Raw genomic sequence first — 56,049 nt, forward strand, 5'->3', positions numbered from 1 at the left:
CACTGTTATTGTGAAGGTATATATACTGTTCACTGTTATTTTGAAGGTATATGTGCTGTTAACTGTTCTTTTGAAGGTATATGTACTGTTCACTGTTATTTTGAAGGTATATGTTCTGTTAACTGTTATTTTGAAGGTGTATGTGCTGTTCACTGTTATTGTGAAGGTATATGTACTGTTCACTGTTATTTTGAAGGTATATGTGCTATTAACTGTTATTTTGATGGTAAATGTACTGTTTACTGTTATTTTGAAGGTATATGTACTTTTCACTGTTATTGTGAAGATAGATGTGCTGTTAACTATTATTGTAAAAGTATATGTACTGTTCACTGTTATTTTGAAGGTAAATTTACTTTTAACTGTTATTTTGAGGGTATATGTACTGTTCACTGTTATGGTGAAGGTAAATGTACTGTTCACTGTTATTTTGAAGGTATATCTGATGTTCACTGTTATTGTGAAGGTATATGTACTGGTCACTGTTATTTTGAAGGTATATGTACTGGTCACTGTTATTTTGAAGGTATATGTGCTTTTAACTGTTATTGTGAAGGTATATGTGCTGTTCACTGTTATTTTGAAGGTATATGTGTTGTTCACTGTTATTGTGAAGGTATATGTGCTGTTCACTGTTATTTTGAAGGTATGAGTGATGTTAACTGTTATTCTGAAGGTATACGTACTGTTCACTGTTATTTTGAAGGTATATGTGCTGTTAACTGTTATTGTGAAGGTATATGTGCTGTTCACTGTTATTTTGAAGGTGTATGTGCTGTTCACTGTTATTGTGAAGGTATATGTACTGCTAACTGTTATTTTGAAGGTATATGTGCTGTTCACTGTTATTGTGAAGGTGTATGTGCTGTTCACTGTTATTGTGAAGGTATATGTACTGTTCACTGTTATTGTGAAGGTATATGTACTGCTAACTGTTATTGTGAAGGTATATGTACTGTTCACTGTTATTGTGAAGGTATATGTACTGCTAACTGTTATTTTGAAGGTATATGTGCTGTTCACTGTTATTGTGAAGGTGTATGTGCTGTTCACTGTTATTGTGAAGGTATATGTACTGCTAACTGTTATTTTGAAGGTATATGTGCTGTTCACTGTTATTGTGAAGGTGTATGTGCTGTTCACTGTTATTGTGAAGGTATATGTACTGTTCACTGTTATTTTGAAGGTATATGTGCTGTTCACTGTTATTTTGAAGGTATGAGTGATGTTAACTGTTATTCTGAAGGTATACGTACTGTTCACTGTTATTTTGAAGGTGTATGTGCTGTTCACTGTTATTGTGAAGGTGTATGTGCTGTTCACTATTATTGTGAAGGTATATGTGCTGTTCACTGTTATTTTGAAGGTATATGTGCTATTAACTGTTATTGTGAAGGTATATGTGCTGTTCACTGTTATTGTGAAGGTATATGTGCTGTTAACTGTTATTTTGAAGATATATGTGCTATTAACTGTTATTGTGAAGGTGTATGTGCTGTTCACTATTATTGTGAAGGTATATGTGCTGTTCACTGTTATTTTGAAGGTATATGTGCTATTAACTGTTATTGTGAAGGTATATGTGCTGTTAACTGTTATTGTGAAGGTATATGTGCTGTTCACTGTTATTTTGAAGGTGTATGTGCTGTTCACTATTATTGTGAAGGTATATGTACTGTTCACTGTTATTGTGAAGGTATATGTGCTGTTCACTGTTATTTTGAAGGTATATGTGCTATTAACTGTTATTGTGAAGGTATATGTGCTGTTCACTGTTATTGTGAAGGTATATGTGTTATTAACTGTTATTGTGAAGGTATATGTGCTGTTAACTGTTATTGTGAAGGTAGATGTGCTGTTCACTGCTATTTTGAAGGTATATGTACTGTTAACTGTTATTTTGAAGGTATATGTACTGTTCACTGTTATTTTGAAGGTATATGTGCTGTTCACTGTTATTGTGAAGGTATATGTGCTGTTCACTGTTATTTTGAAGGTATATGTGCTGTTCACTATTATTGTGAATGTATATGTACTGTTCACTGTTATTGTGAAGGTATATGTGCTGTTCACTGTTATTTTGAAGGTATATGTACTGTTCACTGTTATTTTGAAGGTGTATGTGCTGTTCACTGCTATTTTGAAGGTATATGTACTGTTCACTGTTATTTTGAAGGTGTATGTTCTGTTCACTGTTATATTGAAGGTATACGTACTGTTAACTGTAATTTTGAAGGTAAATGTGCTGTTCACTGTTATTTTGAAGGTATATGTGCTGTTCACTGTTATTGTGAAGGTATATGTACTGTTCACTGTTATTGTGAAGGTATATGTGTTGTTCACTGTTATTTTGAAGGTATATGTACTGTTCACTGTTATTGACTAATAAATTGATTTCTGTTTTATTAAACTTGACATTGTTGTGAACTGTTATAACAAAGAAAATAATTAACCCCTGTTTACTATTGTTTTTCTAATTTTTCAATTCACTTTTAATGAAACACGTCTTGTTCCCTTTTGAGATAAGACAATATGCATATGATTTGCGGGATAACGATCCTTTTGAATGACTTAAACTTACGGTTTACATAACCCAATACCTGTATTAAAAAGGTTATGTGGTAAGTTTGCCAATGGACAAATTTCTATCAAAAACAAAATTAAGTCGTTGCTAACAACTAAACGTAACCGTACGATCTTCAACAATGACCCGGAAAAACAAATTGTAAAACTTTTGCATCAAATGGATAGCATAAATATAAAATAACTGACTAGTTTTCTAATAAAATTGAGAATGGAAATAAGGAACGTGTCAAAGAGACAACAACTGGATCAAAGAGCAGAAAACAGCCGACACTGCACGAAAATCCAGCACCTGGGCAGGGCTTCAGCTTGCCCCTAAACAACATATATATAAGACTAAACTCCAAAACATATAAACTAAAATAAAAAATACAACTTACAAGACTAACAAAGGCAAGAGGCTCCTAGGTTTGGACAGGCGCCAACTTGCGACGAGTTTAAACATGTTTTGTGAAATGTCAATCCTCCCCTATACCTCTAGCGAATGTAGAATAAACAAACACACATCAATACGCACAGTAAAACTCTGCTTAAAAGATGTCCAATTTCGTGACAGAATATGTTGATACTAAAGAAACTAAGCAAAATGAAAATGATACATAAATAAACAAGGGACTACATTTGTACTACAGTTACTTCCATGCCAGCACAATCAAACACAACATAAGTTGATCACGTCAAACTATCATGTGAGTTCAGATAATAAATTCCGTGTAGCCTAAGCATCCTGGATATTGTTTCTCTGACAAATTTGTCCAATACTGCAGATACTTTTCTTTTTATTCAACCAAATGAAAATTGGTCTAGTTTCTGCGCGTAATAATCTTGTGTCTTCAGCAGCTAAAATCAAATTTCTTTGTAATAATGTAGCTTTTAAATTCTAAAATTGTTAATAACAAAAAAAAAATGATTCAGATTTAAAAGTTGTACTTTAAAAGGACAATGTATCTATAATTAAGCTATTAAGCATCAGTTGCCTTTTGTCAACACAAAATCATTGTCTAATAGGTTGTCAGGGGAGCGGGGCTTTTGAAAGTTCAATAAAGCACTTTATGCATTTTAAAGATCCAAAAGTAAAGTATGTTGTCAAGGATTTTTGATGAAACAAAACTAAGGAGACGAAAGCAAAAGATGTGTCCTACTTTTCTATATTTAAATAATTTAATTTTGGATGTAACGCGTCTTCTGATTGGCTTACGTTGTGAAAAATGAGTGAACGAATTTAAAAAACAATACCAATAAGCAATACTCTTTTAGTTAAATATTTGAAATATTAGCAAAAAGCTCTTAATTTTTGTGTTTCAAACATACCTTCTCTAGCTGTAATAATAACTCGTAACAAAGTTATATCACTGAAATCATTTATTTCAATCCTTTTTAATGTGAATTCTCAATATTATGTTATTTACATGTAGCCTTAATATATATTTTAAAGAATCGAATCTTAAGCCAGATTATAACTTAATCATATCTTTTTTTTTATTATTATTTTATACGTTTTCAGGACCACACAATGAACTTAAACACAACTGTTCCTTAACGATAACATATTTGTCGATGTCCAGCCACACATCCCCCCTCCAAAAAAAATGTGACCTGAAAGAAAAACTATGCATAGATCTACAAATCGACAGATAATAATTTCTTTAAACAAATTTCTCTCTTGTATTCGAAGTTTTTTGCAGTTTTGTTTTATCTAAAGATATTGACTCACAAAATTAATATAGTATTGTGGATTTTTTTTAGCTTAAAATGTTCGATTCATTGGTAGCAAAAAAAAAAAAATACTGACTATCTTTTACAAATCATTTATAATGTCTGATGTATACATATTTATGACAATAACTGTTGTGAGCTGCACAGTTATAAAGTTCTACTTAACCAAAAATTTAAATGTGAACTTCAAGTTTTGCGAATTTTTGTTTGATTGAGTACCGATTGAGACTTTAAAAATCTTATAGAACTTTAGCTTCTAGTAGCTACAAGTACTCGTGGTTTACTAATGTGTGTCTTTATATCTTTATTTTATGTGCTAAGTTATCTGCTCTTTGGTCGGGTTGTTATCTGTTTGACCTATTCCCCATATCCAGTCTCAATTTTAAGTGTTGTGTTGTTACACAACTGTACCAAAAAGGATGGAAAGGAGGGGGGGGTTTGTTAAGTTGAGGTGGGGCGGGAAGGTGAAGCACAAACAAACATGTTAAGGGGGCTCGCGGGTCTTAATCAATTTTTTTATTTAATATAGGATTTCGCTATATTTTTCTATAAATAAACTTTATCTTATACTTAATAGAAAAATGAAATAAAAAAATGGGGTCATCGTTCATTTACGCTCACAATCTGCCTTCGAAAGAAGCATACATTTTTGTTAATGTGGAACTAATATAATAGGTGAAATAGCGATAATATCGAAATAAAAAAAGAACTAAATTACTGAAATCGCTTAAATTTTACAATTATTTAGTTTATGTACAGCTTATTCGAAAACAACAATAAAAATATAGATCACCGATGAATTAAAACAGATATTTCAATTTTAATGCCAAAAATGGCATTTTTGCACCAAAGGGACATAATTTTGTACTTTTTCAATGGTATCTACATTTCAAAAGTCACCTGGGGTCTACACGAATGGATTTTTTGGAATGATTTTTTTACCATATGATAAATTAACAACTTTTCAAGGTAATAAATAAAATTTGTAATGAAAACTAAATGTTTAATTTTTTTTCTGAAAATCTTATACCCTCCTTAAACTCGGTCACGAATGCGTAAAACCAGTGGTTGTCGATGGTAGCTATCTGTCATATTTTTAATCAGGTCGAACGCTTTCATTTTGTTTTTATCGTTCATATTGTTATAGCTAGCATTCGTAATGGTTTTTGCTTGTTGTTGAAGGTCATTTTGTTTAAATCTTGTTCCAATTTAGTCCGTTTTTGTACAGTAGTTGTCGTCTGTTTATGTAGTTCATACGTATTTCTCGTTTCTCGTTTTTAAATAGATTAGATCGTTAGTTTTCTCGTTTGAATGATTTTACACTAGTAATTTTTTAGGCCCTTTATATCTTGCTGTTTGGTTTGAGCCAAGGCTCCGTGTTGAAGGCAGGACCTTGACCTATAATGATTTACTTATATAAATTGTTACTTGGATGGAGAGTTGTCTTATTAGCACTCATTCCACATCTTCCTATATCTATATATGATAAACAAGTCTTGCTCGTTTTGTTTATCCAGTCAAAATGTATTGAAGACACCTATATAAAAAGGAAGAGATTAGAGACACCAGTAGTAAGATCATCTAACCTCGTATATTTAATTCACAGAAACCAGTCAAATGCTTATTGTCGTTATAAATGTCGCTTTACCTTGAGTTAAGATTTATTTGAAAACGCTTATTTGATACTAAAATGAATGCACAAAAGTTAAGTTAGGAGTCATAAATCCGATTAAATACAATTACATGTTGTATCTGCCCAATTTTATTGATTTTGTAACGTTTGTGTTAAATTTGACCAACTGTTAACCAATAATCACCAGCACCGTATCAGGACTCACCAGAACAATGACAGGACACACCAGTACAGAATCAGGACATGTCGGAATTTTGATTACGTGAATTTCAAATGAATCTACATGAAATTATCGTGAAAAATATACCTGAAACAAGTTTATATGTAAAATTCACGTGAATATTTTCATGTGAATTTTACGTGAATTGAGATTTACACGAGTCTTCAGGAATTTCACATGAATATAACGTGAACTTAAAAAAAAAGTATGGTATGATTTAAATTCAATTTGATTTAGATGTTGTTTGAATTACTTGATTTTAAAAATGTATGTGAAGTTCACGTGAACAAAACTGATGTGAATTATACGTGAAATTCGCTGAGATTCACGTGAAACTCACATACATTGATTGCACGCGAGTTTCACGTATAAGCTCGTTTGAGGTGAAATTATTTTAATTTCACTTGAAATTCTCATGAATTTAAATTCACATGCAATTGATGTGAATTAAGTTTGCCTGTGTATGAACTAATAAGAAAGAAAATTAAAACATCTTAACTGTTTCCTTCCATTTTTATGCAAGAAAACGTCAATATTCATTATTTTAGTATTTGTTTACATTTTTTCAATTATCAACCGCACCAGTCAGGACCAAATCAACAGCACAGAATGTTTCTAATGTCCAGGGAACCTTATGCAATTTCCTATCATTTTGACCTAGTGGAGACAAAAGAGTTGCCGTAGGGATTTTTCTATGAATTAAAAAAGGGAGTTGGTAGGGTCCCAGATTTAACAAACTCTTGGAGTAAAAAAAACAGTCGTTTAGATTAACAAAAAATCATGATGTTAATTCCTCTTGTTATTTTTGTATGTTTCTCTAAATATTCTTCTTATCGAACTATAACAAATAATTTATCAGTCGGACGACTGGTATGCTTTTTGATTAAATAGAAAACAGTTCCATTACTAAGAGAAAAGTGTGTGTAATATGGTTGCCAGTTTTTATTTTTACTTTAAATCTAACAAAAAGAAACACTTGTACTTCCCAATTAAGTTAGGGTTTTGTTTCTTTTCTTTTCAAATGCATATATAAGCTAGAAGATTACATTGTATCGTTATACTAGTTAAGTGTGAACCAGGGTTTCCGCTGGCATTTGCGAAAAAATAATAATTGTGATGATTAAAATTCGTCATTGGCGAAAGAATTTGGCGAAAGAAATATATATAACGATTTTGTTTCAGCCATCTTGTTTATATACTTTTTTCGGGTTTCTCTGACTTTACCGATCAGAAATACTCGGATTTCACCTTGAACTCGTTAAGATTTGGACAGAAAATCAATAATCAGCTGATTGCATTCATAACTATCGACATCAAAGGACTAACTAATAAAGGTGTTGATTGTATGATAGGACAAAATGATATGGTTAAATGGCTTCTGTCACATGTCTCAAAAGGGATTTATTAACCACTTTCCGACCCACGTGTTTGAAGCACAATTTTTACGCTTCCTCCCTTTCTTTTAATTTTAGTCCAAAAACTTGACGAAAAATGTTCATAAGCAAGAAAGGTCTCTGATTTAAACCTTATCATTTTACTTTCATACATATCATCGATTTGAGTGGTTACTTTAAAGTCGTTTCAGTGATACACGTGTTTCAAGCATATAGTTTTAGTTATTTACGATGGTCTAGAAAAGAAAACTTTCGTTATGGAGAAATCTATTCAAAAGGTTGGCATGAGAGTAACCCTTCAATGTAATGAGTACACCTTACACGAGTGGTCAATTCCAAGTGATAAGGATGCTTCGTTTTGTTGTAAAACCCACTTCTTATTTACGGGGTGGGGGGGGGTGATTTTTTAAAGAAAAATATATTTGTGTTACTTGGCGAAAAAAATGATAAAGTGGCGAAAAATATATTGCGGGAAACCCTGGTGTGAACCATTGTTATCTATTTGAAAACATAATAATAACAAACCAATATCTAATCGGAGAACACTAAATAGAGAAAGGATAAGCTAAAAGGAATGTTAGATCCCCGGCTGTAATTTTTTTTTGAAACTAATTAACTTTGTTTTTATACAAATATATCGGTTGAGAGGTACAAATTTCCAGAGCCGTTAGGCATGATATAATTGTTTAACTGTTTAATTGTTCAATTCCACCGAATGTTCAACCTCAGAAAGTTATTATAATCAGGTTACTGGTAGCATATAAAATTTCGACTTGAATGTATAATTTTTGTATACACTGCAGCTGCGCTATTTGCGCAGTCAAATTGCATTGACCGTATAATGATTTCTTATCACTTGTTTTATGTACAGTCACACGGTGGGTATGGTTGTCCTGCGAGAGAACGTACTGTGCTGGTGATTCGGTCCTGACGGGTGCTGGTGATCAATGAAAAAATGTAAACAAAGACGAAAATGATGATTTTTGACGTTTTCACTCATAAAAAATGGAAGAAAACAGTTGAGATTTTTCAATTTCGTTTCTTATGGGTTCATATATAAACCATTAAAAAAATGACCCTCTAAACTGTTTCAGTAAGCGTAACACAAAAATGCTCATTTTCAGAAAATCTCGAACTGAAAAAATAAAACAAAATGCTCATAGAGTCCGCTTTCTATACCGCAATCCACACGACAAAACAATTTTGTGAAAAAACATTGCAATTAATTAAAATTTAGCATTTTCTCAATTTATTCATGTCCTGATACTGTGCTGGTGGGTCCTGTCATTGTGCTGGTGGGTCCTGATACGGTGCTGGTGATTTTGGATAAGAAGTTGGTCATATTTGAAACAAATGTTACAAAATCAATTAAATTAGCCAGATAATTGTTGTCAACAGGATCTATGACTCCTATTTTAGCTCTTGTGCATCCGTTTGGCTGTTTAATATGCGTTTTCAAATGATCTGAACTTGTATTACATAATAACATAAAAGGGCAACATCTTTCGTCCAATATCAGATAAGGGGACGACCATTTGATATTCTTGGGGGGGGGGGCAGGAGGATTTTGGAAATAAATAACTCAGCCTTGATAATCCCAAAAATAAATGGTTTGTTCTGTGGCAGTTTGAAAATAAATTACCTGACTTGCAATGTATTGAAAATAAATAACTCAGCAGGTTTATAGCTTATTGGACCTTCAGCGGTTCCAAAACCCTTCAAAATTTTGTTTGCATCGCTCCGCTCGGCAAAATATGTTTGACACTACTTTTGAAAGAGGCTAGCTAAAACCAAACTAAATTAAATTTAATACTATGTATGTATGCAATATGTGTATATTGCTTGGGAATATAAATGATTCAGTTTGTTAAGGAAATTATAAAATACTTAATCTAATTATATCAACTGTCTTTTATAATATACTTATTACTATGTATTTGTGTTTCGTTTGTCCTTTCTCACTATGTATTATCTTAAAATGTTTGTATATATTGTCTACTTATACACAATAAAATTGAGAATGGAAATGGGGAATGTGTCAAAGAGACAACAACCCGACCAAATAAAAAAAAACAACAGCAGAAGGTCACCAACAGGTCTTCAATGTAGCGAGAAATTCCCGCACCCGGAGGCGTCCTTCAGCTGGCCCCTAAACAAATATATACTAGTTCAGTGATAATGAACGTCATACTAATTTCCAAATTGTACACAAGAAACTAAAATTAAAATAATACAAGACTAACAAAGGCCAGAGGCTCCTGACTTGGGACAGGTGCAAAAATGCGGCGGGGTTAAACATGTTTGTGAGATCTCAACCCTCCCTCTATACCTCTAACCAATGTAGAAAAGTAAACGCATAAAAATACGCACATTAAAATTCAGTTCAAGAGAAGTCCGAGTCTGATGTCAGAAGATGTAACCAAAGAAAATAAACAAAATGACAATAATACATAAATAACAAAGTATGTGTCTGAGGTTATGAATGAATTCTTGAATCTTAAAATTTCTGAAGGGGATAAGTTAATGATCTACTAGTATTCTGATTAAATGGTACACAATGACTTGACTATACATGTATTAATGGTTTTCCGTTTTTTAAATGGTTATTTGGATGGAGAGTTGTCTCATTTGACACTCACACCACATCTTCCTATATCTAACTATTCATAATTAACAAATATTTAAAAAAAATGTATGTTTTCAAATGTCATATATAAAGTGGTAAAAAATGAATAATCAGTCCCTAGCTTTAATGAAAATGAAAAATCTTGCTTCAATAGTGCAGAAAATGAATAATATGTCCTCTCAGTTTACAAAAATAAATAACCGTTCAAAAACAAATCCTCCTCCCCCCCCCCCCCCCCCCCCAGAATATCAAATGGTCGTCCCCTAACAATATATAGTTTCTAAAATAAGTTAAAAATTCCACAATACTATATATTCATTTTATGTGTCAATTTGTTCGAAAAAAGTCGAAAAGAAGAGACTTTTTTTAATGGTATGATTATATGTCGCTTTCTAGATCTATGCTTAGCATTTATTTCAGATGACATGGACTCCTCACCATGATGACCCTGCTGCCTTTCATAACTTTATCCGTATACATATATTAATAGATAAACAAAAGGCTGCATGCAACACGTATTTTTGTATTTAAAATGATTCTTTGTAACGAGAATATTTGTGGTGAATGGAAACTGTGAGGGTCACAATCTTAAATTGCTTATAAATGTTGTTGGAACCAGTTTCGTTGTCTGATCAGAATTTTGTGAAATGTGCAAGGTAGATAGACATTTTGATTTTTTTTACTCGGTTGTGTTGATCCTATGCTAAACATAACAAAAATCTCTGTACAAAGGTCTGTGAATTTTCTACAAAAATAGTGATCTTATTTTCACTAAATTCTCTTTTTCTACTAAATACAATAATGAACTATAAATGATAATGCTTTGTAAGAAGTTTCCACTTGATATATGTACAAAATTATATCTCTATTATTCATTGTCTGTGCTGTTTTGATACTATTGCAGTTTGCACATTTCGGAATTGACAGGCCACAGGAGGGGTCATAAACCGTAAACGAAAAGATAAAATATTGATATAAGTACTTAATTTGCATCTTTGAACCGGCTTGTTTTTTAGGAGCCTGGGGTGTCTACAAATGGTCGATTACAGACAGCCGAGTACGCATTTTACTTTCCAGGCGTGTTATTGTTGATTGTTAAAGTCCTGAAAACGGATAGATGGAAACAAAAATGTTTGATATATCTGGCTTTAGATTCAGTTTTTTTAAATCTAAATTAAGGCTACATTTTAATATAATAGTTCTATGAATTCACAATATAAAAAAATGCAGAAAAAAAAATGAATGAAGTGAAATATCTTAGTATTAAGGGGTCATTACTACAGATATGGTGTGTTTGACACACAAAACGTAAAAGCTTAGTGATATTACCAATATTAAAATAAAAGTGTATTTTAGTTGGGTATTTTTTCCATTTACTCATTTTCAATTATAATCAAGGCACATTTTATTTTTATTCATGAAAATTTTTCATATATAGAAAAGAAGGACACATTGTTCACTTCCTCCCCCGTAATTCTTTATCAAAATTATTTATTTTGAAATGAAAAAAGCTAAGAAATCTTAATTTTATTAGTGTTCTCTAGGTTATCTCGTCTTCATTCTCTGGCATATTCTAGCCTGCCCTTTCATAAAATAGTGATTTTTTTTAGTGTTGTATCGAACTTTCGAAAAGAAAAAAAAACCTGATAACGTTTAGACAAAAAAAAATGTGTTGGAAAAATCTTACAGCAAGTGATTCTTAATAGCTATAAGATACATTTTTCTTTTACAATACAACTTTTAAATCTTACGGGAAACTATTCCAAGCTTTCACTGTAACCTCGCTCTAACTTATCACCATCCCTCCCCCCAAAAAAACAAAACACCAAACAAACAAACCCGCAATAATATTGTCATTCTTATAGTCAGCACTCAATTGTTCACAAACAAATGTGTTTTAAGCTGCTAAAGACATGATTCAAACGCTCAGAAAGTCCTTTATTCTATATTTTTGCTCTCCATTTTTATGCAAAGCCTTTTACATTTTTATTTTATGGGTTATTGTTGAAGGTCGTACGATGACGTATGGTTGTTAACACATACTTCCTTTGGTTTCTTATGGAAATGTGTCCATTGACAACAAACATACCACATCATCTACTTTATATAAGTATTGTATAAATTACAACGTATTTTGGTGATCTTGCAAAATGATCGTAATCCCGAAAATCGTAAACATATTTTCTTATCTTAAAATGGGGCAAGAAGGGTTCCATTAACAGGCCAATAAATAAGATTACAGTTATTTTAAAAAAAATAAAATAAAAAATAGGGGTATTTTTTCTCTCATAATAACAGTAAACAGATTCACAACAATGTCAATTTCAAGAAAGCAGACAACAGCTAATAAGTCAATAACAGTACAGCATCAATGATCTTGAATATATGCCACTTTTAACTAAAATATAAAAGCACAGAACCAGGACATAGGAGCACAGAACCAGGACAGTTTTTCTTATCACCAGCACAGCGTCAGGACAATTCCGTTTAACGAACTTGCACGACTTTTGCAATATAATATTGTTGTAATATACTTTGCATGGTACTTATGACACATCAGAGAAAAAATAAGCAAAAAAACAGTCGTTTTATTGCCGTTCTGATACGATGTAAACAAACCCACCAGCACCCGTCAGGACCAAATCACCAGCACAGTACGTTCTCTCGCAGGACAACCATACCCACCGTGAGTCACTGACTGTATATATATCTCCCTTTTTATGAGAATAAGTTCTCGGTTGACTACTACACTTTGTTCATCAGTTTCAATGAATCGTAATACAAGTGGATTCAATTTTTATGTGACCGGTTGACAATTCGTTTCCGTTGAGTTTTATTCATGACGTCATTCCCGATTCAAATTCAATAATGATGCATTTTATCCTAAATATTTCATCTGGAATCATCAATTTAGAATGACCATGAATTTGTCATATTAGAACAGAAATAATTCATTACGTTATTTTTAGACATGGTATTCCTCATCTGCCATGGTATTTGCTAGGGTATTTCCCATCTGCCATGGTATTTGCTAGCAAATACCCCGGCACATATAATTTCCTAATGGCAAATATCCCGGAAGAGAAAAGAAAATCTCAATATATAGAAATTGGTGAAAAATACCATGTTTCTCATCCAATCAAGATACAGCATTATTACATAATATTCATTAAGTCTTCCTACTAGAAATGATTGTCATTAGATTTCAATGAACCTTTGGTGTCATTGCAAGTTATCGGATTTTAGGCGTATTCAGTTTGGCGCGTATTCTTATTGTTCGCTGGCTTATTGTTTGCTGGCTTGAGTCTGGTTATAATCTGTGCAATGAAAGTTCAAGATCCTTTTCACTGTTGTTTTTAATAAGTTATATTTTAATCTTGACAGATAAAAAGTATACATCAACAGGAAACGTTTTAAAAAAGGAATCCCGGTTCCTTCGACAAATCTCACGTATGCTGCTATTGACGGTCGCACCCTGTGTTGGTTAGTATCATTTTTTAAATTGTTGATAATAGTTTATTTATACAGAAATTAATGTATTGGTGTATAAACAATATTCTTAGTGTTTGAAAATAAACTTTGACCGGTTTTGATTTTTTGATTTTTTTTGCCAAAATAAATAATGAATATTGTCATGATGATCAACATGATGAAAGACCTCTACAGATTTACCCTAAATTTCATCTATTGTGTCTGGTTGTTTTTTTTTGGCTCACCTGCATCCGGCGAGCGTCGTCGTCCGTCGTCGTTAACTTTTACTAATATCTACTCCTCTGAAACTATCATTAGGGTATCTAATTTAAACCAGAGGCTCTAAAGACCCTGTGTCGCTCACCTTGGTCTATGTGAATATTAAAAAAAGGACACAGATGGATTCATGAAAAATGTATGTTTTGGTGATAGTGATGTGTTTGTAGATCTTACTTAACTAAACATTCTTGCTGCGTACACTTATCTGTATCTATCATGAACTACGTCCTGTTAGTTTCAGTGGAAAATGATAGTGAAAATTTACAAATTTTATGAAAATTGTAAAAAATTGACTATATAGGGCAATAACTCCTTAGGAGGTCAATTGACCATTTTGGTCATATTGACTTATTTGTAACTCTAACTCAGTTGAACAATATTGCTGTTTACAGTTTATCTCTATCTATAATAATATTCAAGATATTAACCAAAAACAGCAAAATGTCCTTAAAATTATCAATTCAAGGGCAGCAACCTAACATCGGGTTGTCCGATTCATCTGAAAAAATTAGAGCAGATAGATCTTGACCTGAATAACAATTTTACCCCCATGTCAGATTTGCTCTAAATGCTTTGGTTTTTGAGTTATAAGCCAAAACTTATACCCCTATGTTCTATTTTTAACCATGGCGGCAATCTTGGATGGTTGGCCAAGTCATCAGACACATTTTTTAAACAAGATACCCCAATGATGATTATGGCAAAGTTTGGTTAAATTTGGCCCTGTAGTTTCAGAGGAGAAGATTTTTCTAAAAGATTACTAAGATCTACGAAAAATGGTTTAAAATTGACTATAAAGGTCAATAACTCCTAATGGGGTCAACTGACCATTTCAGTCATGTTGACTTATTTGTAAATCTTACTTTGCTTAACATTATTGCTGTTTACAGTTTATCTCTTTCTATAATAATATTCAAGATATTAACTAAAAACAGCAAAATGTCCTTAAAATTACCAATTCAGGGGCAGCAACCTAACAACGGGTTGTCCAATTTGTCTGAAAATTTCAGGGCAGATAGATCTTGACCTGAATAAAAAAATTACCCATGTCAGATTTGCTCTAAATGCTTTGGTTTTTGAGTTATAAGCCAAAACTGCATTTTACCCTTATGTTCTATTTTTAGCCATGGCGGCCATCTTAGGTATTTGGCCAGGTCGTCGGACACATTTTTTAAACTAGATACCCCTATGATGATTGTGGCCAAGTTTGGACAACCCGCCGTGGCTAAAAATAAAACAAAGGGGTAAAATTTTGATTTGGCTTATATCTCTGAAACCAAAGCATTTAGAGCAAATCTGACATAGGGTAAAATTGTAAATCAGGTCAAGATCTATTTGCCTTGAATTTTTTTCAGGTGAATCGGAGAACCCGTTGTAGGGTTGCTGCCCCTAATTTTAAGGAATTGGGCCTGTTTTTAGTTATTATCTCGAATATTATTATAGATAGAGATAAACTGTAAACAGCAATAATGTTTAGCAAAGTAAGATCTACAAATTAGTCAACATAACTAAAATGGTTAATTGACCCCTTAAGTAGCAATTGGTCTTTAAAGTAAATTTTTAGCATATTTTTGTAATCTTTTACAAAAATCTTCTCTGAAGCTACTAAGACAAATTTAACCAAACTTGCCCACAATCATCATTAGGGTATTTAGTTTTAAAAAGGTGTCCGATGACCCAGCCCGTTTATCATGATGGCCGCCATGCCTAAACATAGTACATAGGGTAAAATGCAGTTTTTGGCTCATATCTCTAAAACCAAAGCATTTAGAGAAAGTCTGATGGAAATAAAATTGTTCATCAGGTCAAGATATATCTGCCCTATTTTCAGACCGGTGTTAGCCAAGGCTCGGTGTTGGCGTACCTTGACCTATGAAGACGTTCTTTTGCACCATCTCTCATAGATTCAAGAAAATGTAAAATGTCATTTTATGTACTCACACAAGTTGTAAAACTAATGTCAGTGCTAGGTTTGTTTTACCAGTATACTTTCATGAACGGAGAAAGTCTTATTCAGCTGGCAAAATTTTGACAAATACTTGACAAGAGGCAGTACCGATGTCACGATTTGGATGTTTCTGACCCGAGAATCAACGGGAATGGTGGATCCCTCATTACATAAACCTGTCGGTTGGCAAAAGTTGCAAAATATACCTATACCGGCTTCATTTCATTCCTGACCGGAACCAACTACAGATCCGAGAAAAATATATCTCCCAATTGATACGATATTCCCGTGCTTGCATTTCCTATCATGATTTTCTTGATAGAGGGTTACTGCTCACAAGGAAGCTATTAAACCAAGAGTTCCAAATGGTGAAGTTGAAATCATCCCTTCGTAAATTTTACGGACGCAATCACGAGTTGTTTGACCGTTATGGAATAACCGTTTCACAAATGATATCGGATATGTTCCTAACGTCGTAACTACAATCCCCTTCCCTTTCATGAATTTGACCTACCGAATTAGACTATTTACCGGTTTTGTAATCACATAAGCAACACGACGGGTGCCGCATGTGGAGCAGGATCTGCTTACCCTTCCGGAGCACCTGAAACCACCCCTAGTTTTTGGTGGGGTGCGTGTTGTTTGTTCTTTAGTTTTCTATGTTGTGTCATGTGTACTATTGTTTTTCTGTTTGTCTTTTTCATTTTTAGCCATGGCGTTGTCAGTTTGTTTTAGATTTACGAGTTTGACTGTCCCTTTGGTATCTTTCGTCCCTCTTTTATTGCAACAGTATATAATTTCTAATTTAGAACATCAGAACAAATATTTCGTTCTGTACTATTACGATTCCGTGCAAACGATAATTCTGAGTTGAGTTATCAGTTAAACCTGTTTGACATCCGAGTTGAGATTTGTTCTCAATATGCATGCAATGTGATCAGACGCATACAAATTCCAAGGAGGGACTTTCCAAAGCAACCTCCCATATGCTTATTGTCGATTTTAAATGAGTTTAAGACACCGCCGACAAGTTCAAATCCTTTCATTGTAGGTTCTTTTTGAACACAAAGTTGCATAATAAATTTTGTGTGTATGCCAGCTACAAAAAGTAGGTCTTACTTGACTTTATAAATGGCTGTGAGGTTCATGTCGTTGGTACTGTTTACTCTAAATTCCTTAATTGCAGGTTCCTTTTCTGTCGTTGGCCGTTCAAAATGGTTTATCAACTTACTTCGCAGCTCCTAATTCTTCTAACGATCTTGTTTTTAATTTCTCGATGCTGTCCTCATTAACAGCCAAATCCAAATGACAAACTTGCACAATGAATTGGTGTCTGTATACCAATAACGTGGACCTCGAAGAGAGCACCCTAGCAACAGACGTGGCATAACAACCAAGGATAAAAGGACTTAGAATGAATAGTAGTTCTTTAAACTGTCACTTGTTTCCAAGAAACTTAGTTTCTTCCCCTAAATGTCGCTGTGGTGACTTAGAAACTAGCTCTCATTTTATTTTATTATTTTGCCCATTATACTCGGACATAAGACAAGAAGTGATAATATCATTTTGAAGCCTAAAACTAACGGTACTAATGGACACCAATTTTCTATTAAATGGCTCAGATACAATTTCGAATGAAGAAAACATTAGTTTATTTCTCATGGTACAACGGTTCAATATCAAAACTAAAAGGTTTACAAATAATGACTCATACAATAAACCTGTAAGCATTTCGTCTTATCAGTTGCATTTTGCTTTACTTTTCAGTTCATTAAGAAACTCAACTGACAATATTATGTAACAGAGCATGTAGTTTTGATTTATTTGTGTATAATGTATCTCATTTACCAAGGAGACAGATTAATATAAGCAAATGTTGCTTGTATCTGGGTCCTTATTGTGAATGTGTTTATAATTTATACTTGTATTTATCATAATAAAATATTGTTTACACTATGGATAAAATGATGATTTTTCATGCAGTTTTCCTTAACGTATTGTTCAAACAGGTAATTTAATACAGATTACAATTCAATAATAAACTACTATATTGTACTTAAGAACCCTTTCATTTAAGTTCTATAAAATAGATGCGTTCAACATAGTAACCTAGCTTTGAGTTATTTTTCGAAAGCGCATCAACCTTTTACTCGAAAAGTGGAATTAAAGGATACTGATAGCCTTTTTCCATTCCTTCTAAGAAGCATCTTGATTATGATAGTTTCAGAGAAAAAGAAAAAAAAGTCAAATTTGTTGATACTTTTGCCAGATGAAAAGTCTTATATTATATACTTGTATATCATAACAGATCACTTAGACCAGGCATCTTATTAAATATGTTTCAGAGGATGTTTTGTTTGAAATAGATTGATACTTCCCTTAGATATGACATTTGAATCTACGTTGGCCGTTCTTTTTATGAAACAACTCTTTTTAGCATTCAGATATGATTCACGCCTCATTGATATTAAATTGACTGAATAATTTATTATTCATTTTGGCGAAATTTCATAGAAACATAAAACAAACCTTTTGTGTGTTTGTCCAAGATTTCCTCTTTGCTTTTTTGTCGTTGGGGTTTATGTTGAGTTTCCGAGTTGTGAATTGTCTACACCTTATTCATTTATCGAACACTGTATGTAATATGATTTAGACGCAAAAACGACAATTTGTAGGGCAAATGTATAGATAACTTTTGAAAAACGATAAATAAACTTCGGCTATTAACATGATTATCTAAATATTATTCAAGATGTATTTTAACGGTATTGCCAATGTATTATAAAACATGTACGGTGATAAAAGGTTTACCAAACAAGGTTTATTCGGATACACTTTGAATTTAGTTACGGGAAAAAACAAACGAAATGAGAATGAAGTTGGTTATCTTTTAACATTTACTACATGACAAAAATAACCATAGCCTCTTGTTCATACACCTAATACCACAATCGTTGAGATAGACATTTGAAGCACTTGAATATTTACTTCAACTTCTGTATATGTAAGCATACAAGTGACACTTAGTTTTACTAGCTTACCTGAAATGACAATGAAACCAAGTGTAAAGCCTGCAAAACCAATGCGTCCAGAACGCTCCCAAGATTCCCATTGGTTATTATCTGCAAATAGATTTAATGGTGTTTGGTAAACTACTTTTTGTATAGGGCAATAAAGTTTATACTATACTTGATGTAATCTCCTTTGTAGATAGTAATGTGCAGTTTATCAGGATTAATACATGCAATTTATAAAGTCAACTTGTTAATTCATATTCCTCTGCTGGAATGTACTGTTTTCGAAAATAACAGGTACGCAGTTAATATATATAAACATATGCAAATGATCAACAATGTTTTTGGCAGAATGAAGGCAAAAGTTTATTCAACACATTTATTCTATATATGTCCTTTTCATGACTATGTATATGTACCTTCCAAACAAATTATGGAGGAATGATACTCTATTAAAAGGATCCTTACCTTCAAATAAAACAGGCATGTCGGTTCCATTTCCATGTTTTTGCCTAAAATGAGGCAATATATTTATGTGTTACATATTTGTTTTTCGTTCATTTTTTTTTCATAAATAAGGCCGTTAGTTTTCTGGTTTGAATTGTTTTACATTGTCTTATCGGGGCCTTTTTTATCTGACTATGCGGTATGGGCTTTGCACATTGTTGAAGGCCGTGCGGTGACCTATAGTTGTTATTTTTTGTGGTATATTGGTCTCTCCTGGATAGTTGTCTCATTGACAATCATACCACATCTTCTTTTTTTATATATTACCATATTGATATTTAGTGACAATATCTTTCGGTGCATGTCTTGTTGTCGTTTTAATTTACCTTCATTCACAGTGTGGGAACGGAACTGTACGGTTTTATAATAATTTGGTCATTCGGGAGACTGTCAAGCGGGGCTCCGACATTCGTAACAATAACAAGTTGCTTGGTGGGAAGTTTGATACACTCAAGTTTCACTGCAAAAAGTTTCTGCTTCATGTTTTAGTAATCAGAACATTCTATACGTATATATGAACCAATACAATAATAAAAACAACATTTAATTTCTATTTCAAAAAACAACGGCAGACATTATCTGTTAACAAAACTCTGTTCGTTACCGGTTAATAAGTTAAATAAAATTTTGGAGGATTGCAACACAATTTCATATAGCAGTCCTAAGTATGAAATTGTTCAAATTATTATGGCATATTGTTATTCTAAATTATTTCCCAAAATTGATCGCCCTGAAGATCATAAAAAGCATTTTATTAAAATTAAGTATGTCAATAAAGGCTTTGATTTTGTAAATATTGCCGGTATATTTAACGACCATTCTGTTAAAGAACAAATTCCTGGATATTTTGACAATACTGAGCTACCTCTTATTTGTTATATTTACAAGAAATCTACCCGGAAATTTGTGTTTAATTATAGTCAATTGTGTAAAGATGTTAATATCAGTGAAAATACACCTACTTCATGTAATTGCAGTAATTCCGAATATATTTATGGACCCATTTCCCATGTTATAACAGGAGATCTTAACATCGTTCAAGACCGAGAGTTAAAATCATTCCTCAGTAAAGGACCTAAATATCGTCCCCCGTCAATTATTAATTGGAATGAGTGTCGTAATATCATCCACGACTCACTCCATACTTACTGTCTAAAATGGATAAAACGGGAAAAAGCTGACAAAAAATCTTTGGACTCTTTTTTTAATTCAGTAATGAAGATAGTTGATATACGTATTCAACATTTTAAAGAACATTTTACTATTAACAATAACCAAAATAAACCTATTTCTCGTATCAAACATAAATTAAAAGAATTAGCCAAGGAATTTGTTTTTGTCCCGGCCGATAAAGCTGCTAATAATATTATTATTGTTTGACGTAAATTTTACATTGAGGTTCTGAAAAAGGAAATCCCCAATTCACCAACATTCCAACTGACTCCATTTTCAGAAAACGAAATCTGTAACAAACATGAACTTTTAGCCACCGCTTTACAAGCAGAGCCAAATACAATGAAAGTCCCAACAATGTATTGGCTTCCGAAGCTACACAAAACCCCTTACAAATATAGATTTATTTCGTCTTCAAACCATTGTTCAACTACTAAATTGTCTATTCTTCTTACCAGCACACTTGGTACAATTAAAAACCTTATAATAAATTGTTCAAAAAAGGCCTTCGAAAATAGTGGAATAAATTACTTTTGGAGTGTCAAGAACTCGTTGGAAGTACTTGATAAATTGCATGCTTTTATTGGTGATTTTGGATCTATTCAAAGTTATGATTTTTCTACCCTGTATACCACATTGCCTCACATTCTCATTAAGAAAAAATTCACACACCTAATTAAATGGGCATTCAAAAAATCAGAATGTGAATATATATGTTCAAACTCTTTTAGGTCATTTTTTAGTAGCAATAAACAAAAACACTATGTTAATTGGACATGCTTTGATACTATATATGCCCTTGAATTTTTACTAGATAACATTTTTGTTCGCTTTGGGGATTCCGTATATCGTTAGATTATCGGAATTCCAATGGGGACTAACTGTGCACCACTTATTGCGGACCTCTTTTTGTATTGTTATGAGTTACAATTTATGAAAAAATAAGCAAAGACCCATCAAAATAACATCTGATAAACAAATTTAATAATACTTTTAGATATTTGGATGATATTTTGGCTCTCAATAATGACGACTTCAGTATGTATATTAATGAAATTTATCCTGCTGAACTTACTTTAAATAAAGCTAATACTAACAATGACCACTGCCATTTCCTCGATCTTGATATCTATATCACTAACGGAAAGCTGAATACTAAAATTTATGATAAAAGGGATGATTTTTCATTTCCTATCGTTAATTATCCGTTTTTAGATGGTGACGTTCCCTTGTCACCATCTTACGGTGTTTATATATCTCAACTTGTACGATTCGCTCGTGTATGTAACAATGTTTTAGATTTTAACGAGAGAAATTTATGTATTACTGAAAAATTATTACACCAGGGTTTTCGATATCACAAACTAGTCAAAACATTTACTAAATTTTATCATCGGTATAAAGACATCATTCGTAAATATAGCTCAACATGCAGACTTCTTATACGTTCAGGTATTTCACATCCAATTTTTTATGGAAATATTCTTTATAAAGCACAAAGGTGTCAGTATTTACCTCAGAAACTTAAAAAACCTTTGAATAGACTTATTAAGAAGGGATATAATTACGATACTGTTGTCAAGTCATTAAAGATTGCATATTTTGGCGTTAATATTGAGTCACTGATAAGGTCTTTGCGTCGGAACTAAACACATTTATTCTAAAAACAGTTGTTGGCATGACACGGGTTATGTTCTTCTCATATATGTTATGATGGTATGATACTAAACCCCTAACGGGAAGGATTGTGCCTGATGTACATATGATGAAATCATAATCTTTCAGTCAGTTTAATTGAAGTCTGGAGCTGGCATGTCAGTTAACTGCTAGTAGTCTGTTGTTATTTATGTATTATTGTCATTTTGTTTATTTTCTTTGGTTACATCTTCTGACATCAGACTCGGACTTCTCTTGAACTGAATTTTAATGTGCGTATTGTTATGCGTTTACTTTTCTACATTGGCTAGAGGTATAGGGGGAGGGTTGAGATCTCACAAACATATTTAACACCGCCGCATTTTTGCGCCTGTCCCAAGTCAGGAGCCTCTGGCCTTTGTTAGTCTTGTATTATTTTAATTTTAGTTTCTTGTGTACAATTTGGAAATTAGTATGGCGTTCATTATCACTGAACTAGTATATATATTTGTTTAGGGGCCAGCTGAAGGACGCCTTCGGGTGCGGGAATTTCGCGCTACATTGAAGACCTGTTGGTGACCTTCTGCTGTTGTTTTTTATTTGGTCGGGTTGTTGTCTCTTTGACACATTCCCCATTTCCATTCTCAATTTTATTTGCATCAATTCGTTTTTATTAGAATGGTGGGGCTCTTGTTAAATCGATCATAAATGTTTAATAAACATCGAAAAACCAATCGTTACTATCAAAATTTGTATATGTACCGTTTCTGATACATAGTCTTGCCTCTCTGAAAGTTTAAAAGTCATTGTCTCAGTCGAAATCCAAATATACTCATTTTCTAAATGTCGGATACAAGTTTATTGTACAATCGCTTAGAGCCCATCTGTACAATCACTCGGAGCTTTCCTTAGTCAAATTCATCTTACCTCCTATACATTTCTACGCATATGATTGGTTAAAACCGTCCGCGTGAAGACCGTGTATATTCAATAGTAGCTATATATATGTTAGTAGTGAGGCTGGGCTTAATTCATTACACGGTTAATAGCGGATTTACGACTTTGGCACTGTTTGTTTATTTAAAAGTATTGAAAGTTATGTTTAATATTGTTTTATCAAGGATGTTGGTAGTAAATAGTTATTGCTTCCATTCATTTTTAGTACAGACCAATTGAAGAAGGTTCTTTAAATTGAACATTTGAACACTTTAATATAGAAATAAGAAGATATTATGATAGCAAATAAGACTCTAGTCTAAATTCAACAAATAGATAGTCGGTAAGATACATTCGTTACATAGTGTGCTAGTGACCTAATTATGAAATAATTCATGTGGGCTTGAATATATCGTGATTTTACAACGGGTTGGCCCTTTATGACAAATATTTTACCCTGAGCGTTAGCGAAAAAAGGGAGAAGAAATCTTACTTAGATGATGATGTGTGTGCGATCATGGTTTGCTACCTAGACAATTTGAAATCTTTCCGAACTTTTAATGAACTCAAAGACATTTTTCAAAATGGTTTGGTTTTGCTATATAGAAAGAAGACAACTACCCGAGGAAAGTAGTTCTATGTTAATTTTACAATCATTCGGAAGCGAACGCAGACGTTCAAACAGTTTATTTCGTATGTCTGAATATAATATACATTTAAAAAAGAAATGATAGGAATCTTCACGATTAACACCACAGCGACAGGAAGGGTCAGAAATAATGTTGACCCTAAATAGATCATAGTTTAAGGATGATGCAAAACATCGAAGTTGGGTGAGAATTATATTCAATTTTCGATTTCCAAATTCATAATGCTTCGGTACAAATATATTACTCTGAGGATAACGGTTTTTTCGTTCAGTTTTAAATTTATTAATTGATTCCGCATCACGAGTTGAATCATCAAGATTATTCCAAAGACGTATGGTTGATGGAATAACAGAATCGTTAGTTAATGCTAGTCTGCAGAATGAAATAATGATGTCATTTCCATTGCGTAGAGGATAGACCGTCATACTTTGTATTTTTTGGGGAATTAAATTTGAGAAATATTCTTGAACATGATTATTTTGAATATTATAAAACATTTGGATTTTTTTTCTCTCTCTTCTTTCAGCTAATGTTTCCCATCCAAGTTCTTCATAAATAACTCTTGAGCTTGTGAATATACATGTAGGTAACCCCGTAACTATTCTAGCAGCTTGGAGCTGTAATTGCTCCAGTTTATTGATATAACCTACCAAATATTATCCCAAACCTCACTTGCATATTCAAATAAAGGTCTTATAAAAACTAAATAGAGTTTTTCTAAATTTTTCCTGCTCAGTTTATATTTCAACTTCCTTAGCATATTTATATGTTTAGACGTGCTTAAGATAATATTATCAACGTGTGCATTCCTTTTAGCATCATTGCTAAATGTAACCCCTAAATGTTTATGCATATTTGTAATAGGTATATTTTTATCATTGAATATAAAGTTCATTTCTGGGGTTTCAACATTATTATAAAAAGTAATGGTCCAAGGACCGACCCTTGAGGAACTCCAGCTGAAAGAAGAAGATTGCTTGATAACCACCCTTTGTTTTATATCAACTAAGTAGCTTCTAAACCAGTTTAACAGATTTCCATTTATACCATAAGCCTTCATTTTATGTAATAAACCATCATGCCAAACCTTATAAAAGGCTCTAGAGAAATCGCAAAAAACAAAACAACTTATCTCTTTCTTTTCAAGTGAGTTCAATATGCAATTATATATTTCTAACAGTTGGTGAACCGTTGAACATTTAGGAAGAAAACCCGATTGATACTCATAAATTAATTTAAATCTTTGCAAATGGTTGTAAACATATTAATATACAACACGTTCCATGACTTTGCCTATGCATCTTATGAGTGATATAGGTCTATAATTTGAAGGTAATGAACTATCCCCCTTTTTAAATAAGGCTATAACATTTGCAATTTTCCAGCTGGAAGGATATTTGCACTGATGCAAGGATTTATCAATTATAATACATAATGGAATTGCAAATTTTTCGGGACAAATTTCAAGCATCTTATGACTAATGACATCCGGGCCTGACGCTTTTTTGGGATTTTTAGTTTTTATGATATCAACAATTTCACTAGTACTAATCACTATATCATTCAATAAATTGTTATTTTTTTGTCGAAATCGGGTAATTGAGCATTAACATCTGCTAGCGATGAAATGAAACAAAATACTTATTTAGAATGTCGCATTTCTAGTCGTCTCTATCGGCGAACTCCTCAAAACGTTCATCATTAAGAATATTTTTTAATGGGGGTATGTTATTAGATCCTCTATTTGGCTTAATCAGCATCTTCATATTTTTCGAATAAGTCTTAGAATCTGAAGCGTCATGTAGTATTATATTTTCAAAGTTTTTCTCAAAATTTTCTTTCGCTTCCTTTTTCATATTGTTCACTTTATTCCTCTGTTTCTTATATTTATTAATATCCGTTTTTTTTTTAGATTGAATTGATTGTTTTTCGTAATCTATCCCTTATTCGAATTGCTTTTCTGATATTACTGTTAAACCAGTGTTGTCATTACCACGTATAGTTACTGTTTTGGTTGGAATGCTCTGTCTTGCAATGCTGAGGATTTTTTCAGTGAATATAGTGACCATTTCGTCTACTTCCTCAACATTGGAAAAGAGTTCATTCCATTCAATTGCATTCAACATATTTGAAAACTTTTCCACATCTGTTTTTTCATATAACCATATTTCCCGTTTAAACGACTTTGTTTCGGGCTTGTCACATTTTAGCACCATTTGTTTACGTTTCCTTGTTGTGATGATTTTCGGATTCATAAGCGTGAATGTTCCCGTAAAATGCTTATATTCTTACGTCATCGTTCTATGACGTCGGGTTCCTCATTCATTTAAAAAACATATATTACGTGGGAGTACAATGGGAACAGCCCATGAAATATATTCATATTTTACCACGGGTGTGTATGCAAAGCGTTTGAAGGACGTCATGTTAGAATTAAGAAATAATTCATGGGGGCTTGAATATATCGTGATTTTACCACCGGTTGGCCCTTTATGACAAATAATTTTACCCTGAGCGACAGCGAGGGGTAAAATATCGGCATAAACGGACAACCCGTGGTAAAATCTAGATATATTCAAGCCCCCATGAATTATTTCGATTCTAATAGGTCAAATACGGCAATTCTTTTGGATCGAAGCGCTCTAGGTGGAGGCAAATATTTGCCGTTCCCAGAAATAAACACACTATTAAATTGGCGTAAAAGAACGGAACAAACTGAATTAGTGACATGCTTAAACTATTTAAAATAACGTATATAGATAGTTTTGAATTAATTTAAATGATAACTTACTTATATGTCTAAAATGTTTAAACACATATGGCTTATAACACATTTTGGCATCGTTTGTTTACGTTTTCATGTTGTGATGATTTTCGGTTATGCTTCGCTCTCGCCCCATATGGAATTTACTGACCCCCGCATATATCGTATTTGGTCACTAACACACTATGTTACTAATAATATAAGAAACGGTATATATAAAAATTCTCAATGTAACGATGGGTTTTTCGTTGTTTGTTTATCGTTTTTGATCGCTGCTCCGTCACAGTTTTGATCGACTTACTCGGAGCCCCACAATATGCATTCTAATAAAAACGTTTGGATGCATATTTTGTTTTTTTTATTTTATTGGTTGATATATATATATGTAAAGAATGTTCTGATTATAAAAACTTGAAGCAGAAACGTTTTATAGTAACACTTGAGTTCATTAAAATTTCCATTAAGCAACTTGTTATTGTAACGAATGTCAAAGCCCGCTTGACAGTGTCCCGAATGACCAAATTATTATAAAACCGTACAGTTTTGTTCCCACACTGTGTTCATTTATTCATATTCTTTATAGCACTCATCTACTTAGAGATTTGCATTTCTTTAAAAAAAAAAAAGTAAGGTTTCTTTACCTAGATAACACGTGCTTGAACAACTCCAGATATACAGAGACGTAAAAGGCACGGGGATACTAAAAAAGAAAGCGTCAATGCAAAAACTAGAAAATAGTGGAAAGACCAAATAACATTAAACACAACGCAATACAAGAAAAGGAAAACCCTAACACTCTAAAAAAAAAAACAGAAAGATATTTTAGGCAGGTTATTCATATTGAAGTGGTTTATTGGTTAAAAATCATCAACCAAGATCAAAAATTAAATACCTTTTATTAACGTGTTCGCAATAGAAACTGTCTTTCATTAAACCAATATAATTGCATTCATAATCTGAAAAGAAAATGGAAAATTCTTACATTTAATCGTATCGAATCTTTTAAATTCGGATAGTTAATTATGCAATGCGTAAGTTGGTTATTAGATACATAGATGACAAAACCAGTGCTTTTTGCATTTGAAGAACGGGATGTCATTGACATTCACACATCGAGAATGCGTAATACGAAACCGAATAATATGTTATTTTTGTTTGTAAAACAAACACTTTGACTAGTTTGTTAATGTGTCAATATTTTTTACTCATATTTTGATTACTTATATTAAAGAATGATATGTAAAAGAATCACTTTTATTAATTTAACCAAATAATTATATCTTGTCTACAGTTTATACTGTTTATATATATTTTTAAAGTTGATAATCAATCAAAGTTTGAGTATACCATTGACAAGCTACTATGCAGCCATGGACTACCAATGATACCTAAAATCAATAAACTGGACATGTACCAATTGTGTTAAAAAATGATTTGTGATACATGTGGCCGAGATTTCTAATACCTCATAGATGAATAATAATGAATAGTGACATTTGATAGTCGCAAAATAATAGGTTTTTTAAAAATGTGAGCATCAACTTACACAAATGTTTTTCACGGACAATAAACTAATGAGTATCAAAATAAATAAAACTTACCAGGGGATAATGTAGTATTCTTTGAACATTCTTTGATGTAACAGGAACAATCCTCTTCCAACGGAATACAGAAACACTTATTCCGTGGCTTAGAGACAAATGCATAGCCTCTGGTGTAATCACATCTACAAGTGGCATCATAGATTGTTGATCTGTTGTCGTATACTATTTCACCAAAACCGTTACACTCTGACTTTAGATTCATACAAACGCTGCTTTGGTTTGACCAGAATCGGACTGGTTGATATCGTCCGTCAGAACATCTTACATTTCTATATGTCCCGGAGATAACATATTTAAGCCCTGCAACATAAAGGTAAATAAACAATATAAAGTAAGAAGAGTAACATCATTGGAAAATTAAATTGTATCTGCAATCGACCACGACTGTTTACAGATATGTCCAACCATCTGTTTTACCACTGGCTTTCTAATGTTTATATCTGAGCGTAAGCAATACAAGTATACTTAAAGATGCGCGTCGAACAAACAAAATCATGAGGTATTTCTGTAATTGTAGCTGATTCAATGAGATCTTGAGATATACGTTTAAAGGTAATAAAGATCGATACGAACAAAATCAATCTCTTTACAGCAGATATTGTTCACCGATATATAAACGATGTTCTTTCACAATTTTAAAAAGTGAGTTAAGTCTGTGTTAGCATGAAATATTAATGATATGGTCATACTTATAAATTAACTGTTTACACAACTTTAAATTTTTAAATACTCTAAACGAAACGCGTGTCAGTCCTGGTATCTATGATGTTTTTTTAAACAGAGCTGCTTAATGTTTAATGTCACGTAGATACAAACATAACAATGTGCAATATCGACAGTAAGCAGTGTATGGTTGTATGTATTCTGATAGTCTCGTTAGTATCCTTATATAAAAAGATTCAAAGATTAAAACAAACAAAAGTACTTAATAAAAGATTCTTAATTAACAAGCAGATCGTTTAAAATTATTTAATTTTCCAGAATCTACACCGTTATCACCGTGTTCCGAGTTCATTTTTAATAAGATAACTATGCAAGTGTACAATAGTCGTTTCTTAATAATTACGTGAAATAAAACAAAACAAAATGCTATACCTGCTCTGACAAAGTTGTCTTTCCTATTAGAACAAAATTCTACGTAACCTTTCTTTATTGTGTCGTATAAGCAGGTGTATGCACTAGAATTTCCACTACATACACTCTGAATACGAGCCGTTCGTTGAGATGGTTGGGGACATTGTAGATCAAACCCATTGATTGTCGATAGTAATCCAAATAAAAAAATCTGAAATTAGATACTCATTATAAATCAATTGATCATAGATACTTGGATTCAAAATTTATACTGAAGCTGCAGCTCCGACAATATGACATTTGTAAAAAATAAACTTAAAGAATTTCCATTTGGAGGTTTTTTACGTTTTTTGTTAAAATTGTAAATATTATATTTCTTTATCTCAAATTGGTAAAACAAATTTGAGAAATTTGTAACAAAAAGACATATTTCCTATCTAGCCATTGCATTAGCTTTGATATTATTTAGAGATTAGATTACATTCTACTTCAATATTACGTCACAAAAAGTGCAATTTTATGGGGGGTTTTAAGCTACTACTCTGATTTAATTTCACAGACGTCTGATTTCATGAATATTGTATGTAATAATATGTATCGGTTTTATTTTATTGAGTTGCAAAAAACTTTCCATGTAAATTATTACTAAAAAGAGAGACGAAAGACACCAGAGGGACAATCAAAAGCATAGATCGAAAATAAATTGACAACGTCTTGGCTAAAAAGGAAAAAGACAAACATACAAAAGTAAACAAACACAACATAGAAAACTAAGACTAAGCAACACGAACCCTACCAAAAATGTGAGTAATCTCAGGTGCTCAGTAAAGGAGGAAATATCATAATTTCAATTATACTTAAAAACGTCAGAGTACAAAGCATGTTATTCAAACAAAATTACGAACTACAGAAATACATATGGGTCATTATTCATTTTGCAATTTTTTCTGGGTCGATGCCACTGCTGGTGGACGTTTCGTTCTCGAGGGTATCACCAACCCAGTAGTCAGCACCTCGCTGTTGACATGAATATCAATTATATGGTAATTTTTATAAATTTTCTGTTTACAAAACTTTGAATTTTTCGAAAAACTAAGGATTTTCTTATGCCCAGGAGTAGATTACCTTAGCCGTATTTGGCACAACTTTTTGGAATTTTGGGTCCTCAATGCTCCTCAACTTTGTATTTGTTTTGGCTTTTTAACTATTTTGATCTGAGCGTCACTGATGAGTCTTATAGACGAAACGCGCGTCTGGCGTATAAAATTATAATCCTGGTACTTTTGATAACTAATTAAAATTAAGATAGATTTTTATTCTTATGACTGATGCTTACAATCCTTCAATCGAATGTCAGAATCACAGAATCATAAAATGAGTAAGTTCTTTCTATATATGTCTTCAATTTGACATTTCTAAAAATTGAGCTCACGCAACTTATTGTCTCCTGAAATAGTCATATACATGGTAGTATTCCCGTTTGAATTGTTTTACAATAGTAATTTTTTAGGCTTTTTGTAGCTTGCTGTTTGGTGTGAACCAAGTCTTTGTGTTGAGGTCCGAATTTTGACATGTAATGGTTTACGTTCACAAATTGTGACGAGAATGTAGATCAACAACACACACTTCACAGATACTAGGACTATATTTTGTATTTACGCCAGGCGAGCACAAAAAACTCACAAGTGACGATCGAATCCCCCAAAAGTTAAAGAAAAATAAATAGATAATATAGTACAAAGTTGAAGAGCATTGATGAACAAAATTCCTTAAAGTTTGGCCAAACACTAATAAGGTAATCAATTCCTGAAGTAGAAAAGCCTTAGTTCTTTTAAAATTCAAAATAGTTGTCTCATTGACACTCAATCCACATCTTCTTATATTTATATAAACCGTTGATAAACCGTCTGATATAAAAATTAAATTAATACAAAGAAAAACATCACAATTTGAACAAAAAAGAATTTAGAACATAAAAAAAGTCAATGAACATGAACTACATGAACTATACAGGCAAAAATTATTTAAAACCGAGTTTTTTCAAAATGCACTAAAATGTCATAAAAACTATACCTGAATGTTTATCATCTGTATCATTATGCATGTTCATTCATGTATTTCTTATTATATCTAGAAATATAAATAAGCTAGATTAATATTCAAAAATATAATAACGATGCAAAAATAACAAAATTTAACAGTATGTTTAAATGGAACACGTGAATGAAGCTGTCACACACTATATGTATAGCTATACAGAAACACTCATATATAAATAAAGAAATGAAACTCATTGATTTCAAATATTTACATGTTTAATTTATGCAAATTAATAAATATGTAATTGTTATAAATGAGAATTCCTGCAGATCGATTTTCTGTCCACTGATGTATAGTAGTCTTAAACTGTCGGGGATTTTTTATATATACATCAAACTTAAACCTACATACAGGCACCTTTAATTTGTATAATAAAGAGAAGCCTTTTAACCTTTACCATCGTTGCATTTGAATAAGTGACAGTTGGGTAACATTATTTTTTTCAAATTAATTTAAGAAGTCCGATTGCGTTACATTATGTAGCATATGTATCATACAGGTCAAACACATATAAGAGCATTTTCGTCAGTGGTTGTTGTTTTTAGGTGCGGTTCAAACTTGTTCATCGTTTCTCGTTTTTGAATGGATAAGACTATTTGTTTTACACAAGTCATCATAGCGCCTTTTATAGCTTGCTTTACGGTTTGTCCCAGGACTCCGCATTTACGGCCGTACCTTGACCTTAAATTGTTTGCTTTTACACTTGGATGAATAGTTGTCTCATTCGTATTCATACAGCGTCTTCTTATTTATACATAACATTTATATATGTTATTAGTCATTTTAGTTATACTTTTTTGTTTGTTAAAAGTATTGTCATGTGAATATCTAATGCATGTTATTGCTAGTTTGTGGTCTTTGTAGCAGTGTTATTTAAAACATCGAGGCTTTTCACCACCCTTTTTTGTTCTCAGCCAGTAAAACACAATAAAACAACATTTTTTTTGGGAAGGTTAGATGAAATGTATTGGAACTTGAAATGTATCTGACGATTTAGATAGTTGACTTGGTAATAATGTTCAACTTGTTAAATTGGTATCGTTTATGCTGTAATCATTTTTATATTTTCTTGCCATTTATCCCTTTCTGCACCATTGTTTAAAGATGTTAAAAGAATTAAAACAAAGTTGAATAAGTTAAAGGTAAATGTCATAATCTACCTCATCTCTCAGAGTGAAACGAAATGTGCTAACAGGTGTTTGAAAATTGAAAACTTTATTTTTGAATGACTCAGACTTCGAACAAGTCAAACGTAAGATGTAATCGAAGGATATCTTGAAGTTTATCTATTAAACATAAGAGAAACAGATTCTTACATAGATACTCGAGATAAATTTCGATGTTTATACTAAAGCGTTTATTAAGTCATATTCTAAAGATGAAATTGGGAATCCATAAAAACTGCCCGAACAGAGTTATAAGAAGAAATTAACAATCCATCATTTTCTACACTTGAGCATGCCTGTACCAAGTCAGGAATGTGATACTGGTCCATTCATTTGATGTGTTTTGTGGTTCGATTTTGCCATTTTATTAGGGACTTTTCGTTTTGAATTTTCCTAGGAGTTCAGTATTTTGGTTATATTACTTTTTAGTTGTGCAGTCATCAACAAAGTTAGAAAATAACGTACTTTGGGGGGAAAAATCCAGTAAATCATCACGAAAAAGACCATATCACATTACTGCAAAATACCAAAAACATTTTATAATATAAATAAAAATAGAAAACGGCTAAAATGAAGCTAAGGTAAACTACTTCAGAGAAGGTATAATGTATTTTTCCAGACAAGTCCATACATTTGTTTGAGTTTGTATAGACAACCACGGGTAATAGTTCGTATTTTCATAATAAGCTCTATGCATATTTTTTTAACTGTGTTTTCATTCAGTTAGACAACAACTTTATATTACGCAAACTCAGTATATTTAGTGAGATAAAATATAAATCCGATGAGAATAACAAATATAACAGTATAACATCAAAAGTAAATACATGAATTTGGAATAGAAAAGTACGTGACACGAACGCGTCTTATAGTAATGTGAATTCACACTCAAATATAAGAGGATACAAACGACACAACAGAAACACAACGTTTAAAGATAACACACACAGACACGAACTATAATATAACAATGACCATTTTCCTGACTTCGTACAGGACATCTTTTAAAGAAAAAAAGGGGGTTGAACCTGCTTTTGTTGCATGCCAAACCTCCCGCTTGAATGGCAATTTTGAATATAAATCAGAGGTTTATCTACCTGAAAACCAGGTTTAATCCACCACTTTCTTCATTAGGAAATGCCGGCAGTCAGGAATAATACCCTTGCACTTTTCATACGTTTTATTTGTTAAAACCTTTAAGGGAGTTTGCTTCTCAGTTTCAAAATAATTATCTTTTCATAACACAAGTATATTGATAGGAGATAAATAAAGGAACCAAAAGAGCCAAAAAAATATATCGGTCAATGTACTTGTTTACGAGATGTTAGCCATAAATTTAGAGCGCGAAAACGTTTTCTCTTGACTGTTCGTAGCTTTATCATTAACAAGTTTTAGTTCTCAAAAACTATTAAAAAATAATTAAAATTGCATAAGACTTACAGATGGCTTATGATCATACATGTAAAAGATTTATAAAATAGATAGGGGTCAATGTGTAAATTTTCATAAAGCATTCAAGTGGATAAAACCAGAGGATTTCGAAAATCTGACAACAATTACAAAACATGACAAGCGAATTTACTTAATATCACCATTTGATGATAATTGAAAGGGACTCCGATTTGTAGTGACCTTAGAGTTCGGTATTTTTTGTTATTTAACTTATTCAAAGCTGCAATGATGATAATGAATTAAACATGTAAGCCGTTATATAACAGAGAAAAAGATTGTGGACATTTAGCATGTTTAGTACAGATGTATCCACCACAGGTTCATTTATACTTGGGAATCTCGAAAAAATCATTCAATTATTCAATCTGAGATAATGAAACGTGCGGAGACAACCAGTCCACCCCAAATATAATGAATCAAGTGCGAGCGAATATACAACAACAAATTTATATATTTCATGAGTTTGACACACGGTATTTTTTATGTCTAAAATCACACACCAAGGGGCTAGAGAAAGGAGTAGGTTCAGTTAACCCTATTTTGGCCCCAAAATATAGCAGTTTTAGAAAATTGGGAAAATGTAATCTTCAAGCTATATTTTGGAAAGTAAAATGCTTCTGCTACATAAATATACGATGCACAAATATCGCATTCTAGCATCATAAAGTCATGCTAAATTACTGAAATCTTCAAAATGTTTGCATTTTGGTTAATTTTTAGACGGTTTCCGTCTGAAATGAAAGTGACCACATTCGTGTTCATTCATAATATTTAAATGTAAGTTGCATTTGATGGTAATACAAAACATATATAAAGGTTGAGTATGAACACGGATTCGGACACTTTCATTTTTGACAAAAACCATCTGAAAAATTACGTTTTTTTTGCATATTTCATAGATTTTTTCACATTGAAGCTTGAATCAGAGCGTTGTTAATGACTAAATCAGTTAAAATCTTTCACATAAACTAATCGAATCAATTGAAATAGACACTTTTAAGTGTTTAAAAAGTGTCCAAAAACTTTCGTTAGATAAACTTGAAATTTGAGGCCAAAATCGGCCATTACCGGATCTACTCCTTTGTCCGACAGTATTGTGTTTTCATTTGAACGACACAGGTATATACAACAATATCACGAGATATAATCTGGTTTTTGCTCTAGCCTATATAAATCATTTGAACTACAGATCGTATTATTCTCCATATACAGTACATCTTTTTTTTCCAATGCGGAATTATTGCAAAATTGCTGGTTAAAAGTTTCTAGAACGTTTTCGTGAACATGGTTTAGTCGATGCAGAGCTATTTTCCAAAATAGTTTTTGAGGTGTCGTAGCCATGATGTATAATACAGAATTACAAGGACACTTGAAAAAAATCATATTAAAGTTTTATTTAGTCATATTGGTGAACTTACATATTACCCTTAACGAGCCTCACCTTCCGTTCTGTATATTTAAATGTTTACAATCATGTCAATTTGTTTGAAGGTTCAAGTGTCATATTTATATTTCAATAGACCTATAACGTAGCTATAGGGACAAATACAATTGAACACTATCAACACAATAGACAAAATAGGTTGATTCAATAAACAATTAACATATAATCATGATAGGCATTTCACAATATATGATCGACGGAAATAGTTTATAGACATAAGAATATTATTTATATAAATGTATGAATATACAGTAACTTACGTTATTTAACTAAAAACAGTATGAATTTTACAACATGATGCAGTTATAATGGTCTGAGTTAAATAAAGCATGACATTTATCAACGTTTAGATTTGTAGAGAATTTGTTTGGCAATAATATGTGTCCTGTCGAATTTGAAATTAAAAACATTGGAACGAATAAGGAAACTCTTCACCTAATGAGTTATGAGAAAGGATGACACATCAATGGTTTGTATGTACAGTCAATGAACAAAAGTGATTTCTCAATCAAAACAAAACATCCCATCATTTCAACTAAAATCAATCTTTTTCAAAAATCATTTTTTATTCCAAACTAAATTGAAAGAGTCGGTATTGGTGTGTTTCAAAAAGAGAATGTCGATGGTAGATTCAAGTATCATATCTTTGGGAGGGATGAATCCTACTTTGTATAGAATCATGCTAATTCAACGATTTTTTTTATCTGAAACTTTCATGATCAAGATGATTGAATTATTAATTGACAACATATTTGTGACGTTTAGAGGACGTGTTTTCTAACACACTGTCGGAATTTAAATGTGCTTTTCTTCTGCTAGCTTGTTTCTTGATTGTAATGAGTCTGACGCATACATGGACTTTTAAGGAAAAAATTAGAGGTTAGCAATTACTTATCTGTACGTTCCGCTATATAGACGATGTTCTTTCACTAAATTTGGTGCCTATTTTGAACGAATCTATCCCATCGAACTAGAGATAAAGAATGCTACAGATACATTTGAATCTGCCTCATATCATGACGCACATCAAAAAATTGATAATGAGGGTTAAAACAACTTTACGACAAAAGATTGTGAAGCTCAGTAGTGCCTGCATACGGAATATATATATATATATACAAATGATAAGTTATTCCCAGGGTGCAGTTGGAACAATCCTATCGTAAATTTTACCAGATTTGTAATAACGTAAGTATTACGACAGGTACCACCACATGTACTTGAGACAAAGATCTGCTTACTATTACATAACACTTGAGATCACCACTGGTTTTTGGTGGGGTTCGTGTTGCTTAGTCTTAAGTTTTCTATGTTGTGTCTCGTTTACTATTATGTCTCTGTTTGTCTTTTTATGTTGTAGCTATGACGTGGTCAGTTTGTTTTCAATGTAACGAGTTTGTCCCTCTGGTATCTTTCGCCCCTCTTGTCAATGTACAGAACAGATTTAAATGACATCATTGGTTTGATAATCAATGATTATTAGAACATATTTTTTGAATTTGAAGGAGCACAAACCCCCGCCTGCTTTGTTAATATATGTTTTCATTTGATTACGAGAAAGCATTTTTGTTTTTAGCTAACTCTTCTGCAAAAAGTTATCAAAGGTACCAGGATTATGATTTAGTACGCCAGACGCGCGTTTCGTCTACATAAGACTCATCAGTCACGCTCATATCAAAATATTTATGGGATAAGAAAATCATTAGTATTTTGAAAAATTCAAAATTTTGTAAACAGGAAATTTATAAAAAGACCACATTATTGATATTCATGTCAACACCGAAGTGTTGACTACTTGGCTGGTGATACCCTCGGGGACGAAACGTCCACCAGCACTGGCATCGACCCAGTGGTGAAAAAAGTTATCAAAGGTACCAGGATTATAATTTAGTACGCCAGACGCGCGTTTCGTCTACATAAAATTCCTAAGTGACGCTCATATCAAAATATTTATAAAGCCAAACAAGTACAAAGTTGAAGAGCATTGAGGATCCAAATTCCAAAAAGTTATGCCAAATACGGCTAAGGTAATCTATGCCTGGGATAAGAAATTCCTTAGTATTTTGAAAAATTCAAAATTTTGTAAACAGGAAATTTATAAAAATGACCACATTATTGATATTCATGTCAACACCGAAGTGTTGACTACTGGGCTTGTGATACCCTCGGGACGAAACGTCCACCAGTAGTGGCATCGACCCAGTGATGTACATAGTTATCAAAGGTACCAGGATTATAATTTAGTACGCCAGACGCGCGTTTCGTCTACATAAGACTCATTAGTGACGCTCATATCAAAATATTTATAAAGCTAAACAAGTACAAAGTTGCAGAGCATTGAGGATCCAAAATTCCAAAAAGTTATACCAAATACGGCTAAGGTAATCTATGCCTGGGATAAAAAAAATCCTTAGTATTTTGAAAAATTCAAATTTTGTAAACAGGAAATTAAAAAAATGACCACATAATTGATATTCATGTCAACACTTCGTGGTCACTACTGGGCTGGTGATACCCTCGGGAACGAAACGTCCACCAGCAGTGGCATCGACCCAGTAGTGTAAAAAGTTATCAAAGGTACCAGGATTATAATTTAGTACGCCAGACGCGCATTTCGTCTATATAAGACTCATCAGTGACGTTCATATCAAAATATTTATAAAGCCAAGCAAGTACAAAGTTGAAGAGCATTGCAAACTTGTCGAACGGACATTCTTACAACGCTTATATTTATACTAGTGTTTGTAATAAAAACGAAAGTAGCCAAAATGGACGCTTTGCCAATTTAATCCTTAGGTATGAGATTAAGTACATTTACTGGATTTATGTCTATACTATAGAATTTTAACTTAAGGGTTAAAGACAAATGTGTTTAGCAACACGTAGGTAGAAAAAAGGTCAAAATCACAGAAATAGTGTATACACAATTGAATTTAGGTTCAATAGCCAGTAGTGTCATTCCTCATTGACTTAAATGTTCGAATAACTAACATTATCATTCTAATATATAAATTGGCTTCAAAATATCAAATAAAATATCTTACCGCAATGTTATATTATACTATGTATGTAGTTTGATTGAAAAATCCCTCCTTCAACTGTGTTTACTGGTTTTACCTGTAAACACCATGTCATACAAATATTTGTATCTGTTAAATGATGCGTACGATTTTTGTTATATGACTTGAGACTTTTAAAATAAACTAATTGAACTATACATTTCCGCAGTGCATAAATCATGACAGAATTAGCTCCGTTTTGTCTCAAAATATAGCAGTTTCACAAAATTGTTAAAGTGTACATTTTTGGCTATAAATAAAAAAGTATTATACTTCTGTTACATACACGGCTGTTTATGACAATACAATGCACATGTATCGGGAACTGACATAATCAAGTCAAGCAAAATTACTAAAATCTTCACAATTTTATCATTTGACCTAATTTTTGAACACTTTCTATGTTAAATGGAAGTAGCCGCTTTTGTGTTCATTCTTAATATCAACATCTAGGTTGTATTTGATAATAATAAATAACATATATAAAGATTGCGACAGAACACGAATGCGGTCACTTTCATTTTTGACAAAAAACATTTGAAAAGTGTCATTTTATAGCATACTTAATAGATGATTCATATGTGAGGTTGAACTTGAGCGTCTTGTATGAATTAATTAGTACAATTTTTTTTTCTTATAAACTGATTGAATCGATTAAAAGTAGACACGTTTTAAAAGTGTTAAAAAGTGTCCAAAATCTAATATAAGATGTTTGTTGGCCCATAAAATAAAATAAAGTCATTTGTTATCTATCTTCATGGCTAAAAATTACATAGCAAAATAGAAAAGAAGTCCAAAATCAATGGAAAATGAAAAACGTAAAGTTCCTTACCAAATTGGAAAATCAAGAGCGCAAACACATCAAACGGGAAGAAAACAGCTGTATGGACATATCCTTATATAGAAAATGGTGGATCCAACCTGATTTTATAGCTAGCTTAACCAGTCTCTTGTATATGAAAGTCGAATACAATTTCTTTATTTTGATAACAGACATTATAAATATGAGGCAGGTCAAAAAGGAGGTTTGATTTTCTCACAGTAACTTATTATGTGTGTGCAATGTAACAATTAATAAATATGTCAAAACATTACAACATCTTCAGACAAACTTTATAAATATTGGGTTTTTTTTGGCAAAAGTTTTAAAGGTGAATTTTGTCCGAAATAAATGTAAAAAAGTACCAAGGCATCTTTTTGTGCAATTTTTGGCTTGCTGTTCGGTTTTAGTCAATCTCCTTTTGAACGACCATACTTTCAGCTATGATTGTTTACTTTTACAATTATGACTTGGATAGAAAGTTGTGTCATTCGCACTCAGACCACATCTCTTATATCTCTAAACATATCAGACCACTTCTACTTCCTCCAAAAACAACTACCTAAAGTCTTCTAAATAAAGTTATCCTTAAATATTATAAACATTTATACTATAACACATTCGGCCGTTGGTTGGAGTCTTATAGACATTTGTGTACCCCCTTGGTATAACGCGATGTCACTATGAGATGAGTCCGTACACTGAGTTTTATGTGGGTCTATAAGCATGTTAAGCTAACCTTTGTTTTTAAACGAGTGGTCTCATTTTTGTCAGAATTATTGACTGTTTAATCACAAGAATCAGAATTTATATAGTTCAAGATTGTTCGTGTGTATTTAATTAACATTCTGAAGTAAACAGAAATTGGGTAAGTGAATGACAGCTCAAACGCTATAATTTAGTAGTGAGGCAAACCAGGTTTTTTCACCGCTTAGCAGAGATAGCTCTAGCCTCTTTTTTCAAATATCTGCTTTAAGTTTATTATGCGGACATCTGAATCAAATACTTATAAATTTTGGAGTTAAATTATTTTTTTTCAGATATTAAATGCGTAATAATTTGTTAATAGCATACACGCTGAATTTTCTTCAGACAAAAAGTGACGTTTTACCGGATCAAACACATGCCGATGAAAATTCAAAACGAAAAGTCCATAATCAATGGCAAATTGAAAATCTTAAACACTTCAAACGAATGTATAAAAACTGTCATATTGCTTGTTTGGTACAGTCATTATCTTATGTAGAACATTGTGGGTTTTATCTAGTATATAGCTTACTTAACCTCTTCCTTGTATGACAATCGCATACAATTTCTTTATATTGACAAAGGTGTGTGAACAATTTTTTCATGTATAGGTAAGGGACAGACCACATACGAATACGTTATAAGACAATTATCAAAAGTTTGGGTGACGGATGAACACTCATAAATAAACATGTTGAATAGACAAATAATCATGCGTGGTATGATTGTGTTTGCAACAGGTATCCCCCTAAGATAAACTGGGGTGGTGTTCTCGAAGCTGTTTTAGGATTAGGACGTGTCCTAAGACCCTCTTATGACTAGTCTGTGTCCTAAGTCGTGTTCCCGAAGCTCTCCTAACTTAAGATATATCACATTTTTCGTCCTAACTGTAGAGGACCTCATTAGGTGTCTTAAGGTGGTATAGGAGTCTAAAATAAAAATGATAGAATTTGTTCATACTTTGCCCAAAACGTAGTATCTATTGATATATGTTGAAAAATATGATAAAATGATAGGTCACCGCGCATTTTCTCAAGCTACAGGACGTTACAAAATGACAAATTTTGTATGGATTATACAGAAAAAAACCACCATTTTCTGACTTAAAACTAAACAAAATGATAGAATTGTTAAATACTTAAGGAAAAGAAAACTTTCAGAATATGCTTTTAGAATATCAAAAGAAAAGATAGGGTCACTGTACGTTTTTTCCGGCTTAAATACAAAATAGGAAAATTTCATGTAGAATCCTTCTGAAAATGCACTGTTTTAGAGTTACCTCCCCTTGAAATGCCAATTTTTCTAAAAAAAAATTAAACAACCAAACCTAATCAATATTAGCAAAAATATTAATATTTGTAAGTTACATTCTTATAAATTGGTTCTTTAAAATGAAAATTCACATTAAATATCTACATTCCTGCATCAAATTTTGCTAACTTGATAGAAAATATGGACCTTTGGTTCTCTGTTTTTTACAATCCAAGATGGAGGAAGACACCCATACCACCTTATGATCATCATATCTTCATCCTAACGTTTTGCATGCTTTTTTTCTCAATCTTTTACGTGAAGATGAACATGAAATGAAACGCACCATCGGTTAATAATTCGTATACAGAAATTGTGAATGATTTTAAACTTTGAACTTCGTGTTTTACGATACGATGACACTACGAATTCAATATTCTCATTTCAAAACAAATTGTTTTCCAGTCTAAATTACGATCCTTTTTTATCTTATTTTATAAATACATTTGAAATCATGCATTTAATTAAATGCATGTTATTACAAAATTTCGTAACCAATTTTTTTAATTATATGGTTTCGTCTTTAATAAATGTTTTATCAAACAATTACCTTAACGATTTTAACATTTCCCACATACGATATGTTTAGGACGTCCTAACATAAGATGTGTCTGAGATAGCGTCGAGACACAACTTAAGAATGTCCTAAGTCGATCCTAAGTCCATCCTAAAATTGGTCTTATCTATGACTTAGGACGAATCTTAGGATATTTTCGAGAACACCACCCCAGGTTTTTTTCTAAATCTCTGTGCAAGTATTCTTAAGATAGTTTCATATACTGTATATTTCATATTCGCATAATAAAAATGCCAATAATTTTATTCACTTGTAACAATATATGTATGCGCTGTAATTTTATCACCAAATCAATCGAATTTTCTACAAATGTACTAACCAACTATATAATTTAAAAAAACAACTCTCCATTTTACTGGACTAATGCAGTAGGTACAGTTTATTGAGAGAAAAAGAAAACTGTTGGATCCAGAAGAATTATTATAGAATAACTAATCGAAGAATTCAAATACTAGTAGAGAAAAATATTCAACGAGCGACCTAACAACACATTAATTCACGAATGCGCGTAGCGCATGAGTTTAGTATGAGTGTTATTCGCTCATGAGTTGCATATTTTTTCGATATTTGAATTCTTTAATTAGTTATTCTTTTCATTACATTGGCAAATGGCTTCTTTTAAAGATATTAATAGAAAACATTCAAGGAACTATATCTTTTTTCTACGTATACGCTATTTGTTTTGATCCGCCGTTATCGACCTCTTGACAACGCCTTTTCTTGTATGACGTCAGAGAGTTAAATAACCACGTTTATTTCACAATTGAAATTATCGGTATTTATTATACTGGGAAATCAATGTAATTCATTGCAAACAAGTTAATAATTAAAGTTATTCAAATTGTATATGAACCTTTGTTATGGGACCGTGTATATTTCCGGCAAACAATTTTTTATTTTAAGCTGAAAAATAGTTTTTGTAAAATACTCTACAAATTTTAACGGTAATTTGTTTGATGATGTAACAAAAATCTGTTGAAGTCACTTCTGAAAAATCATTTTCGTTATGAGATTTGAAATTTGTAAGTATTATGAGATTACATTATTTGATTTCACGGGGATAATAAAAAAAGTAATGATAAGTTTGTCTTTAAATGATTTCATCATAGCAACAGTTTGAATAAATGAAAACATTTGAATTTGATTGTTTTAGAAAAAAAACAAATTTCAATATCCTTCTAAAGAACAAAATATTGAAACTGCTAACCTTTTAGCATTTTTCCATTTGCCTTAAAGTATTGAAAAATGAAAAATGATAAATGTCAGTATTTTCAATACTTGCTTTTGTGTATGAGATTGAAGTATGTTTTGTTTTCTAAAGCAAGCAAATGCAAATGTTTAAATATATTAAAACTTTTGACAAAATAAAATCATTTTTAACACAAACTTATTACTATTTGTGTTCATGTCTTCGTAAAATCAAAAATGTAATTTCACGAGAATAACAAATTTCAAATCTTATAGAAAAAATGGTTTTTCGAAAGTGATTTGAATAGATTGTTGTTACATTTTTCTAACCAACTACATACAAAATTTTCAGAGCAATTTGAAAATTTGTTTTTCATTTTAAAATGAAAAATGTTTGGCGTAAATGTACACGGTTAAGCTTTTCAAATACAAAGTTATATTGCACTGAAAATGGTATTTATTATCAATTATACTAATATGAATATTTAATATAAGCAAAGTAAACTTGTTAAATTGGCTGCAACACATAGAACATCTGTTATAGGAAGTTGACAGTCACTGTGTTACTTTATTAAAAACTAATCATAATAGTTGTCAGTTAATAAGTTCAAAAAATTCTGAATTAATTATCAAATGATTGTTATATTTGTAAAACAGGAAAATATTGCTCATGCTATTATTTCAACTTCCTACAACACTTTATTGCTATGAAACTGTTTCCTGTTTAAACCAATACTGTTTATTTTCTCTATCTAATTAGTATTAACTCAAATTTGATACTATGATTTTATATTTACAACTATTAGTATTACTAATCGGTGTGGAGTCTTCGCAGAACGGAAACTGTTCAGACGTCAGCAGGTAAACTATACAATTTATTTCATACTTAAAATTTGGATAAGTCACAACATGCACAAGGAGCCCATAATTGATAATATATACGGTGAACGTGTCAAAGAGATAACAACTCGACCAACTAAAAAAAACAGCCGAGGCCCACCGATGGGTCAACACAGCGAGGAAATCTTTCACATGGAGGCCGGCTACAGATAAGCTCGATACAAAATAGTGTACTAGTGATTAACTTTGTATGATATACTGTTTTATGATTTCATAATCTGATATATTATTACGAATGTTAATAGTATATTCAATTTCAGTCAATTTTAAAACCAAAGCTAAAAACATACAGAAAAATAATTCTACTCATTGAACAGATAATTTAACAAATGTACTATTTACTTGGAGACGCAATCGGAAAATTGACCTTTATGACTGTTTCAGGTTACTTAGGGTTTTGATATCCACTGGTAAGTCTTTCAAACGTTCGCATATGACTTATTGCAAGTAGACGACAAAGGTAAACTTGTTGTCGTAAGACAGCGTAAATATAAATGTGTTTAATTTCATGTTATCATTTGCATTTGCTACATTTGCACCTTGCGCCATTTTGTTTGAATATTTATTCTACATTTTGGGTTTTACTCTGTAGTTCTCTGTTAAATTCTCGTTTGTTGTATACCACCTCTATTGATAATAAAAATATATGGGAATCACAAGTGCAGTGAAGCATCAAGTCTGGAAACGTCATTTTTCAATTGATAGATATTAAAGTAGAAAAAGATCGAAATGCAGTTTTACAATTTCAATATTGAATTAATAGCATTTATTAATTTTATAAACTATTTTCGAATGGTTGTCAGTGCTACTTGTTATCATCGACAACATTAGTATAAGATTAAACCAATAACCCAAACATTGTCACCATGAACTAAAACCCAATAAATAGAAACAGGATAAACTATCAACCAATTTTTAAACCGAAAATGGACATGATGAATTAAGATATTAAATTGTCGTTTAGAAATGGGTAATGATTTGTTCACCAATTTTTTCGTAGTTGCTCTGAACAGGGCATAAATAGAATCAAAATTAATATCTATTGTTTTAGTTCCGGAACAAAGAAATGGTTTTGTTGTGATAATCATGAAGAGGTTAATAATACCTGCATCGGTGAGTAAAGTTACGCAAAATGAAAATGCAGGTCAAAACTACAGAACCTACATGTAACATAAGATGTGTGCTTTGATTTTAAAAATTATATAATGTCCATTAAGACAACCAGACTCAATCTAGCGACCAATCAAGCTAGCGACCAATTCTATCGCCCACTAAAGTTAACAATGAGGATAAACACGTTACAGAACCAGTTAGAGATATGTCTGAAAATCACAAAATGACATTATACAACAACGTTCTACTTATATTTTATACGTGATGTATCGCTTTTAACAGAAAAATACATACTTTTAGAAAGGAAACACTTATTAGTTTTGTTTGAATTTTATTTTGGATTTCAATAAACGTGAGTAGGGTGATTGCTCGAGGCTTATGATATAAATCAGTTATTCAGTTTTTGAAGATTGTATATTACAGGACAGTTTACATTTATATCAACTCGAGATTTCTGTTCGTTTCCAAATAGGAAATAAATAAAACAATAAATAAACAAAAGGCAAAAACGAAAAACAAGTTCAACAAAATAAAAATGTCTGGAATGCTTTTTGTTTGCTTAATTGAGATTTTTTAACGTGTAAAACAAACTACATCGTACATATTATATACTAGTAGATAAATTAACAAAAGCTAGCTATCATAGTACATAACGGTTAAATCAAGTCTCAAGATTCAGAGGTGTGTATACTAAGTTATGTAAAACAGAATAGAACAAATCTAAGTACAGAAGTTCAGATCTCAAATTACTGTGAGATAAATAAAATGTTTTTAAGTGAACAAGGAACCAGAAAAAAACATGTAACGACTTTCTATACCCTCGGCATTCTAAAATATCGCGTATTTCCCTTAAAATCATTTAGGTGTGAGGGGAGTGGCTCTGGAAACATAATATGTGTTATAGTCCAAGGCACTTGAATTATTATTCAAAGCAATTAAACAAATAACAATTTAATAAGGAGAAAGAACACAAAAACATATTCAATAAAACATTTATCAAATCAAAACATTCTAGACTACGTTCAGCCAGAAGTTTTTTCATACAATACTGCTTTAGCAAGTTAACCTAGCCATTTAGGGCTTATTATAACACATTCAACCCAAATGTATCAATTTTCATATGCATTGCACACTATCAGTCCACACATCAACAGTCCCTTAACGACATTCAAATATAATTATTATTTCATTTAATAAAATAAGTTCTTTAAAAATGGTAAGCAAAAGTAAATAACATTACACAATTATAACAAACGTCAAATAAATAAAGGATCTCGAATGTCTTGTACAATTGATAAATACTGAATAGAATACATCAAATGAAAATGTATTATAATAATTAAACAGCCTTAAATAATTGATAAATGAAAAGGGAAATAATCTATTCCTATTACACTGATAAAAAATTACTATATCGACCCGGTCAAAAAGAAGATGCAAAGCAGTACATGAAAAAAATAGTGCCTATGCATATTGATAAATCTTTGTCAATTAGTTTACTACTAGTATTTAGTATATTTTGGTATCAAATGAGAGGGTAATCACTTATGATCACTAAAGTATCCTTGTTAAATAATAATCAGAAAAAAGATAAAAAGCAGGGCATATTTTCCCCGTTGTACAGTTTTGCTTAGTACCTATTTTGGTTTTTCCGAATGTCTGGGAACCAGAACATAGCAGTACCCAGTTAAGAATTTGGTTTCGCATTTTAGCCCCAGTGGATTTTTTAGATATGAAAAGTATTGTGCAATAACATTCATTTTCAAAAAGCTGACTACTAAATAAGCCTTCAAAGATGGTTTATAAGAACATCAAGGTTATTTTACATGTTAAATGGGCTATTTTCTGTTTGACCCGCGGTCAAGAACTTATCTGTAGGGGGATGGAAGTGAAGCGACCGCTGCCACCTCCCGTAATGGACATAAATGAGAAATTGGGTATGTGATTGTCAGCTTTCAGTGCTCTTTCTTTCCTGGGCATTTTCATGAAAAGAAGAGCCTGGGACAAGCTTTATATCCCACTAGATGTGGGGAAAAACTTTGCCGTAAAGAACTGTACCAAGGTCTGAAAAATGAGCCCATAGGCATTACTGTATATGTACCTCAGACTTTGGATTGACAGGGAAGTCTTCAGGTGCACTTTCCTACTCAGGAATTGATACGAGTTGAAGATATAGATAATAGCTTTCATTCTAACCACGAGCGGTCAAGAACTTTGCCGTAGGGGGATTGGAGTAAAGCGACCGCTGCCACCACCCGTAATGGACAGAAATTGGGTATTTGGTTGTCCGCTTCCAGTGCACTTTCCCACCCGGGCATTTTCATGAATAGAAGAGCCTGGGACAAGCTTTCAATCCCACTAGGTGTGGGAAAAAACTTTGCCGTAGAAAACTGTAAAGAAAGTCTGAAAAATGAGCCCATAGGCATTACTGTATATGTACCTCAGACTTTGGATGGACAGAGAAGTCTTCAGGTGCACTTTCCCACTCAGGAATTGATACGAGTTGAAGATATGGATAAATCTCTTAGATCGGTGAACCGTGAATCGTTAAGTTGAACTTTAAGTATGCAATATACAGGGTTTCTCCCACCCTATGCTGACCAACTGTTACTTGGTCTTGGCAAAAGTGCTATTGTCCTTAGTTACCTCTTCCTCTGGTTTAAAGGCCCATATGCAAAATCTGTTAGTTTGGTCAGCCGTAAGGTTTGACTATATGACATGATCAGTACCCCACTTCATGCTGACACATTTTGAATTGGTCTAGGGCATAGTTAGTTCTATGGGATATATGTGAAGTTAGCGGCCGTTTCGTTATTCGTCATCCGATATTCTATATCCAACCGGCTGCTAGCAGTCGGTTTGATATTGAAATTAGGTGAAAAATCCAAACAAAATTAAAATATTCGATATAATATATAATATTTAAAGCAGGATTGTCATATATAAGAGGAGTCAAAAGATATGTAAGAAATTGTCCAATGACCCCTTCAAGCTGTTGCAAACTCTCGTTGTCCTTAAATATAAAATCTTATGTGAGTCGAGATTCGTGTTTATGAAATATAAATCTTTATCATTAAATCGGCAACAAAGATGCAACTTTATATATGTTATTTCTTAAAACAAAAACAAAACCCGACCACGCTAGAATCATTTAGAAATAGTTATGGAAAGGCAAACATACAAGACATTTTAAGCGAAACCCTACTGGAGACCTCTTAAATGTCAGTGAGACACACCTGGTCTTTCAATGTTCCTAAAACTCGATTACTAGCTATATAGTATGTATATATAAAGATGAAATCAAAATGAATTTCAAGAATGAGGGCTTAAATTGTCACTTTTCATCTTAAAACTGTCCAAAATTCAGGTTAAAGGCCATGATCTCACAATCTTCCCAACAATTTGCAGATGATTAGTTCTTATAAAGATTAAACGAGACTGAAATGAATTTGGGTAAACTTCTTGTTTTCTATGGTTACATGTACGGATCCGGAGGACTCAACGTGTCAGTTTGATATTCAAAATATGCACGAAGTATGAAGGCCGATTAGAAAGGTTACTCAAGTCACCCAACGTCAAAACCGTAGCACTACAAAAAATGTTTACGCAAGTTGAAGTAATGTAAAGTGAAATGTCAAAAAAGGGAGAGGGCGGCCCTCAATGTATTTACAGCGGTCACCGGTAACTATAGGGTTTCACTATATTTTTTTAATATCGAACTTGCACTTTGAGCCCTAAAAAATTAAGAAGACCAAAAGTGTAACCTATTTCCTTTTTATATCATAAATATATATATACTAACTAGCTTTGTGTATGCATTTTATGAAGATTGGTAAATCAGAAAGATCTAGCATACGCCCTGTGCCCTTCTATCTTATTTTTTTACGGTTGTTATTTGAAAAGTTTGAAGATGATATTTCTCTTGGAAATCCTTTTCATAGCATCATAAACAAAAAATATACAAGATTATCACACTGTACGGATATTGAAGGAACAGGAGGGTCACACCGTTTTTACAGTGGTCTCCTGTAGAGTTTCACTATACATTTTGAATATCGAACTGGCACTTTGAGCACTTCATACTTATAGAACGAGAAGTATATTCAAAATCATTGTTATACCATGTATATCTATATATTAACCAACTCGATGTGTAATATTAGGAAGAATTTGCCAACGCCTTGTACCCATCTATCTGTATTTTTACGATTTTCATTTGAAAAGTAACACATTAAGCCCTCCGTACATATCAAAAATCTGGTAAATCCTTTTGATAACATCTATTTAAATACGTAATATATAGAATACAAAATGTGTATAGAAATTCCTTTTTTATATCATTTATATCTATATATCAATTAACTTTAGGTATAATTTTAGGAAGATTGAGAGATCAGGAAGATCAAAAATTAATATTAAGTCAATCAAAAATATATGTAGGTTTGGCTTTCCTTAACTTTTCAAATCATATTTTCTAGTTTTAGTAGACCGACGTTGCTTGTTTTCTTTTTTTTTTTACTTTTTGTCGAAATATCATCTTTTAAATGAACATCTCAGATTATATTTTTGTTAATAAAAATATACATGTCATACACTGTAAGGAAGAATATCCGATGTACGTAATCGTTTATATTAGAGGGCGAAGATATATGATAACGTCAGCTTGTCGGCAAAAAGGATTTCCTACATCTCTTAATTTTTATTCATTTAACTATAACTAACATGCCGTTTTAAAATTGACTAATGTTTACTCATTTTCTGTGCTTAATAAACCTTTAAATAATTGATGATTCAGTGTAAATCATTTCACTAAAGGCATACTATCAATGAATTGTTTTTTCGATCTATGTGATTAGAGTCATCAACCTTTTATTTACTTTCATTTAAATGGTGTTATAAGACGCAGCCCTTACAGAAAGTGCATCGGAAGCTGACAACAACATACTCAGTTTATCATTTTGGTCCATTACGGGTGGTGGCAGCAGTCGCTTTACTCCCAATCCCCTACGACAAAGTTCTTGACCGCAGGTGGTTAGATTGCAAGAAATTAACCATATCTTCAACTTGTATCAATCCCTGGGTGGGAAAGTGCACATGAAGACTTCACTGACCATCCGAGATCTAAGAACCTATACAGTTATGGGTATGGGCTCATTTTTCAGTCTTTTTTTACAGTTCCCTACGGCATAGTTTTTTTCAACACCTAGTGGGTTAAAAGCTTGTCCCAGACCCTTTTATTCACAAATATGCCCAGGTGGGAAAGTGCACCAGACGCTGACAACAACATACTCAATTTCTCATTTTGGTCCATTACGGGTGGTGGCAGCAGTCGCTTTACTCCCGTTCCCCTACGGCAAAGTTCTTGACCGCAGGTGGTTAGATTGCAAGCAATTATCCATATCTTCAACTCGTATCAATCCTTGTGTGGGATTGTGCACCTGAAGACTTCAGAGACGATCCAAAGTCTGAGGAACCGATACAGTTATGGGTATAGGCTCATATTTCAGTCTTTCTGTACAGTTCCCTACGGCAAAGTTTTTTCCCACACCTGGCGATGTTTTTTTTTTATCGTGTCAATCGTACATTCTTTTGGCAAGCCTCGCAAGCTCCATACGGCAACGTTCACCACCGCACATGGTTCAAATGTAAGATATTAAATCAGAGCAGGGCCCACTGAAATTATATTTTGGGGGTTAAAACCCTCTAGGAATTGAATTCCACCTACACTTGCTCAATAATATCCAATTATGGACAATTTTATGTTACGGGGGGTCCTGAAATCTTATGAAAGCTTCTGATGTGCTATTTTTTAACCTTTTCTTTTCAACCGGACCAAATCACTACTTTACTTTAAAATTCATGACCCACACTTTTTTTTACAGTGTGCTTTAATCCCGCTACTTTCTATTTGAGGCATAAAACATGAAGAAATACATTTGGAAGGGGTATAAAAAAAATGGCAAGTAACACACTGTCCACACTAAGGACTATATTGGTGGACAACGAAAAATCAAAAGACGATAACTGTGTACTCGGGACCATTTGTGGATGCCGAATGGTTAGAAAGCCAGTATATAGTAATTCTTTCGAACATAATATATTTCCTATTTCGTTTATTTTAAAGCTTATACATTGTACACAGGAACGAGTTTTAGTCAACTCACATTGAATAGTTATTTTATGCTACGCCTTCACCAGTGAAGACCATAATGTTATATGGTCTGTAGGTTTGTTCGTTCGTTCTTTTGTCCGTGTATTCATCCATCTATACTGTATTAGATTGAATCTAGGACGACGTTGTAGTCAGATCAAGTTGAAACTAGGTACACATGTTTATCAAAATATGTTCTTTTTAAAATTATTTACGGTTCTCTGAATATTGAAAATAATTTTGCGAGCAAATCATCATAAACAAACACTGTTGGTTTTTTCTTCCAATTCAATTCGTTTACTTTTTTTTGTGTACACAATATTTTATTATGATAAATACAAGTATAAATTATAAACACATATTCACAATAAGGATCCAGAAACAAGCAGCAATCCTTATTGTGAATATGTGTTTATAATTCGTTTACTTTTTATTCTCATTTCGTATCCCTAAATTACTCGTATATAACTATTATGTGATTGGGGGATATACCATCCGTTTTTAATATTTTATTTGCTATCCTTGATTTTTGTTTACGATCTCGGTTAAGAGTTTGAAAAACTGAAAAAACGTAAAGAAGACCTCAAAATATAGTTTACATTTTCTCCCAACTAGTGCCCTTCTCGATAGAGTAAAATACGTAGAAAGGCGCACTTTCCATTCTATAAATACATGTATAATAGCATAACGTATGTGTGTATGAAGGGGAATAAAAATCGTTCGCTAAAAAAGATTGTTCCTGTGCTTTTTGTGTATTTTTCGGTGTGCATTTGCTGATTAAAGATGCCCTATCTCCTTTGTTTTTCTATTGTATTACGATATTTTGACTTTCTACTATTTTCTGGGACGTTATCCCTTTACTGATTTATATTTATGCAGACATTTAGCAACCAAACTAGTCACTACATTAGGCTGACAGACGACTTCTGACTTGATAGGATGGATATCTCTAGTTATTTAAAGGTTAAAAAAAATATAAACCGTATTGGTAGCCAGATTTTATTTATAACAGAACGTTGTTTCACTATGTCGTTTTGTGGTTTTCTCATATACCACATAATGATTCTTTGACAAGTTGATTTTCATTGTGTTCTTTAGTGGTCGCTAGAATTGGTCGCTAGGATTGGTCGCTAGCTTGAGTCTGGTTTAAGACAGACTAGTAAAAATCTTGTCCAAATAATGGGATTATAGTTTGGTTTTTTTTTATCTCACAAATGATGGTTTTAAAAATAAAAAGACGGTAACAAATGCTCTGTTAAATGTAAGATCTACTACCAAATTTGTTTTTCGGTTTGGAAATTTTGACATTGTTGTCTATTGACAAAGATAGCTTGTATGATCGTTCAAAAGCCGCGATTGCCAAATACCAACATGATAACATCTTAATATTTTTGACAATAATTGTGTATGACTAAAAAACAATTAAACTGTCTATAAACGGTGGATAAGCTTGAAATATTATTAAAATTTCAAGAAATGGCACAGGACAGCATAAGATTATAGATATAGGAAAATGTGGTGTGAGTGCCAATGAGACAACTCTTTATCCAAATAACAATTTATGAAAGTAAATCATTATAGGTCAATGAATTTAAATGTGGTTTTTGTTTCTAATTATTCTGTGAATGTTTTATATCTGCAAGACCAATAGCAGATTTTGGATTGACTAAGTAAAGATTTATTTTCTGATTTATTCATCGAAAACACATTTTAAAGTACAAATATTATGAGCAGATAACAATAATCAAAAGTATAATGAAATAAAAATGACTGTTTAAAAAATCATTAACTCCACCTGATGCAAGTTTCAATAACTATTTTCTCAATGACTTGCAACCAAAATATATATAAACATATCCAAAACCATATACTAACGTTTAAGAGTCGGTACAATAAACCAAGACAAAAAAAAAGACAAAACCAAGACAAAGAAGCATAGAAATACACGCAAATCATGCAAATATCGATAAAACAGAAATAAAGCGACACCAGTATACCGATGGTCAAAAGTCATATTTATCTGGGTAACAAACTACAAACAAGGGAACACATCAACTAAACGAAGATATCAAAAGTAACACTGAAGTGCAACAAAACCAAACGCCAAAAAACATAGAAACAAAATAATTGATGACAACTGCCATATGTTTAACTTTGTATAGGACATTGTAAGAACTGAACCTGGCTTAATAGCTTAACAAACATCAATCGTTATGACAATGTTAAAAACATATCGTTAAAATGACAGTTTCATCACAACGAAACGCACAAACAAATAATATAATAGCCTTGTATCAGTGGTATCCTTAATTTCTAGTTCACAGGGATATATGAGACGCAAGTACTGACTGAAATATGAGTAATTCAGTAATGATAAGACATCAATAGATCTAAAAGTAAAATTAGAATTTCACAATTTTGATGTGGTTTTTTTTATCAGAATATTCTGAAAGAATTCTGCCTCATACGAATAAAACAAAAAGTCGGCAAGAAGGGGGTGCAGAATTAGTTTGTTGAAATATTTCTTAATAAATACATTTTCGATTAAAAAGTCTAGCATTTCGATAATATCATCTTTAAATTGACTGTATAAGACAGTATCAATGTGAGAATCAGATGGAAGAAGGGCAGATTTACGAATTTTGTCAAATTTCATTCTTTATAGATAATGTTAAAGAATATATCGGATTACTAGATGTGCTGTTTATTCCAAGCTCTTTTGTTAGACAATGTAAATATTGGTTTGAAAAAGAAAGACAGTATTATCTTAGGCATCATCTGACGGATCAACGACATGTTTGTCATGCAAAGAGGATGTCTGATAAAACTCAAACCATCACAACATATGAATAAGATGGTATTATTATATTTTCTTAATTTGGTACTCATATGTCCGTAATGTATGCATTAGCTGTGATGTTACATTCTGTATCAACTTGATATTTTTGTTTTGACAGAATGTTTGAATGGCTTTGAATCGTTTGATGGTCGTCCTTGTAAACCTTGTCCAGATGGATTCCATGGCAAAGACTGTGCCTTCCAATGCCATTGCAAAGACACACAACTGTAAGCATACATTTGTTATTTTGCTGTTTTAGTCAGATTTTGTAAAAAAAAATCCCTTGTAAGTTAGTACATGGATTATACCAAGAGAACATTCATTTTAAAACAAAATGACAACGTCGTGGCAAAATTAAAGACGTTAAAATTACCAAAAACTCATTATATCAATATTTAAAAGACAAACAGAACAACACGAACATAATCTAATTCCGACAAAAAAATTACTCTGGATGAGTAAGCAGTTTTTGTTCCAAAGGTTGTACTAGTCGGTTGATTGTGCAATTTCAATTGACTATAAAAGAGGGACGAAAGATACCAGAGGGACAGTCAAACGTATAAATCAAAATTAAACTGACAACGCCATGGCGAAAAAGGAAAAAGACAGACAGACAAACAATAGTACACATGACATAACATAGAAAACAAAAAAAATAAGCAACACGAACCCCACCAAAAACTAAGGGTGATCTCATGTGCTCCGGAAGGGTAAGTTTCATTCTGCGTTATCACAATTTAAGATATAAGGGTTGTATTAGTATTACAGCGTCGAAAATTGGAACATAAACGCGGTTATTTGTTCCAGATATTTGATATAGGTCAACCAAATTTCCATTTTGTTCTCAATACATTATGCTTTAACATTATAAGGAACTGCTGTGACACCAAGAGCTGGATGATCATGATCGACTGCGTGTCCCAAATTACCACCTCATACCTTACCTCTATTGCTGCTATGATGGTTGTATTTTCTTACAGTAATTCAAAAATTAGAAGCACTAAATAAATATAATTTTAAAAATGAATTTATTAGTGTTTCATAAAATTGCTGTTCGGAATAACTGAACACATGTAGGACATTTAATAACATTTCTCACGATTGTTGTAGATGTGATAATATAATAGGATGTATCATGAAACAACAGAATATCACAGAAGAAGTTGCAGGTACAATTTTAGCGATCATATTTTTTCTTAAGTCTACTTTTATGTGTACATGTTAGAGGCATAGTTGATTACCAATGTTCGAAATCGAATGCAAATATTCAAATATAGGTAAAAAAAACTCAGTAAATTATATAAACTCCAATTGAACAAACACATAATCCGAATTCACTCTCTGTGTAAATTGCTAAATAGAGGAATGACTCACTCGCAAACTTCACATATCAGACGTATGCATTGGTGCCTATATATGTTATTCCTCTAAACATGCCTCTCGTGAGTAAACAGTGTTTGTGTTGACTTGAGTTATCATTGATATGTTTATAATTATAAATTAACTGTGAACAAAACTTTGAATTTTGGAAAAACTAAGGCTTTTCTACCTCAGGAATAGATTACCTTAGCTGTATTTGGCAAAATTTTTAGGAATTTTTGGTCCTGAATGCTCAACTTCGTACTTTTTTTTGGCCTATTAAACATTTTTGATCCGAGCGTCACTGATGAGTCTTTAGAGACGAAACGCGTGTCTGGCGTAAATATTAAATTTTATTCCTGGTTTCTATGATGAGTTTATATACAAATATGTAATCAGTAAACCCTTTCTTGATAATGAATTTATTAATCATTTCATTCGTTCTTTTCAATAAACCTCCTGAAACAGGGATTTTTCGTCACCATCACATTTTATTGGAAGTATTATGTACAAAAATTACTAGACAAGAACAAGAAAATTATACATTGTTTCTATATATATTCAGTAAACTAAAAACGAAAAGATGCAACGACAAT

The 56,049-nt window shown here is 32.2% G+C and overlaps 1 protein-coding gene and 1 pseudogene across 1 annotated transcript; both read right to left on the bottom strand.

Annotated features, from left to right (window-relative positions):
- Positions 1-208: 208 nt before the first annotated feature.
- On the bottom strand, positions 209-4,946 carry LOC139486680 (GATA zinc finger domain-containing protein 14-like; annotated as a pseudogene).
- Positions 4,947-18,194: 13,248 nt separating this feature from the next.
- On the bottom strand, positions 18,195-38,547 carry LOC139484587 (uncharacterized). Its single transcript, XM_071268360.1, has 7 exons — positions 38,434-38,547; positions 31,301-31,357; positions 29,249-29,438; positions 28,151-28,453; positions 27,442-27,505; positions 19,353-19,396; positions 18,195-18,992 (listed from the first exon to the last, which is right to left on the bottom strand). The coding sequence occupies exons 2-7, from the start codon at positions 31,322-31,324 to the stop codon at positions 18,802-18,804; spliced, it is 816 nt and encodes a 271-aa protein (XP_071124461.1). The 5' UTR covers positions 31,325-31,357; positions 38,434-38,547; the 3' UTR covers positions 18,195-18,801.
- Between the last annotated feature and the right edge of the window lie 17,502 nt (positions 38,548-56,049).

The sequence above is a fragment of the Mytilus edulis genome, chromosome 8 (genome assembly GCF_963676685.1).
Source record: "Mytilus edulis chromosome 8, xbMytEdul2.2, whole genome shotgun sequence".
NCBI classification, from domain to species: domain Eukaryota; kingdom Metazoa; phylum Mollusca; class Bivalvia; order Mytilida; family Mytilidae; genus Mytilus; species Mytilus edulis.

Excerpts from the sequence above, each read along its gene's own strand:
- LOC139484587 (XM_071268360.1), bottom strand. The coding sequence starts at position 31,324 with ATGATACAGATGATAAACATTCAG. Across the intron at positions 29,439-31,300 it reads TACAGATGATAAACATTCAG|ATTTTTTTATTTGGATTACT; the intron begins GTATAGTTTTTA and ends ATCTAATTTCAG. Across the intron at positions 27,506-28,150 it reads GAATACTACATTATCCCCTG|ATTATGAATGCAATTATATT; the intron begins GTAAGTTTTATT and ends TTTTCTTTTCAG.